Source organism: Dermochelys coriacea, chromosome 19 (assembly GCF_009764565.3).
Source record: "Dermochelys coriacea isolate rDerCor1 chromosome 19, rDerCor1.pri.v4, whole genome shotgun sequence".
NCBI lineage: Eukaryota > Metazoa > Chordata > Testudines > Dermochelyidae > Dermochelys > Dermochelys coriacea.
In genome coordinates this window covers 18,636,640-18,697,587 of record NC_050086.2, presented here as the reverse complement: position 1 = coordinate 18,697,587, position 60,948 = coordinate 18,636,640, and the positions used below count along the sequence as shown (strand labels likewise).

Here is a 60,948-nt window from a genome sequence, read left to right as displayed (position 1 = left end):
TTTGTAACTAGCATTCATGGCATTTATTCACCCACTAGCTTTTACATTGCTTCTTCTAGGGGAAGATCTGCTCTGTGTCTGGGAAACTGCCAGTTTCATTTATTTGTTAACTTCTTACTACCTGGGTAGTCTCCCAAGTGTGGCTATCACAGAGTAGGTAGCAATTATTCACCCCCAGTCTCTCTACCAAAGGGCAGCACTGAATGCTCCTGAAGCCCAGGGTTTTGGAGGGTGTGTAGAGAGCTTTATTCCTAACCAGGCAGCACATTCAGTCAATAGTCATCTCTCCTGCTCTGATTAGACAGAATGGCAGAGGTTTCAATCAGCAACTGCACCAAAGTGCTTCATTTTGGTCATCTGCTTTTCCAGAGGCTCTGTACCATGCAGTTGGCAGACACCTTAGGTCCAGGCACCTACAACTCATAAGGGCTTTCCCATTAACATTCAGCACAAGCCTGGAAGGAGAAAATTTCTTTTCTAATCACTGAGCATTCTGGGAAAAATTGATAAATCACTACACGATTTAGTGTATGAAGTGGCAGGCCAATAGCATCAAATTGGTATTTCAGAGGAGAGGGGGGGAGTGGGTTAAGGAATAAAGCACTGTCAGACCAGCAGGGGGAGAAAAAAAATCTGTAACATGATAGCTTCACAAGGCTTCTGGAAATTTAGCCCTTCTAAAGTGCTCAGCAGCCACAGCACCTAGCCAGGAGGGGATGTGGATTCTTCTTTGTTCTCAATAGGAGATGCTGGGTGGTGAATCCTGAAAGTCTAGCCCATGGAGGGCAAGAAACTACAGAAGAGCCCAACTGAAGTGTAAGAACAAGGCACCAGCAACTCATCTCCAGACCCTTCCAGCTTGTCTGCATTAGGGTAATCCACCCATGTGAGTAATCCACCTTTTAGGAAAACACCAGTGCAGTGTCTAGTAGCAGGGATTGCAGCTTAATGCTGTTAGAGGGGGTGCAGACCCCACACTTTAGATTAAGCTTTAAGGGCTCAGATAGTCCTGGGAATTTAAGCCATGGGCAGCCCTGTCATTGTAATATTGACATGTCTAGACAGGACACTGAGGTTCTCGCTCCAAAGCCCAGACATCAATATGCATCTCTTTGTACACAGCTGTTGGACTAGGGTTGCCAACCCTTCAAGATTAAGTCCTGGAGACTCCAGGACTTAGATTAATCTTAATTGAAGATTGTCATCTGATGAAACCTCCAAGAATATGTCCAACCAAAGTTGGCAACCCTAGCTCTGGCACAGCCGATTAAACAAACCACCAAGCAAGCTCGTCACTTAAGAGTTTTAGCTTTTATTTGAAAATTCATCTGTACATTCTCACTTCATTGATCAACAATGATGTGTTGCCATGTGCTCTCAGCAGCAGGGGGCAGTAGCAACTAAAAAGTTGACAATGAGCTTTCCACTTTCCAAAGCGCCTGGAAACGAGACAGAAGAGGAAACAAAAACCCACTAGCTTTTACATTTAACCTTTTCTGAGCAACGTAATTAAAAGTCAAGTCATCCTTTATCACATGGGGGAAGGGGAGTTGGTTTACAAGGTCCTACATATTTATCACAAAATTATGCTGCTGAAAAAACCTTGTGCATGGCTGTTTGGAAGAAACATGGAGCTGTTCCAGTCCTTTTTAAAAAGCCAGCATCTTAAAACTGCAGTAAGCCCTTTTGTCATTCCCAACAGTCTCAAAGCCAAACAACGAATGGAGCCCTTTCTAATAAATAATGATTAGAAAAAGAATAAATAAGATTAGGCCAAGGGTATACAATTACATGGATTTTATTTGGTTTCAGAGGCAGAGAAAGTGGAGCTTGACTGCAGCTTTAAGCCTTACATCTGAATTAGCCTGAACACTTAGTAGTTTTACAGTTGATTGGCTGTACAAGTTAAAAGATCCAAGTTCTACAGAGGTTTAGGCAAACTTGTATACATCGCCCACCCCAGAGACACATTTTGTGCAGCTAAGACAATAGGATAGTAATAACCTGATGGAAGGGGAAGTTATCCCTTTTCAAGTCAAAGTAGAAAAGTAAGATTCGAGACCTGTTAAACGTCATAGTATTGTGGGGAAGGAAGGGATTTGATTTTAAGACAAAAAGCCAGCAACACCACAAAACCCAAACCAAAGCCCCTCTTTGCAATGTGAAATAGTGGAGGTTCAGACACAAGCCATTAGAGGATTTTATCACAAATAAAGTTTGTAACTTCACTGGCAATGCCAAAACCCTAAAACAAGCCCACTAGTGGCAGCAGCACCGCGCTGTCCTTCTACCCAGGCACTTGGAAGCCTAGACATGGAAAGTCATGAGCGTCACTTTAAGTAGTCCTTGTTTCTGCTGAAGACAAAACTTGTTCATACCATTTAGGATGATCCTACAGCAAGATTTCATCTTCACTCTGTCTGGGTCACCAGAACCTTCCTCCCCTCCCATTCCCAAAACAAGAAAAATAACTCCCACATGGAAAAGAGAAAGCAATCAAGTGCAAGCCATCAGCATCCAATGATTGTTTTTTGGGGAGGTGGTGGGAAAGAGGGGGAGTGGGAGAATCAAGCCACCAAAAAGGGAAAGACTGACCCCCAAGCACCTCAGCAGCTGATGGCACTGGGATGCTGTTTGCTGACAAAGTCTGAAATGAAGTCAAATTCATTCTGTCCCAAGAAGAGCTCAGGCAGCTCCTGAATCCGGTCCAAACCCAGTTCCTGGACCAGAGACGTCAAGACCTCCTCATCTATGAGATCAGTGTCCATAACATTCAAGGTCAGAGCTGGTGAGGGCATGTGCTGCATGCCAGGGTGCTGACTGGGCACCATTCTGTACTGCTGCACACCTGCCGCCATGGGACCATTGCTCATGCCCATTAGAGGGTGCCCTTGATACTGGGTGTTGAGTTTCTGTAAGTGCATGCTGGCCATAAGCTGCTGAGTGCCCACAGGCCCCATGTATTGTTGCTGCTGGCTCGGACTGCTGAACATCATGGTGTTGGGCATTTGATGGTGGGCCATTTGTCCATTGATATTGGGTCTTGGCCTCATGCTCCCATCCATGCTGGCCCCTCCGTACTGCACCATCTGGCTGCTAGTAGGTAGAGTCCTTAGCACATGCTGCCCATGCTGGGGGGGTCCCTGCAGTCCATTCATGCCCACGCGGTAGTTCTGGAGCCCATTAACTCCATGGCTCATCGACATCATCATGTGATCTGCCATGGCGAGGAGGTCACTGCAAGGCAAGGAGGAGGTTTGAGGCGCTGCTAGGGAAAGGCAGCTTCCACCCACTCCCCTTCTTCCAAGGGGACGGCCTCGGAGCCCTCCCTCCAGGGCCGCCCTATAACCTGGGTCGAGGAGAGACGGGCCGAGGACGCGTCACATCACCAGCGTCTCCGCCGGGGCCCCGTCGACGAGCTGGGTCTCCCGGCCCCGGAAAGCCGGGCTGGGCTGGGCTCGCAAGACCCGCTCCGGGACGAAGCCGACGTGGCAGGGTCTCCCGGCCGCTGCCTGCCCCCGGGGGGGGCGGGGCGGTCCAGGGGCAGCCGGTCTCCCGCAGCCGGCGGAGCGGCGCTGCCCCGCGGCGGACCCCAGCGCGGCGCCGCCCGGGAGAGGGCGCCGCGGAGCCCCGCCGGCGGCGCGCAGGACCCCGGCGCCTCCCCGGAGCCTGCGCCCGGCGGCAGCAGCGGGACCCCCGGGACAAGCTACCGCCCGCCCCGCCCCCGCGAGCCCCCGGCCACGTACCCGAGCCGAGGGGCGCAGACTCCCCGGCCAGCAGCAGCAGCAGCAGCAGCAGCAGCAGCAGCAGCGCAAGCGACGCCCCGCCCCGCCCCGCCCCGCGGCTCCTCGCGATCTCCGTCACCAGCGCCCGGCCTGCCGCGGCAGCCTTATATCCGCCACGGGGGGGGCGTGGCCCGGAGCCCCGCCTCGCGCCTGCCATTGGGGCGCAGCTGCCGCGTCAGGTGGGCCCGCGGGACGGGCGGGCCCCGCCCCCCTGCTGTGCGGAGACGCGGGGCGGGGCGGGGCTGAGGAGCGCAGCGCAGCGCAGCGCAGTGGGCGGAGTTCGCCGGGGCCGCGCCCCTCCTGTTCCCGCCCGCCCCGCTCGCGCGGGGGGCGTGTCCCGCTGCCCCGGCCGCCCGGGGCTCGAGCCGGCGGGGGGCGGGGGCAGGGCTCGACGCCTGCGCGGGGAGCGGCCGGGGCGCCCAGGCCGGGGACGCAGGCCCCCGTCTCCGCCTTGCCCGCAGTCCGACCGCGGCCCTCCCGAGACCCCTCCCGGCTCCCAGGGCGCCCCGGCCAGGCGGGGGAGTCCCCGCTTCCCGGCGGGGCACGTGCCGCGCCCGCTGCTACCCCCGCGGCCGGGCGAGCGGGGGCGGTCCCGGGTGGAGCAGCCGGCGCGGGGCTCGGGATCGGTTTCTTCCCTGCGGCGGCCGTAAACGTCCCTCGCCCCTCGCCCTGGCGCCCCCGCAGCCGCCGTTGCGGGCCGAGCCTGCCGCCTGCCGCCCCCCGCGCGGGGAAGGGTCCGCAAAGCGACGTGGAGACTCCCTCGGGCCCCGGCCCCGGCCCCGGCCCCGGCCCCCTGCCCTCGCGGAGCTGGCGGCCCGGGGAGGGCTGCGAGGGACCTCGGGAGAAGCTGGGGAATCGTCTGAGAACGAGCAAAGAGCCAGGGCGCCAGGCCCCTGCAGATGCCCTGCTTCCCGGGGCGCTGGCGCTGCCTGAGGGCCAGCAGGGCCGCCACGCCGGGCAATGACCAGGTGGCTTGGTTAAGTGCGCCTCCAAAGTATGGAAATCCGCAATGGAAGGAACAATCTCCAGGGAGCATTGCCACCGTCCCATTGCCAACCACACCCCGACACTCCGAGGCAGCCAGGCCCAGATCCTCAGTCATTTAAGTGTAATGAGAACTAGGCACCTAAATACCTTTGAGGCTCTGGCCTTACTGCCTGGCTAAATAACTCCAAAGGTAAAAATTGCATTTTTCTGTTTTTATCTTTCTAAGGAACCGAGGAAATGCCATTAGAAAAACAAAGTCAGAAGGCCATCTGTGTTGCATGTTTAGGCTCTGGAAAAGCAGGAAATGGCAAAGTTAAGCTTAACTGCCCCAATTTAGCTCTCCCCCTTGTTTGCACAATACAGTCTTTAACCACACAGTTACATGCTGTTACTCAGATATTACAATATTAACAGACAGATTTTTCTACAGGCTTCTAGGTGCTTCTTGGATATGCAGACCTTACACTGTACATCTTGGGTATTAATGATCCTCTGGCCTATTGAGCCGAAGGAGAAAATGCTAGACAAGTGTATGAAAAGTTGTTTGTTGTTTACCTGTCTTATTTGAAAAACTAAACATGGGAAAAAGCTGTGTCACAAAGGGGCAGCTGAGCATGTGCTGGCAACCTTAACTCTGGTATTCTCGACTTACAAATGCTTAACCATGCGCGCTCTCTCTCTCTCTCTCTCTCTCTCTCTCTCTCTCTCTCTCTCTCTTACTGTGTTACTTTTTATTGAATATCCAATCATTGTTCTTTCTAACAACAGTTCAGATCAGATAAGGAACATGAGCCAGCAGCCCAAGACTTAAGCATCTGGGGTTGTTTATTTCCTGTGAAAAGCCAATAACTTTTACACATACCTCCAACTTGTGCAACAGAGCCCAAGGTTATTGACCTTTGGGACATGTTGCAAAGACTTCTTTGTTTACCTGGGCTTTTGCCTTACCAGGTGTTTGGGATGGGTTTCTGCTGTTGTTTGGAGGTGTGTGATGGTCAGTCCTCTAATTGACAATGAGTCAGTTGTTTAATTTAATTATATAATTGTTTTTTTACTTTAGAGATTTTGACAAGTGCATTTTATAAATTCAATAAACACTCATACCTACACACACATACATACATCTCTGCACAGACAGACACCCACACGCCTTAGGGATCAGCCTAGAGTAAAGAACAAAGGTTTGAAGCCTAGTATAAATGTGGGGAGTGTCCAAGCTTGCCTTTATAAACATGTTAAGTATGAGCTAATTGGCAATTAGTTCTTAAGGTAAAAAAAATTTAGTGTTTATACCACCCCAGCCATGCGCAGCACACACACACCATGGCCCTGTAACTGGCTCCATGTGGGCAGACCCCTGTGTCCGTACAGAGGGGATTTGAATGGGTCTCCATGCAGAAGCAGGAGTTTGCATATGTGATAAGCTGTAACATTGAGACCTATGTATGTATTCATTGTCCAGAAATATGGTTAATGCAGAGTTCAGGTTGACCGTCAGTCTTGTGCCCTTCCAGAATGCCCAGTAACACCTATGCTTAAACCTCTGAAAGCTAGGAACTGAAGAGTTATAGTCTTCCACACCATACCTCCACATAAGCTTAATTCTACCCTTCTGCAAAAGGCCTAAGAGTTTGTCCCCACACTACTCCTGTGAACTTTCACCAGAGTCCTCGACTTGCTCTGGAAGGATACTGTCCTCTGAGAGGAATGTTTTGGGGGATGGCTCAAAAGAGGCGAAGTTACGATTATGTGTGGGAGGTTATGTGGGATAGACATTACCATATTTCTGTATTTTCTGGTTTTCAGAGATTTGTTTGTTTTACAGTAACTCTTTATTTCCTAGTTTTTAAAGTATTTAATGTTCTGAAAGGGAACAAGGCACTGTTGGTTGACCGTAACTCTGCGTTAACAGAGTTTTTGGGAAGTGAATTTCCCTTGCTTTTTGAGGAAGTGGAGGTAGTAAGGGAGGCATGGCTGAAAGACACCTGTAACGGGGGTGGGGGGATGAGGGATCTCTCTGGGAACATCTCACTGACACTCAGCTACCAACTCTGCCCTCCTTCTGGCTTCTCCATGCCTCAGGAGACAGGAGAGGTCATGGGGAGAAGGGAAGGTGGTGATTGATAGGCTGTGAGGAGCACATCTACCAGCTAGGGACATCAGTGGGGAGTGGAGGAGAGCATGGTGGGGAAGAGGCTCTGCACAAGTCTGTTTAGTATAGGATAATAGGAGAGGGGAATTTTCTCGGCTGAGTAAGAACCCCCCAAGAGATGCATGCTGCCTGGCACAACATAAGAATATAAGAACAGCCATACTGGGACAAACCAAAGGTCCATCTAGCCCAGTATCCTGTCTTCCAGCAGTGGCCAATGCCAGGTGCCACAGAGGGAATGAACAGAACAGGTAATGATCAAGTGATCCATCCCCTGTTGCCCATTCCCAGCTTCTGGCAAACAGACAGAAGCTGGGAATGGGCAACAGGGGACACCATCCCTGCCCATCCTGGCTAATAGCCATTGATAGCCCTATCCTCCATGAATTTATCTAGTTCTTTTTTGAACCTGTTATAGTCTTGGCCTTCACAACATCCTCTGGCAAGGAGTTCCACAGGTTGACTGCGCATTGTGTGAAAAAATACTTCCTTTTGTTTGTTTTAAACCTGCTGCCTATAAATTTCATTTGGAGACCCCTAGTTCTTGTGTTATGAGAAGGAGTACATTTTTTTTACATTCTCTACACCAGTCATGATTTTATAGACCTCTATCATATCCCCCCTTAGTTGTCTCTTTTCCAAGCTGAAAAGTCCTGGTCTTATTAATCTCTCCTCATCTGGAAGCTGTTCCGTACTCCTAATCATTTTTGTTGCCCTTTTCTGAACCTTTTCCAATTCCAGTAGATATTTTTTGAGATGGGGTGACTACATCTGCATGCAGTATTCAAGATATGGGTGTATCATGGATTTATATAGAGGCAATATGATATTTTCTGTCTTATCTATCCCTTTCTTAATTATTCCCAACATTCTGTTGGCTTTTTTGACTGCTGTTGCACATTGAGTGGATATTTTCAGAGAACTATCCACAGTAACTCCAAGATCTCTTTTGTGAATCGTAACAGCTAATTTAGACCCCATCATTCTAGGGGTTAACCTCACTGTTAGCCCCCTTTTCCAGATCATTTATGAATATGTTGAATAGGACTGGGCCCAGGACAGACCCCTGGGGGACACCACGGTTTACCTCTCTCCATTCTGCAAACTGACCATTTATTCCTATCCTTTGTTTCCTGTCTTTTAACCAGTTACTAATCCATTAGAGGACCTTCCCTCTTATTCCTCTAAGGCTCCGTGTTTGTCACGGAAGTCATGAATTCCGTGACTTTCTGTGACTTCTTTAGCGGCCGTTCGCCTGGCCCAGCAGCTGCCTGAGCAGCTCGGGCAGCCCCTCGGCCAGTCAGACCAGCTGCTGCTGGGGCAGTTTCAGGCCCCCCTGATCCCCAGCAGCAGAAGTTTGTGTGTGTGTGGGGGGCCTCAGGGCTAGGGATTGGGGTGCAGGACAGTGCTTGCCTGGGCAGGAGGGCTCCCCAGAAGGGTGACAGAAACTCCCCTCCCTCAGCTCCTAGCTCTTTGTGCAGCCTCCACCCGTACGTACTGCCCCCATAGCTCCCATTAGCCATGGTTCCCAGCTTGGGGCAGAGGCAGCACATGGAATTAGGAGCTGGAGGTTGCTGCTTCCCAGGAGCTGGGTAGGGAATCTGCCCCACCACCACCAAACCCGCCCCCTCCCAGCACCCACGGCTGCCTGCCCCAAGCACCCACAGTGCCCCCCGTGGTGCCCCTCCTGGCCTTGACCCCCTCAGTACCCATGGCGCCCCCCTGGGCTGTGCCCCCCCTGAACACCTGCATGCCCCCCCTGGGTCACAACCCCCCAGCACCTACGGCATCCCCCCAGGCGGTGCTGCCCAAAGTACCCATGGCGCCCCCCGAGCCCTCCCCCAAGTTTTAGTCAGAGGTATATAGTAAAAGTCATGGACAGGTCACAGGGCCATGAATTTTTTTTACTGCCCATGACCTGTCTATGACTTTTACTAAAAACTAAAAATAGCCATGACTAAAACATAGCCTTACCCATGACAGCTTACTTTGCTTAAGAGCTGTTGGTGAGGGATCTTGTGAAATTTTTTCTGAAAATCTAAGTACACTATATCCACTGGATCCTCCTTGTCCACATGCTTGTTGACCCCCTCAAAGAATTCTAGTAGATTGGTGAGGCACGACTTCCCTTTACAAAAACCATGTTGACTCTTCCCCAACAAATTATGTTCATCTGTGTGTCTGACAATTTTGTTCTTTACTATAGTTTCAACCACTTTGCCCGGTACTGAAGTCAGGCTTACTGACCTGTAATTGCTGGGGTCACCTCTGGAGCCCTTTTTAAAAATTGGTGTCATGTTAGCTATCCTCCAGTCATTTGGTACAGAAGCTGATTTAAATGATAGGTTACAGACTACAATCTCTGTGTGTGTATATAAATCTCCCTACTGTATTTTCCACCGAATGCATCCGATGAAGTGAGCTGTAGCTCACGAAAGCTTATGCTCAAATAAATTTGTTAGTCTCTAAGGTGCCACAAGTACTCCTTTTCTTTTTTGCGAATACAGACTAACACGGCTGCTACTCTGAAACCTGAAGACTACAGTTAGTAATTCTGCAACTTCACATTTGAGTTCCTTCAGAACTCTTGGGTGAATACCATCTGGTCCTGGTGACTTATTACTGTTTAGTTTATCAATTTGTTCTAAAACCTCCTCTAATGACACCTCAATCTGGGACAGTTCCTCAGATTTGTCACCTAAAAAGAATGGCTCAGGTTTGGGAATCTCCCTCACATCCTCAGCCATGAAGACCAATGCAAAGAAATTCATTTATTGTCTTCACAAGGGCCTTGTCATCCTTGAGTACTCCTTGAGTACCAGTCCTACTGGTTTAGCAGGCTTTCTGCTTCTGATGTACTTAAAAAAATTTTGCCATTACTTTTTGAGTCTGTGGCTAGCCATTCTTCAGATTCTTTTTTTGGCCTTCCCAATTGTATTTTTACACTTCACTTGGCAGAGTTTATGCTGCTTTCTATTTTCCTCACCAGGATTTACCTTCCGCTTTTTAAAGGGCACTTTTTTGCCTCTTGCTACTTCATTTACTTTGTTGGTTAGCCATGGTGGCACTTTTTTGATTCTCTTTCTATGTTTTTTAATTTGGGGTATACATTTAAGTTGAGCCTCTATTCTGGTGTCTTTAAAAAGTTTCCATGCAACTTGCAGGGATTTCACTTTTATCACTGTACCTTTTAATTTCTGTTTAACTAACTTCCTCATTTTTGTGTAGTTCCCCTTTCTGAAATTAAATGCTATCATGGTGCGCTGCTGTGGTGTTTTCCCCACCACAAGGATGTTAAATTTAATTCTGTTATTTCACTATTACCAAGCGGTCCGGCTATATTCACCTCTTGGACCAGATCCTGTGCTCCACTTAGGACTAAATCAAGAATTGCCTGTCCTCTTGTGGGACTAGCGGCTCCAAGAAGCAGTCATTTAAGGTGTTAAGAAACTTTATCTCTGCATCCAATCCTGAGGTGACATGTACCCAGTCAATATGGGGATAGTTGAAATCCCCCATTATTATTAAGTTTTGTATTTTTATTGTCTCTCTAATCTCCCTGAGCATTTCACAAAAGTTCTAAGAGGTGTGAACTGACCCTTTCATCTCAATGAGTGTTCTTCTCCTCCTCCCAAAGCCTGCCCCAGCCTCTGGTGCAGAATACCTATTTTCAAGACAACCTCCCTCTGCATATAGACTTTAGAGCAATTTGAATATTGAAATCAGTTTCTTATTGGGGGGAGAGGGAGCCTGTATCTGAGGAACCCCTTCACCCAATGTCCCTGTATTTGTGGAACCCCTCGATCCAATGTCCCCCCTTTTGTGGCATAGCAATAGTCAAGATAGTTTCACTATGGACCATTGATGTTAGAGCATTTTGAAAACTAAATGAAATATTGTGCGGAGTCTGTGTGTTGGAGAACCCGTGGTCAAATGACCTCAAATTTGCACCACAAACTCTACCCCAGCACCTGTTGTACACCTGTGCTCACCTTTCCATCAGTCAGCCGCTAGGTCCCACTCCATGCCCCTGATAATCTTGAAGGGGGTATGGTGAGGAGGGAAGTTAGTGGGTCAGTGAGGAGTGCCTGAACCCGCTGGAAAAAGGAAGGGGCAGGAGAGTGGGGATGCAGAGTCCCCCTTCCAGACCTGGACCTAGTGGATGAGAAATTGGCAGCACAGGAGGCTCAGAGAGGCTTGATGTGTCCCATTCATCTCAATGAGAGGTTCTCAGGTGAAAGAGAACAAACACCTGTTGGTGATGAATGAAGCCTGAAACAATAGCGCTGAGATGTGTGAACTGCTCTGTTCATCTCATGAGTGTTCTCATCCCCCTCCCATGGGCTTTAGTGCCTGTCCCGTACAGCGAGCATGTCTGTTTTCAGTTCACCAACCCTATTTCAGTGCTGTGTGCCCGACGGAGACTCCAAATGTGCCTGTTCCCAGTGTCTGACATAGATCTGGTCTGTCATGCCTGGTGCTGCCCAGCAGGAGTTCAGCAAGCCTCTCTGAGCAGAGAAGTGATTTATCCTGGCTGTGACTCTTGCACTGGTCTCTCTGTTGCTATATTCAGTTTTCCAGCAAGAGCCTGGCCCCACACCATCATACTGGGCTTCAATTCCTGGCCAGAGTACTGCCCACCAAACTGTCCCAGGGAGAGACTCTGGCCAATGGGTAGATGGCACTGGGGTACACTTACGGGGTGTTGAACTTCCTTAAAAGTGCACATGCCACTCACGCTTCCAACAGGAGCCCCATTGTGGCACCACAGACAAAGCAAAGGCAGGCTTGTCTCCTAAAGAAACAATTCAAACTCTTGGTCCTTGGGTTCAAGAGCAATGCTTGGCCCCTGAACCACTGCACAAACACCCCTCTCTCTCTGGGTAGAGCTATACTGGCAGCGAAGGTGTCATTGCAGCATGACTAGGCATACCAGCACTAACTTGAATCTAGCTAACAGAGGTAACGATAACAAGGTTGATGTGGCAGCACAAGCTAGTCATGTGGGTATGTACTTGATTTGGTAACTCCTGCTACTACATCTACATGCATCCGAAACCTACATCTACGCTAGTATTCGCAAAAAGAAAAGGAGTACTTGTGGCACCTTAGAGACTAACAAATTTATTAGAGCATAAGCTTTCGTGAGCTACAGCTCACTTCATCCGATGCATCCGATGAAGTGAGCTGTAGCTCACGAAAGCTTATGCTCTAATAAATTTGTTAGTCTCTAAGGTGCCACAAGTACTCCTTTTCTTTTTGCGAATACAGACTAACACGGCTGCTACTCTGATACACTAGTATTGTTATCTGAGCTAGGTAGGTTAAAGCTAGCATGGATATGCCTACCTACCCGCACTACAATCAAACCTTCACCTGCAGTGTAGATTTAATCTGTTTGTGTCACCCAGTAATTGTCTGTACGGGTAATTTTTCCCATATAGTTATAACTATAGTGGTATAATTTTGTTAGTAAAATTCCCCATATAAATAAGCCCTCACAAAGGAGTTTCAGAGGAAACGATAGCTTGTAGAAATGTGAACTCTGTAAACAGAGGTGCTAAAACTTTTATACTGCAATCATTTTAAAAGTATGTCCTGGGCATTGGTAACAATCAGTAGCTGAGCAAAGGGGCAGTCCAATGATGTACATTTATGAGGGTCAGTGTAGAGTTAGGTTTGCAGAAGATTATAATTTAGAGATGCTCCCTCATAAGGGACAATATTATGAATATAGGAATTTGGAGATGTGCCCTGGAGGCAGGGGTTGAGAACACCACATGGCTGTGTGCAGCAGTTCACCAGAGAGGTTCTCCAGTTTGTTTTATTAAAGTTGTATTCCTTTTTCATTCACTGCTTGGTTATTTAATGAACCCCAGGATCGTTACATGGTGTCAGAAATGCTGAATGAGAAGGAAACTGCAGTCATTTTGAAATTAACTTCTGTATTTTCAACTGAAAGCAGAGACAAAGGGAGGCACCAGAGAAGCACATGGAGCACTAGCACAAAGGCTTTTGCATGTATTTGGTGAGTACAATAGTAGCTTGACTAGCTTAAGGGGGAAAAAGCCAAAAATGGATGTGTTGCAACCTCCGTCCAGTCTGCAATTATCAGGCAATGTTGCAGAGAACTGGAAAAAAATCAGAGATTTGAATTGTATTTAGCAGCCATAGCGACAGAGGAGAAAAATGATAAAGTGAAATCATCAATCATTTTGCATGTTGTTGGGGAGGAAGCTTTGGATTATATTTGTAACAACTTAAGTTTGAAGAAGGTGAAAGAGTGAAGTTAAGTAAAATACTGACTAAATTTGAGGAACATTCATGCTAAAAAGGAACAAAACCTTTGAGACACACTCATTTTTTACCTGCACGCAAAAAATTGATGACACCATAGAGCAAGAATTAAGGAAACTCAGTAAAACCTGTGACTTTGGTGAGCTGACACAGTCTCTGGTCAGAGATAGACTCATTTGTGGCATTAAAGACAATGTGTTAAGAGAGAGAGATATGATAGAGGTCTATAAAATCATGAGTGGTGTGGAGAAAGTGAATAAGGAAAAGTTATTTACTTGTTCCCATAATATACGAACTGGGGCAACCAAATGAAATTAATGGGCAGCAGGTTTAAAACAAAGAAAAGGAAGTTCTTCTTCACTCAGCGCACAGTCAACCTGTGGAACGCCTTGCCTGAGGAGGTTGTGAAGGCTAGGACTATAACAGGGTTTAAAAGAGAACTAGATAAATTCATGAAGGTTAAGTCCATTAATGGCTATTAGCCAAGATGGATAAGGAATGGTGTCCCTAGCCTCTGTTTGTCAGAGGGAGGAGGTGGATGGCAGGAGAGAGATCACTTGATCATTACTTGTTAGGTTCACTCCCCCTGGGGCACCTGGCATTGGCCACTGTCGGTAGACAGGATACTGGGCTGGATGGACCTTTGGTCTGACCCAGTATGGACATTCTTATGTTCTAGACTGCTCCATGAAGGAGACTTAACTTTAGAAAAAGTTCACCAAATATGCAGGGCAGCAGAAACAGTGAAAGCACAAGCTGAATTCACCCAAAGAGGTTATCTATGTACTAAGTACTAAAGAATATAGCCAGAATAGGTCAAATCAAAGAGTGGAACCACTTGTTATGAAAACCACTGCTAGGGGAAGACTGGGTACAGATGATCATGTAGAAGTTGTGTATCACAGCATCGCCCCAAACAGTGTGTTGCCTTTGGGGAAAAAAATCATTTTCCAAAATGCTGTAGATCCCAAATGCAGAAAAGTCAAGTGTATTCAGTTAAAGACAATCTGGTTGAGGTGTTTTTCATAGACATCCTGGGGTCTAGCAAGCCTGATGGGAGGGACTGGATACTGCCTATGACTGTGAATGGAACAATTATTCTACTGCAATTGGACACAGGAGCTCAGGTTAATATTCTATCTGAACAAGATTATGAGAGACTGGAAATAAGACCAAAATGGGGACTATCAAAAATAAAAGTCACTGGATATTCTGTAAGAAGTGTACCAGTGAAGGGGGAGGTGCATTGTTAGCATCAACCATAAAAACATGGTGCACCATGTACAGGCTCCCGTTCATTGTAGTGCCAAAAGAGGTTACACCATTTTTAGGGCTGACTGCATGTGAGAAACTCAATCTGGTAAAATGGGTGCTCTCACAACAAGACCATATTGAACCTGGCTATGAAGCACTCTTTCAAGAATATGACGATCTTTTTCAAGGATTGGGCTGCTTGCAGGGTGAACATACAATCCGGATAAACAAGCAGGTCTCTCCGGTTATCCATCCCTGTAAAAAGATGCCATTTGCACTCTGTGATAAACTCAAAGCTGAGCTTGCAAGGATGGAAGCAATGCAAGTATTAAAAAAATTGAGGAGCCAACGGAATGGGTGAGCTCCCTACTCATTGTGGAGAAAAGTAAGGACCAGCTATGCATATGCTTAGATCTGAGAGACTCTACCAGGCTATACAAAGAGAACATTTCAAATTACCAACCAGAGAAGAGATTATGGCTCAGTTTGCAAATGCTCGATATTTCACTAAATTGGATGCATCTTCAGGTTTTTGGCAGCTAAAGTTAACTGAAGAAAGTACCCTATTTGGGAGATACAGATTCTTCCACTGCCCTTTAGCATAGCTTCAGCACCAGAAGTGTACCATAAAACCATACCATATGATCTATGATCATATTAATGGTGTTGACACCTCAATGGATGACTAATCATCTGAAGGTCAACAAAAGAGGAACATGACTGTAGACTTCGGGAAGTCTTGGATGCAAACTTGAATAGGGTTGCCAATTTTGGCTGGATGTATTCCTGGAGGTTTCATCACATGACATAATCCTGGAGGGTTGGCAACCCTAAACTTGAAACTACATTGGGAGAAATGTGTTTTAGGGGTTACAGAACTGACTTTTTTGGGGAGGACATTCTTTCCAACGAAGGTTGGAAATTTCCAAGGAAGATTTCAGCCATTGAAATGATGCCACATCCCCAGTCAAAGAAAGATGTCCATTGGTTCCTGGGAATGGTTAATTATCTTGGAAACTGAACCAAGAGCCAGTGTTAAAGTTCTATGCACCAGGAAGGCCTATTAAAAATCTTCAAAGATGCTTCACAGTCTGGGTTAGGTGCAGTGATTTTACAGAAGCATGAGGATTGTTGGCAGTCAGTGGCATATGCATTCAAATCACTGTCTGAGGCAGAAACCAGATACTCATGGCTTGAAAAGGAGCTTTTAAGAATATTGTTTGCCTGTGAGAGATTTAATCAGTATATTTATGAAGAAACAGTCGAAGTTGAAATGGATGCAAGTCCCTGACATTATTATTTAGCAAACTGCTAAATGTCTGTTCTTTAAGGAGTCAAAGAATGATGATAAAGCTGCAAAAGTATGATTTGGTTGTGACCTACACACCCAGTAAATTCATGTTCACTGCAGATGCACTTTCCAGAGCAGTGGCTCCCATGGAACCAGAAAAGACTTTAAAGACAGAGATGCAAGCCTATGTAGACCTGATTGTAAAATCAATTTCCATAGCTAACAGGAAACTGCAACAAATAAGAGAGGAAACGGAGAAAGATGAATCTTTGGGAATCCTTAAAGAAGTGATAATTAAAGGGTGGCCTGAAGAAATAAGCAGTTGCTGTCCAAATATAAGGGACTATTGGAACTGCAGACATGAACTTACTGTGATAGATAGGGTGATTTTCAAGGGCAGTAAGGTTGTATTTCCAACGAGTCTCTGAAAAGAAATGTTACAGAAGATCAACGAGGGTCATTTAGGAATTGAGAAGTGCCAACAATGAGCAAAAGAGGTGCTGTATTGGTCGTGGATCAATCACAACATTACTAGCATAGTAGGAAACTGCTTTTCATGCTTGAAATACAAGCCATGCCAACAGGCAGAACCGCTGAGACTTCATCCAGTTCCACAAAGGCGTTATAAGAAGGTAGGCACTGATTTACTTACCTGGCAATTAAAGGATTATTTAATAGTCACAGATTATTATTCTCTGTATTCAGAAATCTGCACACTGCACGGCACTAAAGTAAGTCAGTGACGGCCGACACAAAGGGAATCTTCTCCAGAGTGGAATTCCAGATGAAATCTTTAGTGATAATGGGCTGCAATTTTCCAGTGCAGATTTGCGATTTGCCCTAGATTGGGGCTTTTATCACAAAACATCAAGTCCAAATCACCCCTAATCAAATGGACTTGTGGAAAGGTCTATATGGACAGTCTTCTTCTTCTTAGTGTGTGTGCAATGTGTCTCAAGTGGCATGTGACCAGGATTCATCACCAAATTTGGTCCACTGGTTGGATCATTAGCTTCCCCGGCCAGGGCCGGGTACTGACACAGAGCGTGATATGAATGCTGATCCATGACGCCCTATACGGAGAGTAAAAAACCTTACAAAAAAGACTTTTAACAGTGGTGGTGATTTGTATAACGCTTTAGGAAGTACATCTCTGGAGAATGGCTTTTCTCCAGCTGAGTTGTTAATGGGAAGAAGGATCAAATCTAATTTACCAATTAATGATAACTTGCTGAAATCTTATAATAATGAAACCATATGAAAGATGAAAGAAAATCAGAAGTGGAAGCAGAAATATTGTTTTGACAAAAGGGCTCATGATCTCCCATCTCTTAGTTCAGGTGATAGTGTGTGCCTGAAGAATCACATCTATAATACTTGGGGCCAAAAGGATACCATTAAGGAGTAGAAAGAAAAGGAGTACCGGTGGCACCTTAGAGACTAACAAATTTATTAGAGCATAAGCTTTCGTGAGCTACAGCTCACTTCATCGGATGCATTTGGTGGAAAAAACAGAGGAGAGATTAAGGAGTAGCTGCATCCAAGGTCCTATGTAGTCCAGACAGACCAAGAGGACACATTTGGACATAATCAAAGGGATTTATGAGTAATCCCAGAAAATTCCAACACATTGACAGTTGAGGTGGACTCTGGCATTTCCCATCTGATTCATCCTTTATCATCAGTGCACAAAGGAGAAACCATCAAGGAACAAGAGAACAATTCAGACGCTAATGAGAGGCTGATACTGAGAAGATCAGAGCAGGAGATTAAACATCCTGAAAGACTCATAGAGACTTGCTAATGTACCTGGAGAAGAGGTATTTGAGGAAAGTGAGTGATAAAGACTCACTTGAGAGTAATGTGCTGGTAACCTCTCGTCTCAGGTAGTTGACGTATTTGGTTTATGGAAATACACTACATGGATTGAGAATTTAATATGTGTTATTAGATAGTTGTTAGCTGTTTATGTGTATGTATATAAGAGTGACTTTTTTTTTCCTGAAGAGGGAAGATGTAGAGATATGTTTTTAGAAGATTATAATTTAGAGACACTCCCTCATAAGGGACTGTATTATGAACATACAAATTTGGAGATGTGCCCTGGAGGCGGGGGCTGGGAACACCACATGGCTATGTGCAGTAGCTCACTACAGAAGCTCTCCAGTTTGTTTTATTAAAGTTTTATTCCTTTCTTATTCACTGGTTTGTTATTTAATAAACCCCAAGATCATTACAGTCAGAGCCTTAGGATTGTATTTTGGGAACCCCTTGACCAAATGACTCCCAATTTATCCCAAAATATCTGCCCCAGCTCCCATTATGATACAGTTTTCAAGACAAATCTCCCTATGCATGTGAATTTGAGAGCAAATTGAATATTTAAATCAGTTACTTATTGTGGGGAGGGCTGTATCTGAGGAATCCCTGACCAAATGACTCCAGATTTGCACTACCTTGCCCCTCGATGTGGATGAGGCACAGATATTTTAAAAACAAGCTGAGCATGCATCTGGATTTTAGAGGTCTTTGAAATATCTATTTTGAAAGAAAAAGCTCTGTTCTTGGGGCCAAACTTCCCAAAGAAGCCCCTTTGCTGTCTCCCACCCAAAGAAGCACGAGGCCTTGTCTACACTGGCAAGTTTCTGTGCAGTAAAGCAGCTTTCTGAGCTGTAACTCCCGAGGGGTCACGCTACCAAGCCACTGAGTGTGCAGAAAATGCACAGCAGCAGCACTGTAAAAAACCACCCCAACGAGAGGCGTACAGGTTTCTGTACCAGGACTACAGTGCCACGGTCCCGTGTAGACACCATGGTGATTACAGCGCTGCGACTGGCCTCCGGGAGGTGTCCCACAATGCCTGTTCTTGCCTCTCTGGTCACGGGTTTGAACTCTACTGCCCTGCCCTCAGGTGACCAACTGTCACCCCCACCCGGTAAATTCCTTTGGAATTTTGAAAGTCCCCTTCCTGTTGGCTTGGTGATGCATGCAGTGGTCTCAGCACATCCTTCCTGGTGGCCAGGCCTGCTCCATGCACCAGGCGATCCCCTGCTTGGAGCAACGCCGAGCGGCTGGACTTCATCGGCATTTGGGGAGAGGAGGCTGTCCAGTCCCAGCTGTGCTCCAGCCGTAGGAATTACGATACTTACAGACAGATTTCACGAGGCATGAGAGAAAGGGGCCATGACCGGGACACATTGCAGAGCAGAGTCAAAATGAAGGAGCTGCAGAAAGCCTATCACACAGCGCGGGAGGCAAACCGCCACTCTAGCACTGTGCCCACGAGCTGCTGGTTCTACAAAGAGCTGGACGCGATACTTGATGGCGACCCCACCTCCACTGCAAAGGCCACTGTGGATACTTTGGTAGCTCACATGCCAGTCGAGAGTGGACTGAGGCAGAAGGAAGAAATCTTGGACAAGGATGTGGAGGGGGAGGGAAACCCACAGGCAGATGATGACTCTGAGGTCAGAGATGCAGGCAGCCAGGAGCTCTTTTCTACCCCGGAGGAGGCTAGCCAGTCACAGCTGTCGGATCTTGGCGAAGCGCAAACAGGAGAGGAGGCCCCTGGTAAGTGGATTTGATTTTGGGAATTGCTGAAGCGAGTTATTGGGGCAGGAGGGTTGCAGAAAGCAGGCTTGTCTCTGTATGATGCACGTACCACCACATGCCTAGTCTGAGCGGTGGAACAGGGTGTTGATTGACTCCCTCACTTCATGGGAATCTGCCTCAGAGATCTCCAGGAAATTCTTATGGAGATACTGGGCAATCCACTGCCGCAGGTTTCTCGGCAGAGCTGCTTTGTTTCTTGCCCCATTAACATCTGTGCCACTCTGCCACTGGCGGGGGACCATTGCTGCACACAGGGGAGCTGCATAAGGGCCAGGGCAGAAGCCGCAGACTTGGAGAAGACCCTCCCTTGATTCCCTGCTCACCCTCAGCAGCGAGGTATCTTCCGTAATGAGCACACTCTGTGGAAAATGTGGGGACAGGAATGATTATCAGGCCTCCACTACAGTGCTGGCTCTCCCCAACCACAGGCCCAGTGTACAGCAGGGTCCAAGAACACTGACTTACCCTGCCCCTGCGGCTACTCACCATTTTCGGGATCTTGTGGCTCGTGTGTGTGCCTGGGGTCAGCCAGTTAGTGACAGGTATGTGAATAGTGGCTGTGTTTTAAATCACTGAATCAGTGTTCTGTGTGTTGCAAACAATACCGCTTCTGTAAAATGTGGCATTTTGGCTTCACAGAAATGCCCTTGGGAACCCAGCCTCCCTCTTTGTTATCGCTGGCTGAACGGCTGTGCAGAATTACAAAGCGGCCACGAAGAACTAAGGAGGACTTTCTGCGTGAGGTTTTGATGCACTCCACCGCCGAGAAACAGGAATTGAAGGAGTGGCAGGACAGCAAGAAGAGGGACCGAAAGGAGAACGCGGCGCGCCAGAATGAAGCAATGGAGCAACTCTTAAACATTATAGAGTGCCAAGTGGACACACTCCAGGTGATCCTAGCACTGCAAACCGAGCAGCTCTGTGCACACCCTCCTCTGCAGCCACTGTCACAAAACTCTTTCCCACATGCCCCCCCAGACACCGCTAACACACTCTTATCAACCTCCTGCTTCCAGTCTGTATCCACGGCATTCCACTCCTATCCCGTCACAGTCCAGCCCTACGGACTCCCAGTACCCACTGCACTCAACACCCGTCCCTCTGCAGTTTAGCCCTGTTGAAGTACAGCACCCGCTGCATTGTACTCCAAAGGAGAAGGTTGGATATGATCCCTGGATATAAACAAATCTTTAGCCGTCCCGGGACCCCATCTCCTCCTGGGACTTTCCCTTCCCCCATCCCCCTCAGTGCTGATGTGTTTTTTTGTTTGTCTCTCTCCTCTGGTTGTTGTTTTTTAATAAAATAATTGTGTTGGTTTGAAAGCAATCTTTATTCTATTAATTGAAAGCAAACAGAGCCCTGCAAAGCAACAGACAATTGTCTTAAACCTTCATATTGCATTGTCTGCACCAATCACAATCACTTCCTAGCATTACAAGCACTGCACTCCCTAGCATAGCAACAAATATTATTGGCTTTCAGTTTCAAATTGCTGCCTCAAGGCATCCCTGATCCTTATGGCCCTGCGCTGCGCCCCTCTAATAGCCCTGGTCTCTGGCTTTTCCAATTCAGCCTCCAGGCACTGAGCCTCAGCAGTCCAGCCCTGAGTGAAGCTTTTACCCTTCCCTTCACAAATATTATGGAGTGTACAATACACAGCTATAAGCATAGGAATATTGTAATCAGCCAGGTCCAGCTGCCCATAGAGGCAGCACCAGGGGGCCTTTAAATTGCCAAAAGCATACTCAACAGTCATTCTACACTTGCTCAGTGTTGGGATATAGATATTCAGGCCTGTCTGTAAATCCTATACTCTAAGAATTTAGGCGTATTCTTATCACTTGGCTAGTTTTAGAGGTATAAAAGAAAGAATCAAAATCACTGTCTGCTGGTGTAAGGGCCTTCTCTTACTGTGACAGTCTGAGGCCCTGCTCTTAGGCTAAGGCCTTTCGCTAAACAGCAGAGGCAGCCATAAGCTGGGAAGCGACCGGTCACATCCTCACATTCCAAACTAGTCACATTGAAATAAGGCAATCTGGGGCTGTTAGAAAAGTGATCCGGCCTATCACCTCCAGAAAAAGGGAAGTGCCTAAAAAATGTAAAAGGAAACTTAGTTTGATAGCATCCTGTCTGGAAAGAACTCACTTATCAATAGTTGAGATGTGAAATCCTCATTTCTGTGTTGTTCTATCACTGTAGTCCACACTTTCCTATTGTTTGTCTGTATAATCTCTGTCTGGTTCTGTGATTGTTTCTTTCTGCTGTATAATTAAGTTTGCTGGGTGTAAACTAATTAAGGTGGTGGGATATAATTGGTTACCTAATCATGTTACAATATGTTAGGATTGGTTAGTTAAATTTCAGTAAAATGATTGGTTAAGGTATAGCTTAGCAGAACTCAAGTTTTACTATATAGTCAGCAGTCAATCAGGAAGAAAGATGTGGGGAATGGGGGTGGGGAAATTGGAATCATGTTTTGCTCAGGGGAGGAATGGGAACAGGGACACAGATAAGGCTCTGTGGTGTCAGAGCTGGGAAGGGGGACACTGAGGAAGGAAACTGGAATCATGCTTGCTGGAAGTTCACCCCAATACACATCAAATTGTTTGCACCTTTGGACTTCGGGTATTGTTGCTCTTTGTTCATGTGAGAAGAACCAGGGAAGTAAGCGGGGGAAGGAATAAGCCCCCTAACACTCAGCCTGTTGTTGAACCGCTCCTTGCTGCTGTCAAGGTACTCCATTTATGGCTTCATAAGCCACGGCATTAAAGGGTAGGTGGGGTCTACCAGGATCACAATGGGCATTTCGACTTCCCCTATGGTGATCTTCTGCTCTGGGAAGAAAGTCCCTGCTTGCAGCTTCCTGAACAGGCAGGTGTTCTGAAAGATGCGTGGGTCATGCATCTTTTCGGATCAGCCTGCGTTAATGAACATGAAATGCCCACAGTGATCCACAAGCGCCTGGAGAACCATAGAGAAATACCCCTTCTAATTAATGTACTTGGTGGCTAGGTGATCTGATGCCACTATTGGAATATGCGTGCCATTTATCACCCCTCCGCAGTTAGGAGAGCCCATTTGTGCAAAGCCATCCACGTCACACACATTGCCTAGGGTCATGGTCTTTCGGAGCAGGATGTGATTAATGACCCTGCATACTTCGGTCAACACGAGTCCAACGGTCGACTTTCCCACTCCGAACTGGTTAGCGACCAATCGGTAGCAGTATGGAGTAGACAGCTTCCACAGTGCAGTCGCCACGTGCTTCTCCAATGGCAGGGCTACTCTCATTCTTGTGTCCTTGCGCCGCAGGGCTGGGGCGAGCTCATCACACAGTCCCATGAGTGTGGCTTTCCTCATTTGAAAGTTCTGCAGCCACTGCTCATCATCGCAGACGTGCATGACAATGTGATCCCACCACTCAGTGCTTGTTTCCCGAGCCCAAATGTGGTGTTCCACTGTGGTCAGCACCACTGTGAATGACACAAGCAATCTCGTGTCTAGCTAGTACGCGTGGCAAGATCAATGTCGCACTCCTCTTGCCTTTGTAGTTTAAGGAATAACTCCACTGCCACTCATGACATGTTAGAGCAAGCAGCATCCTGGTCAGCAGTGTGGGATCCATTCCTGCAGATCGAAGAGGCAAAGCGTGCAGTACACAAACCGTTGAAAGATGGCACCAAATGTGGATGGAAGCCCAGGGATTGCTGGGATGCGAAGCAATGCATCACAGGGTATTGGAACAGGACCTAGGATGCCCCGTGACCCCTTCTGCCTTCCCACAACTCTTAGCAGCAGAAGAGGAAGAGATGCTCTGTGGGACAGCTGCCCATACTGCACCGCTCCGAATACAGCTGCCAAGTGCCGCAAGTGTGAACATGCTCTTGTGCAGGGAGCTGACAGTGTGAACCACAACAGCGGTTTCCCTTCAGCGCTCTCTGAGCAGCACTGCAATGGCCGGCGCTGCAACTCTGCCAGTGTAGACTCTGCCTGAGATAGAGAGCAGGACTACGCACCGGGGCTGTTCTCAGAAATCTGCTGAGTGCAGCACTTGCAGTCAACACGTATGGCTCATGTTCAATGACTCCAGCATGTTGCCCTGAGTTTCAGAGCAGCAACAGGCCTACAGCGTATACACAGATCACTCCCACCTAAGTTTGAACCACCTCACAGATCTAATTTTATCCCTAAATAAATCTTGAACTATTGCTTCCTCTAAAGGGCAGTGGGTGCGGGTCATTCGTTGAGTTGAAACCTGAGCAGGTGAAATCAGCTTGGGATGGATCAATGCAATAGTTCAAGGTTCAGGTGTTTGCAAAAAAAAACTTTATCATACAATTCTGATGGCATGTGACTTCATTTAGTGGCCTGTATCTTGAGAACCTCTTACTAAAGCAACCCCAGAGCGGAACGACTAAGCCTACCCTGTGTCCCAATGAGGAACAGCAAATTTCAAGGCAATCTCAGTATGCAGGTGGATTTTAGAGACCTTGAAAAATCAGATTTAAAAAATTAATGTAGTTTCAACCTTACCTATAGTGGAGCTACTGCCCCACTGTTATATAGCAATGAACTAGCTAGTGTGCGTATGTGTTTGTGCATGTATATGTGTGTTTGTGTGTGCATGTATTCACACCATTTATCTTTACTGTATGGAGTCAGATCTACTCAGCTGGAAGTCATGGGCTCTGCACTGCTAACAGTCAATGGAGCAGGAGTATCTGTGTGGCTATGCATGTGTTACTGATGATCTAGGTGTATGTCAGTCACTCTTTGTATATCTGTGGCTCCTTTCCCTTATATAGCTGCTATATTTGTCTGGTGACAAACTCCTTTCTCCTTTCACTTTATATGCAGAAGCTCTTGCTCCACGGTTCACATGGGGGCAGATTGTAGCTCTCCCTCTGCTGGAATGGTGGAATTCTCAGCAATGAGTTTTCTTCCTTATTTGTTTATACCAGGCAGAATATTTGTTTCAAGGGAGTTTACACTGCAAGCCTTTCCCTGTACTGCTTTTGTTGAAAGCTTTTATACCTGATATCTCACGATGGTAGCATATCAAATGTTCATTGTTAGCTATTAGAATTCTCTATGTTGTCCTTTGAAAGGAGCTGTAATGAAAATCTGATACACGCTGCATGTTGTGTGTATAACACTTTCCAAGCTGATTGTCAATAAACTAATCAGGAGAAAAAAATGGAATGTAATTCAGGCTTATTTTTTGATTTTGGACAATCACAATGATTTAAAAACAACATTTCAGTTGAATTAAAGTGGTTCAGTGCAGGTTATGAGGCTGTAAAAACAGCTGGGAGAAAACACAGGCAAAGTTTCTTGAGTTTGGCTTTAAGTCAATATGTCAACAAGCCAAGCTTTGGAAGTTACAATAAATATGAAGCAAGTTCTAATGTAACGTTGTGTCTCACTTTAGCACAGGCCAATGGGGACTGGTGCTGTTCCTGAGTGGGACACAGTTAGTGTCTATGGTGAATACTATACAGAGAATAACTATGGAGAATAGTTCAGACCATGACTGGGACCAGTTCTGTGCCCTTTTCCTTGGGTTCAAGTTACCAGAGTATGGCCCTGCATTTCTTACTCAGGCATATCTCCCACTGGAGTCAATAGGCCCAATTCTGCTCTCATATTGATGTAAATCAGAAGTAACTCCATTGAAGTCAATGCATAAGTGAGAGCTGAATCAGGCCCATGGTTTAATCACGTGTAGGGCTTGATGCTGAAAAGGGGCGAGAGCCATTCTCAGTGCTGGACAGACATGGCCCTTGTGCACTGGGAATGCCGGGGCTGAGAATGTGGCTTCCTGTGGCCAATTGTCTTGGGAGGAGGGGCCCATGCAGCACTGGGCACCATCTAGCCATTACAATTTAAAGGGGTTTCACTCTGCCTCTCCTGTTGTCCTCCCGGTGACTGACTGCAGCTTGAGATGCTGCTGGGGTTCTTCCTGAAACGCAGCGTCTGCAGACAGGAGCATGTATGCAGAATACAGAGTGAGCTGAATTCACCCAGCTGGAGCTGACTGCTTTGCTGATGACTCTCCTCCCAGCAGGTTATGACCCTGACGTTTCCTTTCTCCTCTTTGAAAAGGAGTTCTTGTGGCACCTTAGAGACTAACCAATTTATTTGAGCCTAAGCTTTCGTGAGCTCACTTCATCGGATGCATGCAGTGGAAAGTACAGTGGGGAGATTTATATACACAGAGAACATGAAACAATGGGTGTTACCATACACACTGTAAGGAGAGGTTTCAGAGTAGCAGCCGTGTTAGTCTGTATTCACAAAAAGAGTGCAAGTACTCCTTTTCTTTTTGTAAGGAGAGTGATCACTTAAGGTGAGCTATTACTAGCGCGGGGGGGGGGGCAGGGAACCTTTTATAGTGATAATCAAGATGGGCCATTTCCAGCAGGTGACAAGAACGTCTGAGGAACGGTGGGGGGTGGGGTGGGGGAATAAACAAGGGGAAATAGTTTTACTTTGTGTAATGACCCATCCACTCCCAGTCTCTATTCAAGCCTAAGTTAATTGTATTCAGTTTGCAAATTAATTCCAATTCAGCAGTCTCTCGTTGGAGTCTATTTTTCAAATTTTTTTGTTGAAGGATAGCCACTCTTAGGTCTGTAATCGAGTGACCAGAGAGACTGAAGTGTTCTCCGACTGGTTTTTGAATGTTATAATTCTTGATGTCTGATTTGTGTCCATTTATTCTTTTATGTCGAGACTGTCCAGTTTGACCAATGTACATGGCAGAGGGGCATTGCTGGCACATGATGGCATATATCACATTGGTAGATGCGCAGGTGAACGAGCCTCTGATAGTGTGGCTGATGTGATTAGGCCCTATGATGGTATCCCCTGAATAGATATGTGGACAGAGTTGGCAACGGGCTTTGTTGCAAGGATAGGTTCCTGGGTTAGTGGTTCTGTTGTGTGGTGTGTGGTTGCTGGTGAGTATTTGCTTCAGGTTGGGGGGCTGTTTGTAAGCAAGGACTGGCCTGTCTCCCAGGATCTGTGAGAGTGATGGGTCGTCCTTCAGGTTGTAGATCCTTGATGATGCGTTGGAGAGGTTTTAGTTGGGGGCTGAAGGTGATGGCTAGTGGCGTTCTGTTTTCTTCTTTGTTGGGCCTGTCCTGTAGTAGGTGACTTCTGGGTACTCTTCTGGCTCTGTCAATCTGTTTCTTCACTTTAGCAGGTGGGTATTGTAGTTGTAGGAATGCACGATAGAGATCTTGTAGGTGTTTGTCTCTGTCTGAGGGGTTGGAGCAAATGTGGTTGTATCGTAGAGCTTGGCTGTAGATAATGGATCGTGTGGTGTGATCTGGATGAAAGCTGAAGGCATGTAGGTAAGTATAGTGGTCAGTAGGTTTCTGGTATAGGGTGGTGTTTATGTGACCATCGCTTATTAGCACCATAGTGTCCAGGAAGTGGATCTCTTGTGTGGACTGGTCCAGGTTGAGGTTGATGGTGGGATGGAAATTATTGAAATCATGGTGGGAATTCCTCAAGGGCTTCTTTTCCATGGGTCCAGATGATGAAGATGTCATCAATGTAGTGCAAGTAGAGTAGGGGCATTAGGAGACGAGAGCTGAGGAAGCGTTGTTCTAAGTCAGCCCTAAAAATGTTGGCATCCTGTGGGGCCATGCGGGTACCCATCGCAGTGCCACTGATTTGAAGGTATACATTGTCCCCAAATGTGAAATAGTTATGGGTGAGGACAAAGTCACAGAGTTCAGCCACCAGGAACAGTATCCCCGATAATGTCATGGCAAACCTGGTGGCTGAACTTTGTGACTTTGTTTCATGTTCTTTGTATATATAAATCTCCCCACTGTATTTTCCACTGAATGCATCCGATGAAGTGAGCTGTAGCTCACGAAAGCTTATGCTCTAATAAATTTGTTAGTCTCTAAGATGCCACAAGTACTCCTTTTCTTTTTGCGAATACAGACTAACACGGCTGCTACTCTGAAACCTTTCTCTTCTTTGTGTCTTTAGCTTGAAGTGCAATGCCAGAACCTCCGTGCAGCCCCACTGCTTGCGGCATCTGTCTGCTCAGACTTCTCACAGTTAATAACATACAGGGCCAGTTACTTCTTAAGTCTGACCCATCCACTTGTTCCTTTTTGGGTCCAGCTCTTCTCCCCTCCCCCATGCCAAGCTGTATTATCAGTGCAAGAGGTTCCCTTTGGCTCTTCTCTAGTGCACAATAATTCAGCATTTCTAGCATTAGCAAATTATAGGCTCTGGTGGATGAAAACAGGATTCAAAATGTAGGGCATGAGGGCCTCAATCTAGTATCCTCTCCCCTTGGGGACTGTTCTCTATTGCTGAGGAAAGTCGGCTGCTCACTTGTGAGCCTGTGGTGACTTCAGGCATACCTGATGCAGAGATCTGCAGGCAGGCTCCTGTCCGTCACAAGTCCCAAGCACATGGATCCCTGCTCCCCATCAGTCCACTAGAGATACCAGAATTCCTTGCTCAAACTCTTAGTGAATCCTGCTGTTATTGGTCAAATCATCATTCCCAGTCTTTGACCACCTCAGCTCCCCTCCCTGCAGCTGAGACAAGCTGGTGACAAATTTGTCCTGTAGTCTCCAGGAATCTTTAATTAAAGATTATGTCATGTGATGAATCCTCCAGGAATACATCCAACCACAACTGGCAGCCCTAGTTGGTGACCATTTCCCTGGTGAGGAGGCCACAGCTGCCATAGTGTTTAAAATGGAAAGACACATTTCCCACCATTCCCTCGCCTCCCCTCCATCCCAATCCAGCCCAGACAAGACTCGCCTTGTCCCTAAAGTACACAGAAAACTGCATCCTGATAACACCCAGGCAGGTGGCCAGTTGGGATCCCTCCTCCTAATAGGAGGATAATCACCTACATCCTATTAATTCGGTCACCCTGCCTCTTGTGCCCTGCCTCCTGATCTCATCCCCCAGGTATATATGGTCATTTAGCGTGTAAGCTCTTTGGGACAATGACCATTATTTTCTGTGTTTGTACAGCTCCCAGCACAATGGATGTCAAACTGACTGGCCCGTAGGTGCTACCCACTACAAATCGAATCATTATCATCAGCAGTAGCAACAGACCGCTCCTGTCTGTCTGGCAAGGTGGCTATTGCCTGATTTCTTGCAGTATGAAGAGAAAGGCTTGGGTCAAGTTCTGTGGGAGTACCAAAAATCTTGTCATTTTGGGTAATGCAGCTTGGGTGTGTAGCCAGAACTGATGGTTCTGAACGGAGCCAGCGGAATTCTTACACACAAGTCACTACACTAATCTGGCTTCTTTTCAGCCGCAAATGGTTCAGGACCCAACTCCGATCCTGTGGTTCTTCGCGCTCACTGGACTGCATTTGGCTGTGAACTTGTGGCTCTGGAGTGGTGGGGATGTGATTGGTCACCCTAGTCACATGGCAGTGAGGCATGCCCTGGGTTTGTGTGTGAATCCCCTTGTTCTCTGGGGAAGACATGGAGCAGCCACTCCCCAAACATTCCTGCACACACCCCGCCCCCATCTCCACTAACAGCCAGTGATCAAAGGAATGAACTAGGGTGTGGGTGTTGGGGGGGAGACACCCCTACTTCCCCCAGCAGCAGCAAGGCCGGGAAGCTGCTCTGAGGACTGCTGATGCCTGCATGAGGGGCTTGGCCAGGTGATCCACATGCTCCTTCCTTCCACCCTGGAAGCTGGGCACTGTGATGAGGCAGAGGCATGTCCTCCCTCAAATGGGCTCCCCACGTTCTGCTCCTTCCCACTAGGGGCTGGGCCCTCCACAGCTGTAGGGCAGGGGGCAGGATAACAGAATATCTCCCCCTCCTCGCAGAGGCCTGGCTAAATATTGTGGTACAAGTGGTAGCCAAAGGGAACTTGGGGTCAGGAGGTTTATGAGATGTGCCCCGACATGGCTGTAGTACCCTGGCCAATGACCTCTGCTGCACTTGGCCGGTCCAGTTCCAGTGACTGCCACTGATTTCAGTTACAGCAGGTCAGGGCCCGATGGGGAGCCCCCCAGCACCAGGCCTACCACCACCCTAGTCCCACTCGCCATTTGGGGTGGAAGTTATGACCGATAAGGGATTTTGGTTTCCACAGGATGAAAAATGGAAGCATCAAAAGCCCCTGACTGCAGCTCCTGCATCCGAATTGCAGGAGACTAGAAACGTAATAAAACGCAAGAGCGCTGGTTGGAGATTAATGCAGTGAAAGGCCTGGGGGTTGCTCCTCTCACAGAGGGTATATGGAGCCTCAGCCCACACAGAGCCCAACAGGCACTGAGAAGTTATTTACCCTCAGGGCCAGTGTGGATGTGTCACAAGTGCTCGTCAGCTTCTTTGGAACCAGATTTTTTATGCTTCCGTTTTCCTGTTTTGATTTTGGAGAAAAGATGCCAAGCAATGGTGAGGGCTACACGTGATTTTCAGCTCTGCTGGAGGATCTCTGCTGCACTATGTACACGTAGCTAAAGTATATGCAGGAAGCACACATGCACATGGACACACACACATACGTGCACACATACACACACAGAGTCATGGCACACTAATGCTGACATAACGCTTTGCTCTTATACAAAGGATTCTGCAGAACTTTTAAAAGATGAATAAGTTTACAGACTGGGGAAACTGAGGCACAGAGCAGTCACATGACTTGTCTAAACTCACACAGCAGCAGACTCAGCAATAGAGCTGAGATGTCCCTGTTCCCCTGCTCTAACCACTTCACCAGTGCCTGCCTTGGCAGTTTGCTATGCTTGTAAACAACTTTCCCCCTCTCAGCTAATCTGGTTCTGTGGGGGGCAGATAACATCACCGGAGTTTTTCCAGTGTCCTTTGGAAGCCCCTCCCCCTTTGGACTTTGGCAGAGACACACACGAAGGAGGTGCAGACTTCCTCAATCGCTCCCCTTGTTTACTCGCCTTTGGGCCAATAGTGTGCCTCCTGCCCTGGCCACTTCCTGCTCTGCTCCCCGCAGCGCTGGGGTTGTTTTTCATGAAAGGGGAGGAGGCAGCGAGGGGAGCCTCTTGAGGCAGGAATTTGTCTCCATGGACTTTGGCTTAGCTGCCTTCCCTCTGTCCCCTTGTTTGCTCCCTTTGCAGACGGGAGGGTTCCCAATGCACTGCCTTTCCGAAGGAGCCCAGCTGCGCTTTCTTCATTCTCCCCCAAGAAATACTCCCGCGAGTTCTCACCTGGCCTCACTGAGCTCCTCTCTCCCTGGAGGGGCAGAAACAGAGGGGAGGGGGGAGGCGCAGCCAGGCTGTGCAATGTGATGGGGCCTGCTCCAGTCAGGGGGATGTTCACCATTGACCTCAGCAGGACCAGGTCTGGGCTCACACTTCCTGGCAGCCCCTATCTGCTTCACAGAGAAACCGTCAGCTACAGAGTGATAGAAATGGCTCCGAGGGAGAGGGAGGCACAGGGCTGGGGGAAGGACTGAGGGGATCTGAAATGCCATGGGCAGCTGAAGAGCTGAGGCCTCAATAAACCCCTTCAGTTTGGCCTTTGATTTACACCAGTGTCTTCTGTGCACCTTTTCTGCCTCTGGGAGCCAGTTACAGGCCTGAGATGAAGCAGGATTCAATTTAAAGGAAATCCATGAGCTGAAACACCAGCAGGAGACCAGGACGTGAGGCATAAATGAGACATTAAAAATGTCTGTGTCCAATGTAAACACAAGCACTGATGAACCCGAATGCAATGACCAGGCCTTCCCAGAGCCAGGGAGCAGGAGCTGCAGGGACAGCTCTGAGACCAAGCCTGGCCAGATCCCGGTAAGGGACAGACAGCTCCTGTGGCAGAGGCGAGGAGGGCTCAAGGGGGAAGGACGGGGGAAACAAGGAGCTGGGGCAAGTCAGTGGAGTGTTTTATAAACGTGGGAGGCACGTGATGCATGGGGAAGCTGTGGGTATATCTGAGGAGCAGGCACTGTGCCTGCCCTTAGCTGTCCCCTGAGAAGTGGGGGAGCTGAGGGTGGTGCTGCTGCCATAGCAGAAGTCAGGAGAGGGAGGCAGACGAGTGTGAGGGAGTCCAGGGCCTGCACCCCTCTTCCTGGGATTCACTGTGACTCTCAGCCAGCCAGTAAAAGGGAAGGTTTATTGGACAATAGGAACACAGTCTAAAACAGAGCTTGGGGGTACAACCAGGACCCCTCAGTCAAGTCCTTCTGGGGGAGCAGGGGGCTTAGACCCAGGCCCTGGGGTTCCCTGCGTTCCACCACCCAGCACCCAACTGAAACTAATTCCCCCCCCCCCCCCCCCGCAGGCTTCTCCTGAAGCCTTTTGTCCACATTCCCAGGGCAGAGGTGTTACCTCCCCCTCTCCCTCCTGGGTCAGGTTACAGGCTCTCAGGTATCTGAAACTCCCCTGCCACATTCCCAGGTCAACACTCCCCCCTGCCCCGCTGCGTCACATCTCTCCTCCCTTCGAGACTGAACTGAGCGGGGTCACTCTGATCGGTGACCTGGGGAAGTTCAGGGCCCCCTCTCCGGGACAACGCATCCGCTATCAGGTTGGCACTTCCCTTCACGTGGACCACGTCCATGTCATAATCCTGCAGGAGCAGGCTCCACCTCAGGAGTTTGGCATTGGCTCCTTTCATCTGGTGCAGCCAGGTCAGGGGAGAGTGGTCGGTGTACACGGTGAAGTGTCGCCCAAAGAGATATGGCTCTAGTTTCTTGAGGGCCCACACCATGGCCAGGCACTCCTTCTCGATGGCCACGTAGTGTTGCTCCTGGGGGAGCAACTTCTTGCTCAGGTACACGATGGGGTGTCTCTCCCTCTTTTCATCCTCCTGCATTAACACCGCCCCCAGTCCCGTGTCTGAGGCGTCTGTGAACACCATAAAGGGCTTGTCAAAGTCTGGGTTTGCCAGAACTGGGCCACAGGCCAGAGTCTCCTTCAGCTCCCGGAAAGCCTCCTGGCATTGGTCAATCCAGACCATCTTGTCTGGCTTCCGTTTCTTGCATAGCTCAGTGATGGGGGTGGCTATGGCACTAAAGCGGGGCACAAACCTTCGGTAGTATCCTGCCAACCCAGTAAAGGTTTGGACCTGCTTTTTGGTGTGGGGAGCGGGCCAGTCTCTGATCACCTCCACCTTAGCTGGTTCCTGGTTCCTGCTTTAGGCGGCTGCTCCCCACCTGATGGCCCAGGTAGGATACTTCAGCCATCCCCACCTTGCACTTCTCCGCTTTTACAGTCAGCCCAGTCTCCTGGAGTCGGTCCAGCCCTTGTCTAACCTGGGACACATGGTCCTCCCAGGTCTGGCTAAAGACACAGATGTCATCAATATACGCCACGGCAAAACTCTCCATCCCCCTCAGTAGCTGATCCACCAGGCGCTGGAAGGTGGCCGGCGCTCCCTTGAGGCCGAAAGGCAGGGTCAGAAACTCCTAGAGCCCAAGAGGAGTGATAAAGGCCGATTTCAGCCGGGCATCTGCATCCAGCGGCACTTGCCAGTAGCCCTTTGTAAGGTCCATGGTGGTAAGGTATCAAGCTCCTCCCAGCTTGTCTAGGAGCTCATCAGGCCTGGGCATGGGGTAGGCATCAGATACGGTGATGGCATTGAGCTTCCAATAGTCCATACAGAACCGGATCGACCCGTCCTTTTTGGGGACCAGCACCACCGGCGAGGCCCAAGGGCTGGCAGATGGCTGGATCACCCCCAAAGCCAGCATGTCCTTGACCTCTCTTTCCAGGTCCTGAGCCATTTTCCCTGTGACTCGGAAGGGGGAGCATCTTATCCGCAGGTGCGAACCTGTCTGCACCCGGTGGACAGTCAGATTAGTTTCAGAGTAGCAGCCGTGTTAGTCTGTATTCGCAAAAAGAAAAGGAGTACTTGTGGCACCTTAGAGACTAACAAATTTATTAGAGCATAAGCTTTCGTGAGCTACAGCTCACTTCATCGGATGCATTTGGTGGAAAAAACAGAGGAGAGATTTATATACACACACACACAGAGAACATGAAACAACGGGTTTATCATACACACTGTAAGGAGAGTGATCACTTAAGATAAGCCATCACCAACAGCAGGGGGGGGAAAGGAGGAAAACCTTTCATGGTGACAAGCAAGGTAGGCTAATTCCAGCAGTTAACAAGAATATCAGAGGAACAGTGGGGGGTGGGGTGGGAGGGAGAAATACCATGGGGAAATAGTTTTACTTTGTGTAATGACTCATCCATTCCCGGTCTCTATTCAAGCCTAAGTTAATTGTATCCAGTTTGCAAATTAATTCCAATTCAGCAGCCTCTCCTTGGAGTCTGTTTCTGAAGCTTTTTTGTTGAAGTATAGCCACTCTTAGGTCTGTGATCGAGTGACCAGAGAGATTGAAGTGTTCTCCAACTGGTTTTTGAATGTTATAATTCTTGACGTCTGATTTGTGTCCATTCATTCTTTTACATAGAGACTGTCCAGTTTGGCCAATGTACATGGCAGAGGGGCATTGCTGGCACATGATGGCATATATCACATTGGTAGATGCGCAGGTGAACGAGCCTCTGATAGTGTGGCTGATGTGATTAGGCCCTATGATGGTATCCCCTGAATAGATATGTGGACAGAGTTGGCAACGGGCTTTGTTGCAAGGATAGGGTCCTGGGTTAGTGGTTCTGTTGTGTGGTGTGTGGTTGCTGGTGAGTATTTGCTTCAGATTGGGGGGCTGTCTATAAGCAAGGACTGGTCTGTCTCCCAAGATCTGTGAGAGTGATGGGTCGTCCTTCAGGATAGGTTGTAGATCCTTGATGATGCGTTGGAGAGGTTTTAGTTGGGGGCTGAAGGTGATGGCTAGTGGCGTTCTGTTGTTTTCTTTGTTGGGCCTGTCCTGTAGTAGGTGACTTCTGGGTACTCTTCTGGCTCTGTCAATCTGTTTCTTCACTTCAGCAGGTGGGTATTGTAGTTGTAGGAATGCATGATAGAGATCTTGTAGGTGTTTGTCTCTGTCTGAGGGGTTGGAGCAAATGCGGTTGTATCGTAGCGCTTGGCTGTAGACAATGGATCGTGTGGTATGATCTGGATGAAAGCTAGAGGCATGTAGGTAGGAATAGTGGTCAGTAGGTTTCCGATATAGGGTGGTGTTTATGTGACCATCGCTTATTAGCACCGTAGTGTCCAGGAAGTGGATCTCTTGTGTGGACTGGTCCAGGCTGAGGTTGATGGTGGGATGGAAATTGTTGAAATCATGGTGGAATTCCTCAAGGGCTTCTTTTCCATGGGTCCAGATGATGAAGATGTCATCAATGTAGCGCAAGTAGAGTAGGGGCATTAGGGGACGAGAGCTGAGGAAGCGTTGTTCTAAGTCAGCCATAAAAATGTTGGCATACTGTGGGGCCATGCGGGTACCCATCGCAGTGCCGCTGATTTGAAGGTATACATTGTCACCAAATGTGAAATAGTTATGGGTGAGGACAAAGTCACAAAGTTCAGCCACCAGGTTAGCTGTGACAGTATCGGGGATACTGTTCCTGACGGCTTGTAGTCCATCTTTGTGTGGAATGTTGGTGTAGAGGCTTCTACATCCATAGTGGCCAGGATGGTGTTTTTAGGAAGATCACCAATGGACTGTAGTTTCCTCAGGAAGTCAGTGGTGTCTCGAAGATAGCTGGGAGTGCTGGTAACGAAGAGCCTGAGGAGGGAGTCTACATAGCCAGACAATCCTGCTGTCAGGGTGCCAATGCCTGAGATGATGGGGCGTCCAGGATTTCCAGGTTTATGGATCTTGGGTAGCAGATAGAATACCCCAGGTCCTGGCTCCAGGGGTGTGTCTGTGCGGATTTGTTCTTGTGCTTTTTCAGGGAGTTTCTTGAGCAAATGCTGTAGTTTCTTTTGGTAACTCTCAGTGGGATCAGAGGGTAATGGCTTGTAGAAAGTGGTGTTGGAGAGCTGCCTAGTAGCCTCTTGTTCATACTCCGACCTATTCATGATGACGACAGCACCTCCTTTGTCAGCCTTTTTGATTATGATGTCAGAGTTGTTTCTGAGGCTGTGGATGGCACTGTGTTCTGCATGGCTGAGGTTATGGGGTAAGCGATGCTGCTTTTCCACAATTTCAGCTCGTGCACGTCGGCGGAAGCAGTCTATGTAGAAATCCAGGCTGCTGTTTCGACCTTCAGGAGGAGTCCACCCAGAATCCTTCTTTTTGTAGTGTTGGCAGGAAGGTCTCTGTGGGTTAATATGTTGGTCAGAGGTGTGTTGGAAATATTCCTTGAGTCTGAGACGTCGAAAATAGGATTCTAGGTCACCACAGAACTGTACCATGTTCGTGGGGGTGGAGGGGCAAAAGGAGAGGCCCCGAGATAGGACAGATTCTTCTGCTGGGGTTAGAGTATAGTTGGATAGATTAACAATATTGCTGGGTGGGTTACGGGAACCATTGTTGTGGCCCCTTGTGGCATATAGTAGTTTAGATAGCTCAGTGTCCTTTTTCTTTTGTAGAGAAGCAAAGTGTGTTTTGTAAATGGCTTGTCTAGTTTTTGTAAAGTCCAGCCACGAGGAAATTTGTGTGGAAGGTTGGTTCTTTATGAGAGTATCCAGTTTTGAGAGCTCATTCTTAATCTTTCCCTGTTTGCTATAGAGGATGTTGATCAGGTGGTTCCGCAGTTTCTTTGAGAGTGTGTGGCACAAGCTGTCAGCATAGTCTGTGTGGTATGTAGATTGTAATGGATTTTTTACCTTCAGTCCTTTCGGTATGATGTCCATCTGTTTGCATTTGGAGAGGAAGATGATGTCTGTCTGTATCTGTGCGAGTTTTTTCATGAAGTTGACAGATTTCCACTCTATACAGCTAAATTCATTGCCTTGCATAATGACAGGTTTCAGAGTAGCAGCCGTGTTAGTCTGTATTCGCAAAAAGAAAAGGAGTACTTGTGGCACCTTAGAGACTAACAAATTTATTAGAGCATAAGCTTTCGTGAGCTACAGCTCACTTCATCGGATGCATTTGGTGGAAAAAACAGAGGAGAGATTTATATACACACACACAGAGAACATGAAACAATGGGTTTTATTGTTAATCTATCCAACTATACTCTTAGCCCAGCAGAAGAATACAGACTAATGAGAACCATCACCGGATCCCCGGTGGCGTAGGCGCGGGCCCGCGCCGTGCGGTCATACCAGACCTTCTGCTTCTTCTGGGCTCTGGCCAGATTCTCCCTGGCCAGGCCCATGAGTTCAGCAAGTCTCTCTCGGGAGATGAGGACATACTCCACCACTGACTCTCCATTGGGAGTGGCCTTCCCCTCCCATTCATCTCTCATCAGGTCCAGGGGGCCCCTTACCCTCCTTCCATATAACAGTTCAAAAGGCAAAAATCCGGTAGACTCCTGGGGTACCTCCCTGTACGCGAACAGCAGGTGAGGTAAATACTTGTCCCAGTCCTGCGGGTGCTGGTTCATAAAGGTTTTCAGCATCATCTTTAGCGTCCCATTGAACCTCTCCACCAGCCCATTGGACTGGGGGTGATACGCTGAGGCCCAGTTGTGCCGGACCCCACATTTCTCCCACAAGCACCGGAGCAGGGCCGACATGAAGTTGGATCCTTGGTCTGTAAGACTTCCTTGGGGAACCCCACGTGGCTGAAAATGGTCAGCAGCGCATCTGCCACGGTGTCTACTTCAGTGGAAGCTAAGGGCACTGCCTCCAGGTTGCGGGTGGCAAAATCTACGACCACCAGAATGTATTTCTTCCCCGACCGGGTCGTCTTGCTGAGAGGCCCCGCTATGTCCATGGCCACCTTCTGGAAAGGTTCCTCTATGATTGGCAAAGGTCTCAAAGCCGCTTTCCCCTTGTCCTGGGCCTTCCCCACCCTCTGACAGGGGTCACAGGATCGGCAATACTGCCGGACAGTGGTAAAGACCCCAGGCCAGTAAAAGTTCTGTAGCAGCCTCTGCCGGGTGCGCCGGATTCCCTGGTGCCCTGAGAAGGGGGATGTCATGGGCCAGGTACAGGAGCTTGCGGCGATACTTCTGGGGGACGCACCAGCTGCCTCCTGACTCCACAGGACTCCACTTCCCTTGGGGGAGCCCATTCTGGGTACAGGAACCCCTCCTCCCACAGGAACCTCTCCTGGCAACCTCTCCCCATGGTCTGTACCACACTGAGGTCGGCCAGGTCCCTGAGCTTCCGCAAGGAGGGATCTTTCTGCAACTCGGCCTGGAACTCAGCGGCTGGGGAAGAGATGGGGCCCGGTTCCCTCTCAGTGGCTGGGTCTGAGGCCACAGCCTCTCTGAGCCGTGCCCCTCGGCGCTCCCTCCCCACCAGGGTAGGGTCCTGTACCTCCGGTGAGGTACCCTCCGCAAGGTCAGGGCGCAGTACCCCTCGCTGGCTCTGGCTACGGGTCACCACCAGGGTGTTCTGGGGGTTGCTTGGCCAGTCCTCTAGGTCCCCCCCCATCAAAACCTCAATGGGCAAATGGTGGTGCACCCCCACATCCTTGGGCCCCTCTTTGGGCCCCCATTTCAGGTGTACCCTTGCCACGGGCACCTTGAATGGGGTCCCACCCACCCCCGTCAGGGTCAGGTAGGCGTTGGGCACCACCCGATCTGGGGCCACCACCTCGGGCTGGGCCAGCGTCATCTCCACGCCCGTATCTCAGTATCCATTGACCTTCCTCCCATCCACCTCCAGGGGAACAAGGCCCTCTCTCCGGAGGGACAGCCCCGCGCCCACCCTGTAAACCAAGAACCCTGAGTCCAGAGCCTCCAGCCCTCTGGCGGAGCCGGCCTGGGATACTCTTCCCTCCTGAGCAGGTGGTAAGCTGGCAGCCCCCCTTGCCTGGGTCGTCTGCCCCTCGTCCAGCTGGGTCCCTACCCAGTTAACCCTGGGTAGGTTGGGTCTGCTCAGTCTGTCCCTGAGCCTGGGGCACTGGGTCCGTATGTGCCCCCGGACCGAGTGTTCACAAACTCATCGGCCAGCTGCCCTGCATGCTGCGGGTTCTCTAGCTTTTTGTCCACCAACCATAGCCTCAGGTCGGAAGGGCTCTGTTCATACAGTTGCTCCAGTACGATTAGGTCAAGCAGGTCCTCTTTAACTTGGGCCCCAGCTGTCCACTTGCGGGCATATCCCTGCATTCGGTTGACCAGTTGTAGGTATGTGACCTCAGGCATTTTACGCTGACTCCGGAACCTTTTCCGGTACATCTCGGGGGTCAGTCCAAACTCACGGAGCAGGGCCTTTTTGAACAGTTCGTAGTCCCTTGCCTCCGCCCCTTTCATTCAGCTGTACGCCTCCACGGCTTTGGGGTACAGTAAAGGGGTGAGAAACTGGAGCCTGTCTGCAGGGTCAATCCTGTGCATCTTGCAGGCATTCTCAAAGGCTGTCAGGAAGTTATCTATGTCCTCCCCCTCCTTATGCTGGGCCAGGAAGCACTTATCAAAGCTCCTTGCAGTCTTGGGTCCCCCCTCACTCACCGCAGCCGGGGCCCCACTGCTCCTCAGCCTGGCCAGTTCCAGTTCATGCTGCCTCTGTTTCTCTTTCTCTTTCCACTCATGCTGACGCTGTTTTTCATGATCCTCCAGCTCCCTCATTTTCATCTCCCTCTCCCATTCCAGCCGCCTCCACTCCAGGGATGGGGAGCTCCGCCGGGAGGATCTCCTGGTGGCTGCCGGGGTCAGGGTGCCCTCAGTATTCACTGGGCTTCCCCCAACCCCTCCCCCAGGCATAGTTAGGAAGGGTCTCGGGATGTCCTCGGCAGCAATCTGACCCCTCCCAGCCCAGTCAGGCCCCAGGGCCCATGCTGCATCCACCAGGCGGCTTCCCTCAGGGACAGGGATCGGGTCATCCAAGTGATCCCTCTCCTCCAACTGGGCAATCAGCTGTTCCTTGGTGGACTCCCAATGTGCAGCCCCCTCTGCCTGCACAGCTCCACCAGGTCGCTCTTAAGGCGTTTAGCAAACATCTCCCTGCTGGCCACTCGCAGGCCTGGGCAGCTTTCCACGGTTTCCAGGAAGAACCCCTCGGGTGCCAGCCCTTCTCGAGGTCACCACCTCTTTGCCAGGGTCGAGCTGCAGACTCCTCCGCCCCTGGGACCACTCGCTGCAATCCCCAGGGGAACCCTGTTACTGCAAAAGTCCTTCTCTCTCCCAAGGCCAAGCCGCAGGCTCCTCCACCCCTGAGACTGCTCACCACAGTCCCTAGGGGGACCCCATTACTGCACAGTCCTTCTTGCTGGTCACACACTCCCAGGGGTTAACCATCCCCTGAAACCATCTCTCTCTGAATCTTCAGCATGCCTGTTCCACGTCAATCCCCCTTCGTTTTATTGTTCCCCAGTCACTTACTGCAGGAAGCGCCATTCACGGGGTGCAGTAGATCCCATCTCTGCCACCAGTTGTCACGGAGTGTGGGGGAGTCCGGGGCCTGCTCCCCTCTTCCTGGGATTCACTGTGACTCTCAGCCAGCCAGTAAAAGGGAAGGTTTATTGGACAATAGGAACACAGTCTAAAACAGAGCTTGGGGGTACAACCAGGACCCCTCAGTCAAGTCCTTCTGGGGGAGCAGGGAGCTTAGACCCCAGCACTGAGGTTCCCTGCGTTCCACCACCCAGCACAAAACTGAAACTAAACCCCCCCCCAGCAGGCTCCCTCCTGCAGGAGCTCACGGGTGTCTCAGCCCCAGGCTGGCCTGCACCTCTGGATGGATGCACCAGGGAGGCAGGACTGACAGCTGCAGTGTCCAGGTGTGAAATGGCTCTGGAGTGGGTCTCAGCTGCTGACACTGTCACCGGCCAGTGGCCATTCCCAGCCTTGTGTAAATATTGCAGACGGGAACAATCAGCAGCCAAACTGCGAGCAGTTCCCAGGGAAGGATCCGCAGCACTTTGGCCCCTTTGCAGACCTGCCCTATTTTACATCAGTTTCCTTGAACTGGTACAAACCCCTGCGTGAACCCCTGATGGACTTATAAGCTAAATGGATAAAGACTGTTTGTAAAGTGATGGCAGTGCCTCCATCCCAGCGCTTGGACTGGTTAAATTAAATAAATTTAAATACCAACATTAGTTAAACCCAGAAACTTCTGTGCAAAGACGGCTTTAGTGCTGCTGTGTAGACGCTCCCTACGCCAGGGGTTCTCCTGTCAGCGCAGGTAACCCACCTCCCCGAGAGAGGTGGATGGAAGAATTCTCCCATTACCCTAGTGCTATCTACACTGGGGGTGAGGTCGGTTTAACTGTGTCGCTCAGGGGTGTGGACTTTTTACATCCCTGAGCGACATAGCCAGCTAGACCTAACTTTTTAGTGTAGACCAGGCTGCAGACACTGACACACCAGCTGTACCCTGCCACGGCCCCTGCACTTGAGGGCCTGGCCTACACTAGGACATTAGGTCGGTATAACTATGCTGCTCAGGGGTGTAAAAACCCCACACCCCTGAATGACGCAGTCATGCCAACCTAACCCCCAATGTAGGCAGAGCGATGTCGATGGGAGAAGTCTCAGGAGGTGGATCGCCTACACCGACGGAGAACCGCTCCCGTCGGCGGAGTTAGTGTCTTCCCTGAAGCACTCCAGCCGTGCTGTCATGTTCAGTGTAGACAGGCCCTAATGCTGGGCGGGAAGGTGAAGTTCACTGCTGCAGAAAATGTTGACGTTTTGGAAAACAAATTCATCCACAATGGCCAAACTGGGGCCATTTCCATATTTTGTTTTGGGAACTCGAACAACCCCACAGCGGGAACTTTTCAGTGCCATTGAAACGCACCCTGCTCTGCGGCTCCCAGGCAAGCTCCGGGCAGCCGGGAGCCCTGGATGTGCCAGCTCCCCCACAGCACCAGGCAGGTTGTGGAGAAGGCGGGTGGGCAAGCTGGCAACCCACTGGGTGTCCTTGGAAATATTTGTCAGAATTGAAACATTCCTGCAGAATGTCTCACTTCCAATGACTCCGCATTTTCCAATGGAAACTGATCCCATCGAAAATCCCCCCAGCTCTGTCCCGCTGCTCTCGTGCCCGGGAATGGGTCTGGGGCACGGGGAGTGGATGGACGAGGATGCAGGGGAGCTGGATGCGGTTCCCAGCTCCCACACAGGGTGCGGGCTGTAGCAGAGGTTTACGATAGATACAGGTAACCCTGCAGTGTCTGGTGGGGAGATGGAACGGCCTGAAAGACCCCCACTGCCCAAGGACAAGCTGGGCAGGAGGTGGCTCTGCAGGGTTGCCAACTTTCTATTTGCACAAAACCAAACACCCTTGCCCCGCCCCCTGCCTCGCCCCTCCTCTGAGGCCCTGCCCTCACTCACTCCATCCTCCCCCCCACTCTGTCGCTCGCTCTCCCCACCCTCACTCACTTGCTCATTTTCTCTGGGATGGCTCAGGGGGTTGGGATGTGGGGAGGGGGTGAGGGCTCCAGCTGGGGGTGCAGACTCCAGGGTGAGACCAGAAATGAGGGATTCAGGGTGTGGGAGGGGGCTCTGGGCTGGGGCAGGGGGTTGGGGCACAGGGGGGTGAGGGCTTCAGTTGGGGGTGCAGGCTCTGGGGAGGGGTTCGGAGGGGTTCGGCAGGAAATTAGGGTGTGGGAGAGGGTCAAGGGTGTAGGTTCCGGGCAGCGCTTACCTCAGGCAGCTCCCAGAAGCAGCGGCATATCCTCTCTCTGGCTCCTACACAGAGGCGTGGCCAGGCGGCTCTGCATGCTGCTCCATCCACAGGTGCCGCCCCCGCAGCTCCCCTTGGCCGTAGCTTGGGATGGGAGCAGAGTGCAGAACCCCCTGGCTGCCCCATGCCTAGGAGCTGGAGAAGGGATATGCTGCTGCTTTCAGGAGTCATGCGGAGCCATGGCAGGCAAGCAGCCTGCCTTAGCCCCGTTGCGCTGCCAGCCAGACTTTTAATGGGTGTTCGGGTCAAAAATTGGACACTTGGCAACCCTATGGCTCTGCAGCTAGCACAGCCTCCCACTTCTGTCTGCGACAGCCTGCGTGGAGAGAGTTGGCAGTACCATAGAGACTAGGCCCAGTTCCCTCAGGGTTAATGCTCTGCCCAGCCACAGCAGGAGCCAAGTGGGGTTCCTAGTCCTGGCCCCAGTTTCCTCCTTGGTGCATTGGCCCAACATTAACCCCGCCAAGGCAATGGAGAGGGCTGATGGGTGACCCCGCTCCGCCCTCCTCAGCTGCAGTATGGAGCAGAGGGGGAGTCTGAGAGAGACACAGACTGTCCCCTGTGGGGGAGGAAGCACTAGGATATCAACACCCAGCATGCGTCCTTTCTCCAGATGCTTTGTATAAATCTTTCCTTATCTGCATATTTGCAGCAGAACCTGCCAGTAGTTACTCGGGCCTTGCTACTACTAATCCTGGGGCCTGTTAGCCCTAGAAGCTCCCCACTGGCAGCGATCACTGTTCAGAGTGGGGCAATACGATTGGGGTCCTTTTCCTCCCTGTCCTTGGGAGTAGGGTGACCAGATATCCTGATTTTATAGGGACAGTCCCAATTTTGGGGTTCTTTGCTTATATAGGCTCCTATTACCCCCCACCCCGTCCCAATTTTTCACACTTGCTGTCTGGTCACCCTACTTGGGAGCCTGACAAGGCACTGGGGTAACAGTCAGGGCAGCCAGTGGGTGGGGAGAGCCAACAGTCAGCATTCTACCAATGCAGGGCTTAGCCCTGGCCTAATCAGCCGGGACTGCTGATTGTGTTCTGTCTCTTTGCCCTGCCCTTGCCCAGTTGTCACTGTGTCGCCCTGGGTAGCTGTGTGTCTGCTTTCCGGGGACCTGGGGCACACTTGGCTAAGGTGCAGCAAGGCCTATGAGCTGAGGGAGTGGGGCTGGCACTAAGGGGGAGGAAACACAAGAAGTTTTCCTGCTTCATATGAACCCTCTTGACCCTGAGTGGGTATTTGATTCTGTTTCCAAAGCTGCCCCCCATCCCAAAAGCTGCCAGTTCCCTCCTTCCCAGACGCCCATCTCCCATAGAGCAGCTCCCTAGCCAACAGCCAGTGTGACAGAGAGCATGTTTTGGCTCACTCTGCCACTAGCTCAGCAACGTGCCGGGGGGGGCAGACGGGACTCTGGCTCGCTTGGCCCCTGTCAAGGCAGCTGGGCCCAAGCTGCCACCATCTCCCCAGCCAGACGCTCTCAGGCAGCCGCTGCGCTGCACAGAGTAGGAACCCCAGAGCAACCCCAGAGTAGCAACCACTTCCACTCCCCAGCGGGCCCAGCCGCCAGGGACAGGGGCCGAGCATGCTGGGAGGGGCAAGTGCAGCAGAAGGACAGAGCTCCTCTCCCTTCCCCCCGCCCCCTGGCAGGCCAAGCAGAAATCAGTGGAGGGGAAGGCCTGCATGCCCCCATGCGTCATCTATGCATGCTGAGTAGCACCCTACTCCTTGAGTAACCCCATTGATTTCAATGGGACTCAGGTACTGCCCAGTCGGAGTGAGGGTGGCGGAATCTTGCCCTCAGAGATGAATATGGGTGGCCCTAACCTGGCTGAGGGGGCTGTTGCTGGGTCTCCTGTGCGCTCTCAAAGACTCCTCCGTAAGGTGTTGACCGGACAGACTGGTCAATGGCTCCTCTGCTCTCACACAGGGCTGTTGATTACACACAACACCCGCTCCCTGAATCATCGCTGCACAGACCCTTACCTGCATCATCTCCATTTAGCAAAAAGAAAAGGAGTACTTGTGGCACCTTAGAGACTAACAAATTTATTAGAGCATAAGCTTTCGTGAGCTACAGCTCACTTCATCGGATGCTCGAAAGCTTATGCTCTAATAAATTTGTTAGTCTCTAAGGTGCCACAAGTCCTCCTTTTCTTTTTGCGAATACAGACTAACACGGCTGCTACTCTGAAACATCTCCATTTAGGCAACCCGCCCTCTCCTTACTACCATCAGGGCTCTGACCTCCCTGAGCGAAGGATTCAGGCTTCATTCACACCCTGCCCTCTCCTCTGGGCAATTAAGATGAGGAGAGAGCTCCTGCAGTATGAACTATCAGGAAACCTGCCGGAATTTGCCCCAGTGCTCCCTGGAGCAGGGAGATTTGAGCAGTTCCAAAGACTTATTTTTGCCATGAAAATTTCAAATGAAATATTTTTTATTTGAAAATTTTCATGGGAAAATGTCTAATCTGAGCAAAACAACTAAACTGAAGGGCATTTTAACTTCATTCTGCTTCACATGGAAACATTTGTTTTGCCTGGCTCAAAGCTGTTTTAATTTGAATTGAAATTTTCCTTTGAATTTGATCTTTGAAATCTGAAAAATGTTCAGAATTTCCAGTTTTCGTTTTTTCCCCTGTTGCCCCTGAGCGCAGTAGAACGAGTTCATGATGTATTGCTATGTTTGAGGGTATTCGCTTTTCCTATTTCTTTTTTTTTTTTTGCCTTTTTCTGCTCTATGACTTTTCAGAATGTCCTGGACTTTGGCAAAGTTACCACATGACAGAGTGACAGGGTTTCATTTCTCCTTTTGCCCCTCAGTAACTTCTCCAAAGTTGGAGGAAGTTTTCAAAAGTTACAGAGTGGAAAAAGGGAAAAGGAAAAACGGAAAAAGGAAAAAGCAAAAAAATCAGCCCCCTGCGACCTGTAGTGAAGCTGGCCTAAGCCCTGGGATAAACATCACTAGGTTGGTGGAAGAATTCCTGTTGCCTTAGCTACCTCTCTTGAGTGGGTGGATTAATTACAGCCACAGAACCCCCCCCTCCTGTCACTGTAGCAAGTGTCTACACTACAATGTTACAACAGCCCAGCTGCAGCGCCATAGCTGTGCCATTGTAGCATCTGTAGTGCAGACAAGCCAAGAGTATAGTTTGACTTCTATATTTGTGGGCGGGGGGCAGCTCCAGCCAGGCCAATGGGGCTGTGTGTGTGTGTGGGGGGGGGGTGTCACATGCACAGGTGCCAAGGAGCTCACCCACCACAGGACCAGACAAGGCTTCCTGGTGGCAAGGGCAGGTGGTGGGGAGGTGCCTCAGCCCTGGGTCACAGTCATGTTGAACTGAGGCCAGCCATCATCACGTGACCAGTCAGGTCTCTGCAGGCCCCCGCTACACCTACCGCGGGGTCACAGCACACACTGCATGTCTCTCCAGAGAGCGGGTGTTAGCACTACTACCAAAGTGCTGCAGGCCTGCCCTGGGAAGAACCCCTCCATCTCCTCAGCCTCTCTGTAGGCCAGAGGGGCCACCGCTGCAGGGATGAGGGGACAGTCATGTCACTATTCCATGGTAATCTCCTCCACACAGCAGCAGGTCTCATGCACCAGCAGGCATGGGCCTCTCAAGTGTTTTCTGGGGTGGCCCCTGGGCTGCACAGACCACCAGCCAGGAGTCAAAGCAGTGCAGGTTCAGCTGATACCCCTGTGCCAGGGACTCCCACCCACTAAGGACAACGCAGGATGTTGCCCTGAGCAATAGGATGCTGAGCACATCCCCCTGCAGACCATCCGCATAGCGACTGTAACATGTCTCTGACGGGGCAGCACAGCCAGGTGCTCACATTGCAGGGTTGCGCTTGGATGAGCGATACAGGGCCCAGTAGGAATGGCCGGGGGAGAATACTGAGGCAAGAAGCTGCAAGAGAGATTAAGGGGAACTTGACTACAGGGTTGCATGGCCGTAGTTTGGGGATGCGGGGGCGTTGCCACCCCAAACAGGGCCAGTCTTATGGATGGGTGCCATGGTCAGGGGGGCGAGGCTTGGTGCATTTAACTTAATGCACCAGGACAGGCTGCTGCCAGCAACTCTCCTGACCCCAACTTCCTCCTCCTCCTCGCCCCCCAATGCCAGCTGTTTGGCAGTGCTGGTGGAGCCAGCGCTACTGCATGTCTCTATGGGGTGCAGCGGGGAAGTGGGAGCCTGGCATGCAGCATCCCCTCACCCCATGAAATACAGCGGGGACAGCAGCCCCAGCCCCAGCAGGAAGGTGGCCACAGCAGCAACAGGAGGCACCAGAAAAGCAGCGGCATCAAGCCCAGTTGCAGCAGCTGGGGCTCCCCCGCTAAGCCACAGCACAGGCAGTACACAGCCCATGAGCGTTTGCCACTCCAGGCGGCGAGAGGGAGCCAGCAAGCCAGGGGAACTGGCTTCCGTGTGGGTGGGTGGGTATGTGTGTGCGGGGTGCTGAGTACCATTGAACCAACTGTAAACCCTGTATATAATGGAAACCATTTCAAGACAAGGGGTGTGGCAGCCCCCCATACAGCAACTCTAGTTCTAGGACCTGTGTGTGTGTGTGCCACACATTTCAGCTCCTCTCACACTCTGCATTTCTTGTGCCCTCACAGACCGGGGGACACACAAACACAAGCTCATGCATGTAGATACACATGTTTACACAAATACAGATACACATGCACAGTTCCATTCACTCATCCTTTCTTGGCATGACAAGCTACACCAACATAACCAAAGGGGAATGGACACGGAACTGGCAACACAAGCCAGGCTGCCAGGCCTTGCTCTCTGTACAGGTCAGCGATAGGCACTCACCACCCCCAGCCCCTCGGAGCATTCTTGTTAGAGCCACTGAACACTCATTGAAGTACCAGGGCAGCTGTCCCCACGGGAACAGTGCACACCAACCTGCAAGATCAGCTCAGGATCCCACTCTGCTCCAAGAGAAATGCAGCCCCAGTGCTGGCTATAGTGAAAGCAAGAATGTGTTTATCATCCCAGATCAGAGATTCAAGTGATAGTGAGTAAGAACATTGGAAACAAATGGTTACAGATAAAACAAAATCATAACAGTCTTTCCAGACACTAAACTTTAACTAACCAAAAAGAAAAGGAGTACCGGTGGCACCTTAGAGACTAACAAATTTATTAGAGCATAAGCTTTCGTGAGCTACAGCTCACTTAATGCATCCGATGAAGTGAGCTGTAGCTCACGAAAGCTTATGCTCTAATAAATTTGTTAGTCTCTAAGGTGCCACCGGTACTCCTTTTCTTTTTGCGAATACAGACTAACACGGCTGCTACTCTGAAACCTTTAACTAACCAGTTACCCTCCTGTCTAAAGACACGTCTTTCACCCAAAGTTCTCGCCAGTATTTTCAGCCAAGCCTGGTTGAGGGCCTCCCTTTCATTAAGCAAATGCACTGTCTATTTACTTCCTAGGTGAAGGGCACCAGACTGGCTCCTCTGTCCCCCAGATACACTACAGCAAACCTAAGTTGATGAGCACCTCAAGATAGGCCTCTTCTCTTTCCTTGTCACTTTTCTCTCTGAAATGTTCACAACCCTTTATTAGCATTCCGTTGACTGGTGAGAAGAGGCCCTGGTGAGCTACACGTGTAAACAGCTGGATAGAGAAGCTTTTCTTGTCTGACAGAAAACCTGGTTCTCCCCTTCGCTGGTGACTTGTCCTGAACCTTGAGATAATTGTCAGTGGATATCCATAACTCCTTACACACGCTCCAGACATGCGTTTCACAATGGTATTGATGACCAGTGTGACACTGGCTTTTATTTGAGACCTCACATGACACTCTTCAGTGAACTAGAATGTGCACGCCAGACTCAGATGAGCCCTGTGGCCCCTTGGCTTCCCCTCTATGCCCCTTGTTTGGCTCGTGCCCACAGGCTTCTCCTCTGCCCCCCTTTCCTCCATCACTGTGGATGCCATCATCCTCCCATATGCTGGTGCCATCTTCCCGCAGCTCCTTTCCTCTGCACACCCCCCCAGGCTGGGTCAAGTCTAGCTGCTTCTGCCCACCCACCAGTGCACAGACTGGGCCTTTCTGGCTGCCTAGCCTCTTGTTCAGGCCTGGGATCCTGGGATCTCCTCCTCTCCAGCCCTGACACCAGCCATGTTATCCCCTCAAGCCCACTCAAACCTCTGCTGCTGGGATCATTGCCCCGGCTCACTGCTCCAGCTACGTTCCCCAGCTTTACGACCCTTCACGGCCTCTCTCGCCCCACTGCAGTGAGCACTAGCTCTTGTCTTCGCCTTCATTACTTCGCCCTGGCTTCTTTCTCAGCACTCCTAGGTACTGAGCCATAGAGCGGAGCTGGTTGGAACTGGTATTCCCAGCCCCTGAGAAATGCCAACACTGAGATATTTTTTCATTCCAAATTGGAACAAAAAGTCAACATTTTGAAATTGTCGTGGACCAGGAATTCTGAATATTTGTTTTGGAAAAATCAAAAGCATGTGGGGCCTGGTAACCATGAATGGAGGAGTGATGCGTGGGGGGAAGTGGAGCTGAGGAATCGTGAGTGGGAGAGGTGGGGCCAAGTAGCCATTTTACCCCATCACAGGGGGTGGGGAGGAATCCCCATGACAGCAGTCTGCACAATGGCGATATTTGAAACCCCTGCAGTGGAGGGTTCAGTGTCTCAATCTAGGCTCTTCCGGCAGCAGTAAACTGCCTTCAGTGATGTGAGAAGGCTGATCCTGCCAAAGAGTGACACAGAATGAGCAGAGGATGGGCCCATCAGAGAAACCTCCTCTCTCTGGCCACCCATCTTGGCTATGTCACACTAGTGAGTCTCCCATGTAGCTGCTCTGTGCCGATGGGAGAGAACTCTCTTGCTGGCACTATTAAACCACCCGCAGCAGCAAGGGAGGCTGTGTCTGCGGGAGAAGCTCTGCCGCAGACACAACCTGTGCACAGCGCTTATGCTGGCGAAACTTACGTCGCTCGGTGGAGGACGTTTTTATCACCCTTGAGCGACATAAGTTTTGCCGACACAAGTGGTAGTGTAGACATGGCCTTAGACACATAGATTGTACGGTCAGAAGGGCCCATCATGATCATCTAATCTGACCCACAGCACATCACAGGCCACAGAACCGCAGCCACCTGCCCCTGTAATGGACCTGTAACCTCTGGCTGAGTTACTGAAGTCCTTAAATCATGATTTAAAGACTTGAAGGAACAGAGAATCCGCCATTTACACTAGTTTAAACTTGCAAGTGATCCGTGATCCATGATCCATGCTCCAGAGGAAAGTGAAAACCTCCCAGGGTCTCTGCCATCTGAACAGGGAGGAAATTTCTTCCCCGTCCCCAGGCCCGCTGACAGCGGGGGGCAAAGGGGGCAATTTCCCAGGGGCCCGGGCGATTTAAAAGGGCCTGGGGGTGCCCAGGGCCCTTTTAAATTGCCCAGGCAGGCTGCAGGGCTCCTAGGCATGCGTGACTGCTCCGGGCCCCACGCTTTGTGGGGCCCTGTGGGCCAGCGTGATTGGCCAGCGCAGTCGGTCACAAAAGTGACGTATTCATCACTTCTGCCCCGGGCCCCACACTCCCCAGCGACGGCCCTGGCCCTGGGGCCCAGAATTACTGTTGCCGAGTCTGCCCTCCCCAAATATGGTGATCAGTTCGACCCTGAGCACATGGGCAAGACCCACCAGCCAGATACATGGGAAAGAATTCTCTGTAATAACTTAGAGCCCTCCCCAGCTGGTGTCCCATCCCTGGCTGCAGGAGAGATTTGCTGTTGGCAGTCGCAGATCGGCTCCGCGCCATTGTAGTCAGTCTCATCACACCAGCCCCTCCACAAGCTTATCAAGCTCATCTTGAAGCCAGTTAGGTTTTTGCCCCTGCTGCTGCCTTTGGAAGGCCATGGCAGAGGGGTGTTTGCTTGGTAAACCCAAATGGTCATAGTCTGAATCAGGGTGAAGCATTTTCTTATGGACTGAAAGGGCAGCTCATGTGTCCTGAGAGCGAGGCATCCCATCTCATCCCTGGGCATGACGAGCAGCAAAACCCGCCTCCCACACAAGGAACAGCCTGCCCTGTGCTGGTTCGAGTGAGCAGCTTTGCCTAGAGCCCAGCTTTTCACTTGCTTTCCACTCACAGATACTTTTTAATGTTCTTTATTGGTACGTGGCCCACTGACCCTATTAGTATCTGCTCCCTGCTGCTCCCAGACTGGCTGCAGAGTGTAGGGAGGATACTCTTGCTCATCCTTTTGTTCTGGCCAGCGTTCAGATGTAGGAGGTCTGTGACAGGAACATCTCACCCATCAGTGACCCCCTCTCACTGCTTCCTGGACCACTCTGATCCAGTGCCTCAGCCAAAGGGAGCTTTTCCAACCATCAGGAAGAAGAGCTACAGTTTTCTCCAGCCATGAGCCACCACAGATGCTCCTGGGGTGAAGCTGTAGCATTTGGGGGGCATTTGTTCTAAATGGCTGCAGCCAGGTTTGATAAAGGGGTGTGCAGGCCGGGTGAACACAGAGGATCCTTGGCAAACAGTACCAGGCTCCGGAGAGCACCCGGGCTGGTTTGCTGTACAGAGGCGAATTTCCCTCAGTCAGAGCTGGGTCATGGGCTTGACTGTGCATTAGATATCAGACCTTGTGCTCCTGTCTGTCCGCATGTCCCATCAAGCCTTGTCTCTGCCCAATGGGAACTCGTCCCACCTGGAAATGGAAACATCTCAGGCCAAATCCAGAGACGTGCTCAGGACCTATGGCCCACAGTGCAAACAGTGGGACTTGCAGGGCCCTGTGACTGCAGGATTTGGCTAGGGTGACCATATTTTCCCAAAGGGAAAACGGGAGTCCCCACAGGGTTGGCCTGAGCTTGTCTTCTCCCCCCGGCATGCAGGGCTGGCCTGAGGGCCCCATGCTGCCTGCCTGTGTGGTGCCAGCCCAAGCCACTCTCTTGAGCTCTCCCTCCTGCGCAGGGCTGGCGTTGCTGCTCGCCTCCTGCACATTCCTCTGTGACCCGTGAGGGTTCATCCCCCACTTTTGGGGCAAAACTGGGCATTTGTCCTGTTTGCTCTTGCCAATTGATGATCAGTTGGCAAGAGTAAATGGGACAAATACCTAGTTTTACCAAAAAAAACATGACGGATGGGGCAGGGCTTAAAAAAGGGACTGTCCCAGCTCAAACGGGACATATGGTTACCTTAGATTTGGCCCAATAACTGTTGCCCTTTGACCTTGTCTATGCTAATTATTTCTGTGACGTCTCCTGCATTGAATTAGCAGGACTGCACGCCCAGGGGAGGGGCTAGTGTACATAAGGTGTTAGTAGCCACTGGCTGTTTAGTTTTCAGAGTAGCAGCCGTGTTAGTCTGTGTTCGCAAAAAGAAAAGGAGTACTTGTGGCACCTTAGAGACTAACAAATTTATTAGAGCATAAGCTTTCGTGAGCTACAGCTCACTTCATCGGATGCATTTGGTGGAAAAAAAAAACAAATAATGCATCCGATGAAGTGAGCTGTAGCTCACGAAAGCTTATGCTCTAATAAATTTGTTAGTCTCTAAGGTGCCACAAGTACTCCTTTTCTTTTTGGCTGTTGCCCTGGTCTGAGCAGGATTAGATGACATTGTAACAAAAACGCTAGTGTCTAGAAAGAAAAGGAGTACTTGTGGCACCTTAGAGACTAACAAATTTATTAGAGCATAAGCTTTCGTGAGCTACAGCTCACTTCATCGGATGCATTTGGTGGAAAAAGCAGAGGAGAGATTTATATACACACACACACACAGAGAACATGAAACAATGGGTTTATCATACACACTGTAAGGAGAGTGATCACTTAAGATAAGCCATCACCAGCAGCAGGGGGGAGGGGGGGAAGGAGGAAAACCTTTCATGGTGACAAGCAGGTAGGCACCATGAAAGGTTTTCCTCCTTTCCCCCCCCTGCTGCTGGTGATGGCTTATCTTAAGTGATCACTCTCCTTACAGTGTGTATGATAAACCCATTGTTTCATGTTCTCTGTGTGTGTATATAAATCTCTCCTCTGTTTTTTCCACCAAATGCATCCGATGAAGTGAGCTGTAGCTCACGAAAGCTTATGCTCAAATAAATTTGTTAGTCTCTAAGGTGCCACAAGTACTCCTTTTCTTTTTGCGAATACAGACTAACACGGCTGCTACTCTGAAAGCTAGTGTCTAGCCGACACTGGTGCCTGCCCCATTGCAATACCTGGGGCGGCAGCAGTGCCAGTGTCTTGGGGGGAGTGGGTCAGAGAAAGGCTGGAGTCAGCATAGCCTGCGGGGGGCAGTCCTGCTCCCCTTGAAGCCAAAGTTTGCCCACTAACCCTACTAGTAACAGGATCCAGCCCAGAATCAGACCCCCTCTTTTGAGGGATATCTCTCCTTTCAGCCCTAGAAATCCCTCCAGGTGCCTACACCCGATGGCCCCTCACTCCTTGTTTCTTTGTTATTTACAGGGTCATTCTCCTCACACACACACAGGAGGGTGCTGCAGAAAGTTTAGGTTTCCTGCCTGAACAATTTATTTGATGCCACACATTTGGTCCTTGGCTGGCTGGAGGCAGTGTGCCTGGCCTGCCTTGTTTCATTTGCTTCCTGACAGGCCCTGGGCCTCAGTGCACAGAAGCAGAGAAATAACAAGGTGCCCGTGAGGAGAGTGGGAAAGACCCTGGCAGCCTGTTAGCTGAGGAAGGCCCCGGGCCTGGGGCTGGGAAGAGATCACTGCTGCTCCCCTCTGAATGCCACTGGGGGAGGAACAGGCTGCATGACTCAGAGCCAGCGCCAGAGCTGGGCGTGTGGGGCTGGAATTGAGGTCGCCGGGACCTGTTCGTCAGGTTCCTATTTTTGTTATTCATCAGCTCAGTATTCCTGAAAACAAGCCGAGCCGGGCTGCTGTCAGCTAATTAGCGCCTGAGCAATGGAGCTGGGGCAGCTGTCATGCTGGGCTAACGCTAGGCTGCTTTGCGTCTGTACGGAGACCCCGTTGTGCCCCTTGGTATCAGCCATCAATTCTGTGCCTGCTCTCTACAGTGTCCCCACAGTGTGTCACCCAGCGTGACGTCGTGTCCTTCCACCCGCTGGTACTGGCCAAAAAGCTGCTTTCTGGTGACCTCATTTAAGGCTGGGGAAGAACATTGGCCAGGAACAGTGCTGAAGAATTCCCCATGATCTAATCTGGGCAGAAGGTCATCGCCCTCCCGGCGGGGAGCTTCTCTGTCCTGCTGTGGCGTGTTCCTGCTCTGTCCTGGCCCTGCCGGACTGGGCGTCTTCTGTGCGCTCAGTGTGACCACGCCCAGAGGCTCCGGGTTTGGGGCTAGGCCTGGCTTACCCTGGGGCCCCTGTAATAGATGGGGACTTGGCCTCGATGAGGCTGAGGCCCCATTGGTTTCAATATGAGTTAGGTGACCTGTGAGGATCTGGGCCAACGCTCCCTGGTTGGGGGTGTAGCTTGAGGACACCCAGGAGGCTCTAGTATGGCTGGGGACTGAGACAGGGCTGTGATGCTGTCACCATGTGCAGTCAGTGATGAGGGAGACCCCTAAGACTCTGCTGGTGCCAATGACGATGAGGGAGAGGATGAGACAATAGGCCTTGGAGAGGCCCCTTCAGGACTTCACTCGCCCCTCTTACTGGTGCTGCTGGAGTTCTTGGGCCCAGGGAGGCTGCAGCTACTGTGGGGGAAGAGACACAGGGATCGCCCCCTCCGGCCCCTTTCTAGACCCCTGGGAGAGCCACAAAATCCTTTCAGGGAGCCAGGCTGACATTTCCAGCCAACCTGCTTTCACCAAAAAATGCCTTTTGGACCAAAATAAACATTTGTGATCAAAATTTGTCATTTTTAAATGAAACATTTTAAAGTGAAAAATGTCATTTAATTTTGGTGGGAACAAAGCAGCTTTCTCTTACTTTTAAATTTCCTCCCTCTTTTTCCCAGTGGGAAAAAAGTTTTAAGGAAAAGCGCACCCCCCCCCCCAACACACACTGAAGGAAAACAACTTTTTCTGGCCAACAACAACAACAACAAAATCAAATGAAATGAAAAAGGCTCCTATCTGTTGCCATTCTTAGTGAACTAGATGTATATTTTTCTGACCAGCTGGGCTCCTTCCTGGGATTATCTATATGAATTTTTGTGACTTCACAGGGTCTGTGTGTACTGCAGCTTTGGGGTGTGCTTCCCAGCATGGGTAGCCAGACATGCACTAGCTCTCTGCAAGCTAGTGAGATAGGAAGAGCCACGGAGTTGGGGGTAGTGCTGGCAGTGGCTTGGGCTTGCTGTTCCAGTCCGTAGCCAGGGGTTCTGGGTGGGTTTGTACTTATGTGGCTTGCCTGAGCGGCCACTGCTATTTTTAGCACATCTGTCTACCCGCTCTGGGAAGCACACTCCCAGCTGCAGCATAGACATCCTCATTGTGTCCTTGGGGTTTATGATGTCATACCATATTGACAATAACAACACACAACAAACAGGTTTCAGGTCACCTGATGCAACTGGCCCTGCTGTTACAGGAAGCACAGTTATTGCAAACTGGCTTTTCATGCTGGAGCTAGCAGAGCAGACATTCATGTGTGAGCTGTGGCTCTTTGCTTTAAACAGAGCCTGGCTGGGACGATGTGTCATCTGGAAATGCATGGCTCACTCCAGCTCCTACTGGAGTCCCTGGGAGTCCTTGGCTCATATGTTGTATAGGAAATGCTGCATGCTTATGTTGTTACTGAGGGGATTAAACTGCAATCTCCATTCGAGGGCTTGTTGTTGACTGTTTACACCATTCTCTGTGTCACAGAACAAAACCGTCTGAGAGACAAACCTGCCTCCTATCTGCTACCATCCAATTCAGAGCGTTCATTGAGAAGCGTTTTCACTGTGTTTTTTCCTCTGGCATCCCATCCCCCCATGACAGAACCCCTGGGCTCCAGGAACGGCAGCATAGACAACTAAAGGGGGACCTGGTGGAGCTGCGGTAACAGCTGATAAATAGTGGTAGTCAGCCCAAGGCAAGGCAAGGACTCCCGTAGCATGGCCCATGGAGGCAGGAGCAGCGGGATGGAAATAAGTAAAGGAAAAAGTAGCCCACATATCACGGAGTTCATCCAGCCCAGGAGAGCTGTTTGGCTGCAGACCAGTCTCCGTAGGGAAGTGAAGGCCCTCCTGGCTTGGGCCATTTGAAACTAGACTTGAGAAAGCCCTAGGGAGTCCTGTAGAAGGGGTGTGTGCGTTCTCTGGGTTGTGCAATGGCTGCTGGAGTCCTGCCTTTGGGGGCTTTGATCAGGAGTGAGCTCTAGCATCTGGAGTTGTTGTTTTAGGGTGACACAATGTGTTCGTGCACCTCTCGGTTTGTCTGACTCCCCTCAAGCATATGCTGCCACCATTCCCAAGTCTCCCTGCTGCTGGGCTGGGCAGTCTGGATCAGTCAGGAAAATGGGTCTTCTCAGCTCCTTTTCTTTTGCTGTCTTATCATGCTGCATCTCTCCACAGATGTAAAAGGGATGTTCCTGAAGGATACCCCCGCTGAGGTCACTGACAGACAGCGCCACTGTCAGGGGTAAAGGGGTGTGTGTGTTACCAGACAGCAGAAGATAACTGCTGCGGCTCCCGACATTTTGCCAGCTCAGGGAGTATAAAAATATGAACAGTCTCCCAATTCCGCAGTGCTTCCTGAGCACGTAGCAGCCTCCTGCATGAAGAGTATATCAAGGGTTCCGGGAATGCTGCATCTGTGCTGCACACTTCCCTCTCCCACTGGTCAAGGAAATCCAGGACCTCTCTCCTAGCCTGTACAGCGGCATAAGGGCAAACTGGGACCATACCTGCCAGGTGTGCTTGCAAATACCAGGAAGAGAGGTATTTCCAAACACATTGGGGGCAGGCTTCTGATCATGGTGACCCTTGGATAGCAGGGTTCAAAAAACCAACCAGCGAGATCAGTGCTGCTGAGACAGGTTCATTGTGGGCCTGTTGCTGGAGGACTGGTTGTGCTGGTGTAGGTACTTCTGTGTCCACACAGGCCTTGTGCTTACATCACTTGGGGAACTGGTTTAACTTTTCTGGGAGAGGGGAGGTTTTGTTAGCAGGACTCCATATTGAGCATGGAGACCTGCAAGGCTGTGCCAACAGAAGACAAGTTTGGGCAGTAAAACTTTGCAGTGTAGACGAGGCCTGAATCGTTCTGACCTTGTCACACCTGGAGAATGTGTATTGTACTGAGCTGTACAGCACAGGTACCAGCCCACGCTTAGATCCTTGAGAGTTGTGTGTAAGCAGGGCTGGAAAGAGCCAGCTATGGGTGTGTTATGTATACCCATCAGCTTTCAAATTAAAATGTGCATTAGGGAGCATAAGAGGAACTTGCCTGGGCAGCTGGTCTTTACAGCAGTCACCTGCCTTATCATCTGAAGATCTGCCACAAACTCACAGGACAGCCCAGCCCCCATCCATCTGTCCATCTATCTCTGCAGGACAGGGGCCCGGCAGGGATGTGGTACTAGTGACAGAGGCTGTGAGCAGGTCTGGAGTGACTGATGTGCATGACGACTGTAAGCAGCAAAGCTTCTCAAGCTCTGATTGAGTTGTCATCCATTGGACAGGCCCCAGAGCAGGCAGACAGCAGTGCCCTGGGATCTCTTCATGCAGGGCCTGGGCTTGCAAATTGCCAAGTGCCTCCTAGAGTCCTCAGTGATGCTGCCTGTTGTTGGTTCCCACGGGGCTCGGTGCTGCAGAGACCTGAGTGCATCTGGAGGGACACATTATCTTGAGAGGAAATTGAGGGCATGGAGTCTGGTGGTGGGCTCACTGGATGAGCTCCTACAGGGAATTGAAGGTGCTCAGCAGCTCCTGAGATGAGGTTTTTAGGAACTAGGCTTTGTGGGGCAATGCTTAGCATAGTTTACTGGTCCATAAAGCACCAGGGCCAATTTTCAAAAGTGGCTAATGACTTTGGGTGCCTCTGTGTCTGAATGTGCAGTTCGGATTGTCTCACATCAGGTGTGTTTTAGAATCATAGACTCATAGAACCACAGGGTTAGAAGGGCCTCACAAGGATCATAGTCTAACCCCTGGCCAAGACGCAGGATTTGTTGTGTCTAAATCATCCACACCAGATGGCTCCAGCCTCCTTTTGAAAACCTCCAGTGAAGGAACTTCCACAACCTCCAAAGGCATCTGTTCCATTGTCCTACTGTTCTTACAGTTAGGAAGTTTATCCTGAGATTTAATCTGCTATGGTGTAGTTTGAACCCATTGCCTCTTGTCCTGCCCTCTGAGGCAAGAGAGAACAACTTTTTTCCATTTTTTTTACAGATGGCTTTCAAGTATTTGGAGACTGTTATCATGTCTCCCTTTAATCTCCACTTTTCCAAACATACGCAGATGTGCCAGGATGGATGCACTGATTGGGTTGTCTGACATCGGGTGTGCTAGGCTGGGGGTACTGGTTAGGTTGTCTCACATCAGATGTGTCAGGCTAGATGTACAGGTTGGGTTGTCTGACATTGGGTGTGCCAGACTGGGTGTACAGATTGGGTTAGCTGATATCAGGTGTGTCAGCCTAGGTATACAGTTTGGGTTGTCTGACATCGAGTGTATCAGGCTGGGGGTATTGGTTGAATTGTCTCACATTGGGTGTTCCAGGCTGGGTGTACAAGTTGGGTTGTCTCACATCGGGCATGCCAGGCTGGGTGTACAGTTTGGGTTGTCTCACATTGGGTGTGCCAGACTGGGTGTACTGGTTGGGTTGTCTGACATCAGGTGTGCTAGTCTGGGTGCCCAAAAATGAAGGCAGCCAAGACCAGTCACTGCTTTAGGAACCATTGGTCTGTGCATTTTGCTGGTGCTGTAGAAATGCTCCGTGACAATTGCAATGTGTGGGACTCCAAGTTCTAAGCATCTCTGTTGGTGCAGGATTTCATAGCATGTTTCCTTGGGACAGTGACATTCTCACTCAGGAGCTTTCGCAATCTCTTTCATTCAGCTGGTCCTAGCTTGGGAGCCCTGATACTGTGTGTGCTGCACACCCAGATGGTTCGGCTGGCAGCCAGCACCAAGGCACATGGACATCTGACTACATGCCAGCTGATGGCTGCTGCTTTGGTTTGGGTTCTACACTGTGTCTGGAGACACTGGGCATGTAGCGGTGGCTCCACATGGCCACAGGGTCTCTCAGCCCCTGGGAATGCTGGGCAGACAATGCACGCAGTCTCTGGGAGAAGGAGCCCCTTGCTGTGCTCTGCAGTGAGCCCACTTGCCAAGCCAAGAATGATGTTAATGGGCTAGAAAAGCTGATGGCTCAGCTCTGTGACTAGAACGGTCACCTCCCGTTGGGGTTTGCGTGTGACTGGGAAGGTGTGAAGAGATGGGGTGCTCAGGAAGATAGGCCCATAAAGCATCAGCCATCCCAACGGGTTGTACACACTGCGGGGGAAACGCCATGTGAGCGCTGTCGTGCTCTGTGCTGCTGGGCTTGCAGCATTTGGGCTGTGCAGTGTGGGAGGCCTTCTATCTCTGTGTGATCCAGGGGTGCACTCAGTGTTATCTCTGCCGCATGAGTTAAGCTAACCAAGGAGACAAATGAAGAATGAACATTGCCTGCAAAGTGCAGAGGGTGGGGAGTAGGAGAGACCTGTCTCCTTGAGCTGCTTTCTCTGGGTTAAACAGTATTAACTCGTTTGAAGAAACAGCTACAGAAATGAGCAGGTGAGACAGTTCGGAAGGATCACAAATATCTGACCCACAGGGATGGAGCGATAAAACATATTGGTTTCCATGGATAGACTCTCAAAGCACGTCACTCTCTTCCCCCTCCTGCACGGCAGCTCTCGATAACAGAAACCAGCGCTGATTTCCTGACCTCACTATCTTTGTCATAAAAAATGAACAGCAGCAGTTTATAAGCAAACCAAAAATAAAACCAAACAAACAACAGCCAAGAGCTGCTATTCTGAGCAGCAATGAAACCTGTGGTTTTCCCAGCTTGGCTTTTCACTTCTGGTTTGCAAAAATCCAGGAAGCCTCAGAAACAAAACTGGCTGTTTTCTTTAAAGAAGGAAAAGAAAGTGAAGCTCTCCCCTAAATTACTGCAATTCAGGGCTTAGATCCCACAGGGCAGCCAGGAACCTGAGCCCAGGATCTCTCCTCCCCTCCTCATGGCAGCTCATTCTGTCTCTGCCCCAGGCTCTTTCTTATTGCTCTCACTGGAGCACCCCTGGAACTGCCCACCAAGCTAATGGACTCATGTCTATTCACTCTGCACATTACCAGAGCCAGGGCTCCCCGTGGGACCTGGGGACCCTTGGCCTCACCTTTCATACCATTGGGCAGCTCTCCATCCTGCACCTACACAGGAGGGTAGCAGTGTGACAGCAGGAGTTGGGCTGGGCTGCAAGGAGGGAGATCGCCAAGAGCTCTCCCTGTGCTTCTGATTGTCTGCTGCTAGTGGCCATCGAATGGGACTAACCACCTTAAAGGGGACAATACTTCTGCATCTCCCTCAGGGCAAGGCAGCCTTGCACTGGGACAGGGACAGTCTGACCTGAACTGCAGCCCTCTGGCTCCTGGAAAATTACCAGTGCAGCCCTCAGCTAGGCAGTTTGGCTCCCTGTGGCCATAGCCGACAGGAGAAGGCCTAGATCAGGCTTTGAACTGAAGCAAACTCTGCTGGCAAAACCAAGCCATGCCAAGAGCTGCTGTGGTCCAGAGAGGTGCAGAGTCAGTGGGCAGGTGATCAGGGGGCCCAGGCTGGGCAAGTGCAGTGTGCAGTGAGGAGCATCTCACTGCTTGTCATGAACATTTTTCCAAGTGGCTTTGGTTGCTATAAGATGCTGCGGTTCAGAGGGAGAGGAACAAGGAATTTGCCATGCTGCCTGCTGCCATAGGTAGCACTTGCTTCCCATAGTGACCTCACAGGAGGCTCTCACAGGCCAGAGTAAATCCCATTGCAGCAGCCCAGGAGCCTACGGGCTTGGCATCTGCCCGTGTTTACATGTTCTTAGAGCCACATCTTGAGACTCCTGCTGCTGGCTGTTACCCTGGGCTGCACTCTGACACACAGGCAACAGCAACTTCATTCCCCAGTTTCTAACTTACCTGCCTTGTTGCATGGCTGATGTGCACTTCCCGAGCTGATGCAGGAGCTCTAGATTAGTCAAGATCCATCACTGACAGGTGAGGAGCCCAGGGACGGGGCCAGGACATCTCACCCTCCCTGAGAGAATGCAGCCAATTCCAAGCTGCCCACCTGGACAAATTACCTTGGCTCCTCCACTTGAAAGCAAAGCGGGGAGTGCCAGCAATCCCAGCCTCCTGGGAAGGAAACCTCTCTCTGGGCAGCAAGAGAGAGCCAACTCCATCCAATCCCAGCTGGGCTTATCACATCAGCCCCTGCCATTGGCATGGGGCTAGCCGATTTCAGAAATGCCACCAGCCCTTGCTGTGCAATCTTGGGGGTTTTGCAAGCACCAGCCCTGACAGAATAAGCAGTTAAACAAATATTATCTCCTGCTGTAATGTTCTTATTGTGGGCCACAAACCACAGGCAGCTTGGCCCAGCTCCAGGTACAAGAAGCAGTGAAGAGCCCTGTGTAAATATTTCCTGGTTAGCACTTATTTCTGAGATGCAGCATCAGCTTTGAGTCTCTCCCAAGAAAAAATGGAGAGACAATGGCTAGCAGGCAAATACCAGGCCACCTCAGAACAATGTTTGCCAGCAGGAGAGAGGACCATGGAAATGTGCTTCCTCTGGGCAGTGCTCCAGGGGCAGCTTGTCTACAGTTCCCAGAGCCCAGCCAGAGGGGCTCAGGCCAGCATCTAAGCAGGCAGGTGCATTCATTGCCTGGGAAATAGGGGAGCTTGCGGCAAGGAGGGGGCATCCTGTACCTGTAGGGCTTCAGCTTTGGGGTAATGTGGACAGAGCAGAGCTGAGCCCGCTGGATTAGAGCATTCCTGGCCTCTCGACAAAG

The 60,948-nt window shown here is 50.2% G+C and overlaps 2 protein-coding genes across 4 annotated transcripts; one reads left to right on the top strand and one right to left on the bottom strand.

Moving 5' to 3' along the window:
• Positions 1–1,292: 1,292 nt before the first annotated feature.
• CITED4 (Cbp/p300 interacting transactivator with Glu/Asp rich carboxy-terminal domain 4) lies at positions 1,293–3,877 on the bottom strand. Of its 2 annotated transcripts, none has more exons than XM_038377356.2 (2): positions 3,747–3,877; positions 1,293–3,237 (listed from the first exon to the last, which is right to left on the bottom strand). In XM_038377356.2, the coding sequence occupies exon 2, from the start codon at positions 3,222–3,224 to the stop codon at positions 2,607–2,609; it is 618 nt and encodes a 205-aa protein (XP_038233284.1). In that variant the 5' UTR covers positions 3,225–3,237; positions 3,747–3,877; the 3' UTR covers positions 1,293–2,606. The 2 variants fall into 2 exon arrangements, with proteins under 2 accessions (XP_038233284.1, XP_038233285.1); XM_038377357.2 differs by lacking the exon at positions 3,747–3,877 and adding an exon at positions 3,350–3,371.
• An 8,303-nt stretch (positions 3,878–12,180) lies between these two features.
• Positions 12,181–20,700, top strand: LOC122458298. 2 transcript variants are annotated; one of them, XR_006278277.1, is made up of 2 exons: positions 12,181–12,952; positions 20,018–20,700. XR_006278277.1 is itself a non-coding variant. In XM_043506230.1 (2 exons), exons 1-2 carry the CDS (start codon positions 19,141–19,143, stop codon positions 20,488–20,490), a joined length of 669 nt encoding a protein of 222 aa, XP_043362165.1. In that variant the 5' UTR covers positions 19,090–19,140; the 3' UTR covers positions 20,491–20,700. The 2 variants fall into 2 exon arrangements, 1 of the variants encoding a protein (XP_043362165.1); XM_043506230.1 differs by lacking the exon at positions 12,181–12,952 and adding an exon at positions 19,090–19,336.
• The last annotated feature ends 40,248 nt before the right edge of the window (positions 20,701–60,948 follow it).

What these genes read in the sequence shown, in the direction of transcription:
- CITED4 (XM_038377356.2), bottom strand. Translation starts at nt 3,224, where the DNA reads ATGGCAGATCACATGATGATGTCGATGAGCCATGGAGTTAATGGGCTC.
- LOC122458298 (XM_043506230.1), top strand. Translation starts at nt 19,141, where the DNA reads ATGCCAGTCGAGAGTGGACTGAGGCAGAAGGAAGAAATCTTGGACAAG. An exon ending in AACAGGAGAGGAGGCCCCTG is followed by an intron (nt 19,337 to 20,017) that starts GTAAGTGGATTT and finishes TTGGCTTCACAG; the next exon opens with AAATGCCCTTGGGAACCCAG.